This window comes from Oryx dammah, unplaced genomic scaffold, assembly GCF_014754425.2.
Source record: "Oryx dammah isolate SB20612 unplaced genomic scaffold, SCBI_Odam_1.1 HiC_scaffold_23, whole genome shotgun sequence".
NCBI classification, from domain to species: domain Eukaryota; kingdom Metazoa; phylum Chordata; class Mammalia; order Artiodactyla; family Bovidae; genus Oryx; species Oryx dammah.
Window position 1 is genome coordinate 94060649 of NW_024070207.1, and position 72089 is coordinate 94132737.

The 72089-nt window shown below is 41.4% G+C and overlaps 1 protein-coding gene and 1 pseudogene across 3 annotated transcripts; one reads left to right on the plus strand and one right to left on the minus strand.

Moving 5' to 3' along the window:
* Positions 1–650: 650 nt before the first annotated feature.
* Positions 651–44925, minus strand: ATP6AP2 (ATPase H+ transporting accessory protein 2). 3 transcript variants are annotated; one of them, XM_040266184.1, is made up of 10 exons: positions 44706–44889; positions 40212–40342; positions 38508–38639; positions 30933–31028; positions 30641–30778; positions 29716–29769; positions 28464–28613; positions 27417–27536; positions 22654–22773; positions 651–1486 (listed from the first exon to the last, which is right to left on the minus strand). In XM_040266184.1, the coding sequence occupies exons 1-10, from the start codon at positions 44743–44745 to the stop codon at positions 1481–1483; spliced, it is 987 nt and encodes a 328-aa protein (XP_040122118.1). In that variant the 5' UTR covers positions 44746–44889; the 3' UTR covers positions 651–1480. The 3 variants fall into 3 exon arrangements, with proteins under 3 accessions (XP_040122118.1, XP_040122117.1, XP_040122115.1); XM_040266183.1 differs by lacking the exon at positions 651–1486 and adding an exon at positions 5824–5860; XM_040266181.1 differs by lacking the exons at positions 651–1486; positions 22654–22773 and adding an exon at positions 24096–25146 and having other exon boundaries at positions 44706–44925.
* A 9104-nt stretch (positions 44926–54029) lies between these two features.
* Positions 54030–54383, plus strand: LOC120882260 (annotated as a pseudogene).
* Positions 54384–72089: the final 17706 nt, after the last annotated feature.

Below are 72089 nucleotides of genomic sequence, written 5' to 3' on the forward strand. Positions count from 1 at the left end.
TTCTTTATATCTGAAAACAAAGACTAGAAGCCAGTGGTATGTCAGACAAAAAAGTCATGAAAATTGTAATCATAGTTAGCAGTTTATTTAATCCCATGTAATTAATCTTGTTCTGTTGTCCTTGCCTGATGATTGGGGATGACAGTGATAGTTTTTAAGAAGTTTGTGAAGTTTTTGTTAATGCTTGCTTGATTTGTCCTGTGAAGTGAGTGCCTTGATCACTGGAGATGGTAGAACATATATCCAAGTGGAAGAAACATTTTAAACTTTTTTTTTTCATTGTAAGAGCATCAAATCTGCCGCCAGGAAAGGCTTTATTGCATCAAATGAAAGTGAGGTTTGTCAGGGAGCCAGGAAAAGCCAAACGGCCGTCTTGGATTTCCCATAGCCCTGACTGTTTGATTTACAGCCATTCTTTATCCATTTTAAATTCCCTGATTTAGGAGAAGATGAGGGGTTAATTTTTGTAGGAGCAGAATGAGCTTTGTCTATGTGTGTCACAGTCTTCATAGATCATAGTGAAATAATACTCATTTTACCAAAGTAACAGTAAGTTTTGAAAGCAAATAAAAATCACTTAAAGATGAAGAAATTTACATAATCTGTTATTACAAGCCATATTCCAAGAAAAGTTTATTCTTTTAACAGGGAGAGAAAACCAAATTCCAGTTTGGTACCAGCTTATTTTCACTGTGAAACAATAGTTATTCACTTAGCCAAAGTAACAGTAAGATTTCAAATGCTGTTTAACATCTTAAGAAACTTGTACCATGCACAAAGCTCTCTTCTCGGGGTCCATGTCCCACAGACATTTTTTACGCTTTCTGTAAATACATCACTTGCTCAGTCAGGGAACAGGCACCTGTAAGTTTAGACTTAACTTCCTTTTCCCTTAATAGAATGTAATTTCATTTCTTATACCTTTTTACTGAAATCATATATCCTACTTTCCTTCAGCATGGACTATCCTTTATATAAGCATTCCGTAGATTGGTAAACATAAATCACCCAAAACTCTTAGGTCATTTGCATTTTCTTAAAAGTACCTTCACAATGTCTATGTTCATTAGATTAACAAATAAACATTAATACCAGGTATTAACTTAATAGTGAATATTTTCCAGTTCACATGAACCTGAAATTCATTCAGTTTGATTTTTTTCTTGACTTAAGAATTGTATGATTTTTAAGTGCTTACTTTTCTTTAGGCATATTAAATAGAGCCCATTGACAGAATAACCTCAGCAATATTATCCAAAGACACAGACACACACTGAGACATACATAAATCTGGACAGAGATCTCACAGTTTCCCGCTTGAGATTTAACATGTCTCTTTGCCCCTTTTTACCCTTGGCTTGAAGTCTTGCTAACTTGCTCATGGCTGGAGTCTCAGGCAGAGTGGGGTGTATGTTTCAGGGCATGGTAAGAGTTAACTTCAGGCTTTTTCCTAGGTATGTTTCTGTTTTCTCAGGCTGGGTCAGAGCTAAAAAAAGAAAAAGAGAGATTTTAACAAACCAGCTTTTTCCTAATTGCAGTAGCAAAAAGAACCAGTTTTGCTATTTCAAAAAGATTTCATTTTAAACAGTTTTTTTTTTTCAGGGTCTAAAGAATATCATGGCCATCCAATGTCAAAAATGTCATCTCTCTTTTTTGTAGTCATAGTTTCATAGATAACATTTAAATTAGAGAGTGCTCAAATTGGCTCTGATGACAGGGGCAGACTGACTGATGTTGTCGCAGTAGCGATTGTTCCTCTGGGGAGGTGGGATCTTAGTTTCATCAGAAGAATTTGGAGGAGTAAGGGAACTTGCAGAAAGAGGGGAAGCTTGGTTCCTTTCCCATTTTCTTCTCCCTCCCCCCAACGCTCCCCCCAAGAGGTAGGAGGAATGAGAAGGGGATTCTTTAGAATGTTAGGAGAGTTTTCCCAGGCTTTTGATTATAGGAGAAAGTCCTGGGCTCGGAAATTTGACAGAGAGGGAGAGCCAGAGGGAGTTGAGGGGATAAGGTGGCAACAGAAAGACGTATGTGGCATGAGTCCGAGTCAGACTAAGTGCCATAAGGTTTGAGCATGAGGAACAGCAAAAGAGATCAAGTTGGAGGATTGTGTTTTAATTTAGTGTCCCATTCAGAGGCCATTTTTCATATTTCCTCAATTTGTACCGGTTCCAAGTTTTGTTGCAAAAAGAATGTGAGCCTTTGCTTTCTAAGATTTTCAGGGTCAAATTTTTTCCAGATCCTGAGAATACAGCCTAGAGGTGAATCTCAGGGAGGTCCTTGAGCTGTACTCATGTACACTGAATCGGTGATGCCATCCAACCATCTCATCCTCTATTGCCCCCTTCTCCTCTTGCCCTCAATCTTTCCTAGCATGAGGGTCTTTTCCAATGAGTTGACTATTCACATCAGGTGGCCAAAGTATTGGATCTTCAGCATCAGTCCTTCCAATAAGTATTCAGGGTTGATTTCTTTTTGGATAGGCTGGTTTGATCTCCTTTCTATCCAAGGGACTCTCAAGAGTCTTTTCCAGCACCACAGTTTGAAAGCATCAATTCTTCAGCACTTAGCCTTCTTTATGGTCCAGCTCTCACATCCGTACATGACTACTGGAAAAACCATAGCTTTGACTATACAGACCTTTGTTGGCAAAGTGATGTCTCTTTTTTAAATATGCTGTCTAGGTTTCCCATACCTTTTCTTCCAAGGAGCAAGAGTCTTTTAATTTCATGGCTGCAGTCACCATCAGCAGTGATTTTGGAGCCCAAGAAAAGAAAATGTGTCACTGTTTCCACTTTTTCCCGATCTACTTGCCATGAAATGATGGGGCCGGGTGCCCTGATCTTTGTTTTTTGAATGTTGAATTTTAAGCCAGCTTTTTTACTCTCTGCTTTCATTCTCATCAAGAGGCTTTTTAGTTCCTCTTCACTGTCTGCCATTAGAGTGGTATCATCTGCATATCTGAGGTTGTTGATATTTCTCCCAGCAATCTTGATTCCATCTTGTGAGTCATCCAGCCCATTTCACATAATGTATTCTGCATAGATGTTAAGTAAGCAGGGTCACAATATTCAGCCTTGACATACTCCTTTCTGAATTTTGAACCAGTCTGTTGTCCCATGTCTGATTATAACTGTTACTTCTTGTCCTGCATATAAATTTCTCAGGAGACAGGTAAGGTGGTCTGGTATTCCCATCTCTAAGAATTTTCCACAGTTTGTTGTGATCCACACAAAGGCTTTAGTGTAGTCAGTGAAGCAGAAGTAGTTGTTTTTGGAATTGTGTTACTTTTTCTGTGATCCAACAGATGTTGGCAATTTGATGATCTCTGGTTCCTCTGCCTCTTCTAAATCCAGCTTGTACATCTGCAAGTTCTTGGTTTGTGTATTGTTGAAGCCTAGCTTGAAGAATTTTAAGCATTACCTTGCTAGCATGTTAAATGGTTGCATTGTACAGTAGTTTGCACATTCTTTGGCATTACCTTTCTCTGAGATTAGAATGAAAATTAACCTTTTCCAGTCCTGTAGCCACTGCTGAGTTTTCCAAATTTGCTGACATAGTGAACGCAGCACTTCAACAGCATCATCTTTTCGGATTTGAAATGGCTCGGCTTGAATTCCATTGCCTCCAGTAGCCTTTTCATAGTGATGCTACCTAAGGCCCATTTGACTTCACACTCCAGGATATCTGGCTCTAGGTGAGTGACCACACAATTGTGGTTATCCGCGTCATGAAGACCTTTCTTGTGTAGTTCTTATGTGTATTCTTACCACCTCTTCTTAATTTCTTTTGCTTCTGTTAGGTCCTTGTGGTTTCTGTCCTTTATTGTGCCCATTTTTGCATTAAATGTTCCCTTTGCATCTCAAGTTTTTTTGAAGGACTCTCTAGTCTTTGCCATTCTATAGTTTTCCTCTATTCCTTCGCACTGTTCGCTCAGGAGTGTTTTCTTCTCCTCGCTATTCTCAGGAACTCTATCAGTTGGGTATACCTTTCATCTTTGCTTTTTGCTTCTCTTCTTTTCCCAGCTGCCTGCAAGGCCTCCTCAGACCAACCACTTTACTTTCTTACATTTCTTTTTTCTTGGGGATGATTTTGGTCACCACCTCTTGTACATGTTACGAGCTTCTGTCCATCATGCTTCAGGCACTCTGTCTACCAGATCTAATCCCTTGAAATAATCCTTTACTGTCACCTTTATTTGATGCCCCAATTGGCCCATGTATGGACACTGAGAGCCCCTAGAAGCTCCCTCTTCTGACCTTTCACCATTAAACTATACACAAAGATATACCCTGCAAGGGCCAGCTTCCTTTTGATTTATTCCAGATTGTTCACATCCACCCCTGAACTTATAGGTGAATTGTTTTCTGGTTTATCCTTCCTGTTTCCTTTTGCAAAAGTATGGAGAGATATGCATATTTACTTCTTTCCCCTTTGTTAAACAAATGGGAATGGATGATTTACATATTTTTGTGTATATAAATAAGTAGGCCCTGGAAACCACCCCACACCACCTCATAGAGATCATCCACATTCTCTTCCTACAGCGACATAGTACTCCGTATTGTGGGTGTATCATCATTTATTTAGCCAATAGCCTTGATTGTCACACTTGAGTAGTTTCTACTATTTTGTAAGCATGAGTAATGCTGAGTATCCTTATGCCTGTGTATTTTCTTGTTACTGGTGTGTTTTAAGAGGAGGGCACTAAAAATGATATTTCTGGGTCAAAGGCTACATATTAATACAATCTAGTTTTGTTAGATACTGACAATTCACCTTCCATTGTGCATTCTCACAATGTTTAAGACTGTGTGTTACCCCCACAGCCTTGTCAACAGAGTATAAATGGCTGTATTGTGGTATAATTCACATATAATACAGTGCACCCATTTAAAATGTACAGTGGTTTTTAGTATATGCATAGATTGTGCCAGCATCACGGTAATCAATCCTAGAACATTTTCATTACACCAAAAAGAAACTCCATATCCATTAATAGTTCTTCCTGTGTCCCCTCCCCAGAGCCCCTGGCAACCTCTCAATGCCTACCTGAGTCTAAGGAGGTGCCTGTTCTGGACATCTCATATATGTGGCATTTTGGTCTGGCTTCTTTCACTTACCATTATGTTTTCAAGGTTTGTCCATGTGGTGTGTGTCAGTAGGTCATTCCTTTTTATGGTGGAACACTCATATACTATGGGGATAGACCACAATCTGTTCATCTGTTCATCAGCTGATGGATATTTGGGTTGTTTCCAGTTTTTGGTTATCGTGAATAGTGCTGCTGTGAACATTTGTGTACAAGGCTTTTTACATTTTTCATTTTTTTATTTTTGAAAAATTTTAAATGTCAGTATGTATACTTCGTTTACAATGTTGTGCCAATCTCCACTATATAGCAGAGTGACTCAGTTATACACATATAGACATTCTTTTTAAAAACTCTTTTCCATTATGGGTTGTCACAGAATATTGAGTCAGGTCCTTGTGCTACACAAAGGACCTTGTTCCCTATTCATCCTATATGTAATAGTTTACATCTGTAGTCCCAAACTTCCAGTCTTTCCCTGTGTCACTCCCCTGCCCTTTGGCAACTACAAGCCTATGTCTGTGAGTCTGTTTCCGTTTGTAGATGAGTTTGTTTGTGCCACATTTTAGAGTCCACATACAAGTTACATAATACGGTGTTTTTTTCTCACTTCACTCAGTATGACAATCTCTACGTCAGTTCATGTTGCTGTAAATGGCATCATTTCATTCATTTTTATGGCCGAGTAATATTCCATTGTATATATGCACCACATCTTCTTTTTATCCATTCCTCTGTCAATGGGCATTCAGGTTTCCACGCTTAGTGCTTCTGTGAACATAGAGGTCCATGTATCTTTTTTAATGTTTTTTTTTGTTATGGTAAAAGTCATCACATAATATAAAACATTCTATTTTAATCACATTTAATTGTACAGTTCAGTGGCAATAAATACATTCACATTGTGCAACTCTCAGCATCACCCCATCTCCAAAGTTTTTGACCTTACTAGACTGAAAGTCTGTCCCCATTAAACCAACTCCCCACCCCCAGGCCCCTGATAACTACCAATGTACTTTCACTCTTACCAATTTGACTATTCTAAGTACCTCTTTTAAGTGGAATCATACAGTATTTGTTTGCACCTTATAAATGCTACATTTTTAAACCTGATATGTCTTGGGCTTCCCCGGTGGCTCAGTGGTAAAGAACCTGACTGTCAATGCAGGAGATCTGGGTTTGATCCCTGGATCAGGAAGATCCCCTGGAGAAGGAAATGCAAACCCACTCCAGTATTCTTGCGTGGGAAATCCCATGAACAGAAGATCCTGGTGGGCTGCAGTCTGTGGGGTGGCAAAAGAGTTGGCTGTGACTTAGCGACTAAACAACAATGTATGTTCTGCAAATAGATTGTACCTTCCTTTCCCCCTGTGCTGGACAGTACGTTCTCATTAGATATTTATTTTATACATAGTAGCATATATGTGTCAATCCTAGTCTCCCAATTTATCCCTTCCCCCTTAGTGTCCATACATTTGTTCTCTTTGCCTGTGACTCTATTTTTGCTTTGCAAATAGGTTCATTTGTACCATGTACACAGATTCCACATATATGCATTCAGTTCAGTCGCTCAATCGTGTCTGACTCTTTGTGACCCCATGAACCACAGCATGCCAGGCCTCCCTGTCCATCACCAACTCCCAGAGTCCACCCAAACCCATGTCCACTGAGTCGGTGATGCCATCCGACTATCTCATCCTCTGTTGTCCTCTTCTCCTCCTGCCCTCAATCTTTCCCAGCATCAGGGTTTTTTCAAATGAGTCAGCTGTTCCCATCAGGTGGCCAAACTATTGGAGTTTCAGCTTCAACATCAGTACCTCCAAAGAACACTCAGGACTGATCTCCTTTAGGATGGACTGGTTGGATCTCCTTGCAGTCCAAGGGACTCTCAAGAGTCTTCTCCACCACCACAGTTCAAAAGCATCAATTCTTCTGCGCTCAGCTTTCTTTATAGTCCAACTCTCACATCCATACATGACCACTGGAAAAACCATAACCTTGACTAGATGGACCCTTGTTGGCAAAGTAATGTCTCTGCTTTTGAATATGCTATCTAGGTTGGTCATGTGCTTCCCTGGTAGCTCAGAAGTTAAAGCATCTGCCTGGAATGCAGGAGACCCGGGTTCGATCCCTGGGTCGGGAAGATCCCCTGGAGAAGGAAATGTATGGTTGGTCATAATGTTCCTTCCAAGGAGCAAGCGTCTTTTAATTTCATGGCTGCAATCACCATCCGCAGTGATTTTGGAGCCCAGAAAAATAAAGTCAGCTACTGTTTTCACTGTTTCCCCATCTATTTGCCATGAAGTGATGGCACCAGGTGCCATGATCTTAGTTTTCTGAATGTTGAGCTTTAAGCCAACTTTTTCACTCTCCTCTTTCACTTTCATCAAGAGGCTCTTTAGTTCTTCGCTTTCTGCCATAAGGATGGTGTCATCTGCATATCTGAGGTTATTGATATTTCTCCTGGCAATCTTGATTCCAGCTTGTGCTTCCTCCAGCCCAGTGTTTCTCATGATGTACTCTGCATATAATTTAAATAAGCAGGGTGACAATATACAGCCTTGACGTACTCCTTTCCCAATTTGGAACCAGTCTGTTTTTCCATGTCTAGTTCTAACTGTTGCTTCCTGACCTGCATGCAGATTTCTCAAGAGGCAGGTCAGGCGGTCTGGTATTCTCATCTCTTTCAGAATTTTCCACACTTTATTGTGATCCACACAATCAAAGGCTTTGGCATAGTCAATAAAGCAGAAATACATGTTTCTTATATATGCATATATTAATACACAATAATTGTTTTTCTCTTTTTGCCTTCACTCTGTATGACAGACTCTAGGTCCTTCCACAGTCTCTACAAATGGCACAATTTTGTTCCTTTTTATGAGTGAGTATTATTCCATTGTGTGTGTGTTTCTGTGTGTGTGTGTGTAGATATAGATAGATGGGGAAACAGTGGAAACAGTGTCAGACTTTATTTTTGGGGGCTCCAAAATCACTGCAGATGGTGACTGCAGCCATGAAATTAAAAGATGCTTGATCCTTGGAAGAAAAGTTATGACCAACCTAGATAGTATATTCAAAAGCAGAGACATTACTTTACCGACTAAGGTCCGTCTAGTCAAGGCTATGGTTTTTCCAGTGGTCATCTATGGATGTGAGAGTTGGACTGTGAAGAAGGCTGAGCGCCAAAGAATTGATGCTTTTGAACTGTGGTGTTGGAGAAGACTCTTGAGAGTCCCTTGGACTGCAAGGAGATCCAACCAGTCCATTCTGAAGGAGATCAGCCCTGGGATTTCTTTGGAAGAAATGATGCTAAAGGTGAAACTCCAGTACTTTAGCCACCTCGTGCGAAGAGTTGACTCATTGGAAAAGACTCTGATGCTGGGAGGGATTGGGGGCAGGAGGAGAAGGGGATGACAGAGAATGAGATGGCTGGATGGCATCACGGACTCGATGGACGTGAGTCTGGGTGAACTCCGGGCGTTGGTGATGGACAGGGAGGCCTGGCGTGCTGCAATTCATGGGGTCGCAAAGAGTCGGATACGACTGAGCGACTGAACTGAACTGATATATATATCAGATATATATATATATACTGATCTATCTATCTATCTATCTATCTATCTATATACATACACATACTACATCTTCTTTATCCATTCATCTGTTCATGGACATTTAGGTTGCTTCCATGTCCTAGCTATTGGAAATAGTGCTGCAGTGAATATTGGGGTTCATGTTTTTTTTTGAAATTATGGGTTTTTTCCTGGATAAATGCCCAAGAGTGGGATGGTTGGGTCACATGGTAGTTCTAGTTTTAGTTTTTTGAGGAACCTCTGTACTATTCTCTTTAGTGATTGTACAGATTTACAGTCTCACCAACAGTCCAAGAAGGTTCTCTTTTTCCATATTCTCTGAAGCATTTATTGTTTGTACAGGTTTTGATGATGACCATTCTGCTGGTGTGAGGTAGTAAGTCACTGAAATTTTATTTTTTAAAGAGCTTTACGTTTCATTGGGAAATGCTTGCAGAGTGTTAACAGCGCATGTCAGCGTATGTCGCTCCATACACTCTATTAGCAGTCCCCATTTCATGGAGGACAAGGTGCTTCAGTGAAAGATCAGTAGGTGGCAAACTTCTGTAATCCGTAGACAGAAGAAGGCCTGCAATGGGTAGTTCCCCTTCTAAAGAAATACTTGGGATTTGTACTTCTTTAATGAGGTATAGGTGGTATTGGTTTTGTGTGTATGTGTGCATGTTACATTTTGAAAGATACTGAATGAAAAATGTTTCTTTACAAATAGGTGTGAAGACATTTGCCATTTAAGCTGAATAAGTATGTATCAAAATCACTTGGCCAACCAATCAGTCCTGAAGGTCATCTGTCAGTGCTATGGTTATCTCTATCCCTGTGGGAAAGAGGGTGAAATAGAACATCCCTAAATTCACCTTCATTTCCAGTAATCTGTGGTTGGAGATGCTTCACTGTGACCTAAGTCTGCCTACTCTCAATGTCTTGTGACCTGGAAGCAGATGTATAGTTTCCAACTATACTTGATTGGCTAAGGTTTCAATTAGATTTTTGGAAGAAAATTTTGAGAAGAAATGTTGAAGGATAACCAGAACATTTGAGTAAGTCCATTGGAGTACAAAACGTAGGAGACTGTAAAATCACCTTTTGTTTCCTAACTGAAAACTTGGAATTAGTGTTAACTTTTTTTCTCATTCCTGAGATTCTTAAGACTTTAAGTTTATGCTGACAAATTCTGGGGAAAAATTATTTCTTCATTTATTCTCTTGGAGAATCATTTTATACTTAAAAGGCAATACAGTCTCTACAAATGGCACAGTTTTGTTCCTTTTCATGCCTGTGTAATATTCCTGTGTGTGTGTGTGTGTGTGTGTGTGTGTGTGTGTGTGTGTGTGTACCACATCTTCTTTATCTAATCATCTGTTCATGGACATTTAGGTTGCTTCCATGTCCTAGCTATTGTAAATAGTACTGGATAATAAACCTTATTATCCAAGGTTTTTGCTTTTCGTGGTTTCATCTGTGGTCGTGGTGTTTTAGTCATGTCTGATTCTTGTGATCCCATGGACTGTAGCCTGCTGGGCTCTTCTGTCCATGGAATTTTCCAGGCAAATTACTGGAGAGGGTTACCATTTCCTTCTCCACTTACTATAGTTTTCATTTGCATTTCTCTGAAAGATGTTAAGCATCTTTCATATGTTTGTCAGCCAGGCAAGAACACTGGAGTGGGTTGCCATGCCCTCCTTCAGGGGATCCTCCTGACCCAGGGAACTAAACCTGTGTCTCTTATCTCCTGCATTGGCAGGTGGGTTCTTTACCATTAGCGCCACCTAGGAAGCCCCAATTTAGGGCTACCACCCATCTTTTGATTGGGATTTTTTTTTTAATATTGAGCTGCATGAGTTGTTTGTATATTTTAGAGATTATTCCCTTGTCAGTTGCTTCATTTGCAAATATTTTGTCCCATTCTGAGGGTCTTCTTTTCATCTTGTTGATGGTTTTCTTTGCTGTGCAAAAGCTTTTAAATTTAATTCGGTCCCATTTGTTTATTTTGGTTTTATTTTCATGATTTTATGGGATGAGTCAAAAAAGATCTTGGTGCAATGTATGCCAAAGTGTTCTGCCTTTGTTTTTCCTTTAAAAGTCTTATGCTGTCTGGCCTTATATTTAGGTCTTTAATCCATTTTGAGTTTATTTTGGTGTATGGTTTTAGGAAGTGTTCTAATTTCATTCTTTTACATGTAGCTGCCCAGTTTTCCCAGCACCACTTATTGAAGAGGCTGTCTTTTCTCCATTATATATTCTTGCCTCCTTTGTCAAAGTTGAGGTGGCCATAGGTGCATGGGTTTATTCGCTGGGCTTTCTGATCTGTCCCATTGACCTATATTTCTGTTTTTGTGCCAGTACCCGATTGTCTCTGGGCTTCCCTGGTGGCTCAGCTGGTAAAGAATCCGCCTGCAATGCGGGAGACCTGAGTTCAATCTCTGAGTTGGGAAGAGCCCCTGGAGAAGGGAAAGGCTACCCACTCTAGTATTCTGGCCTGGAGAATTCCATGGACTCTATAGTCATGGGGTCACAAAGAGTGTGACACAACTGAGCAACTTTCACTTTTCACCCTATTGTCTTGATGACTGTAGGTTTATAGTATAATCTGAAGTCAGGAAGCCTGATTCCCCCAGTTCTATTTTCCTTTCTCAAGATTGCTGTGGCTATTTTAGGTCTTTTGTGTTTCCATAGAAATTGTACAGTTTTTTGTTCTTATTCTGTGAAAAATGCCATTGGTAATTTGATAGGGATTGCATTGAATCTGTAGCTTGCTTTGAGTAATTATTGTCATTTTCACAATATTGACTCTTCCAATCCAAGAACACTGTATCTCCCTCCATCTGTTTGTGTCTTCTTTGATTTCTTTCATTGGTATCTTATAGTCTTCTCAGGGCACCTTTTTTTGCCTCCTTAGGTAGGTTTATTCCTAAGTATTTTATTCTTTTTGTTGCAGTGATAAATGAGATTGTTTCCTTAATTTCTCTTTCTGAGTGTTTATTGCTAGTCTATAGGAATGCAAGAAATTACTGTGCATTAATTTTGTATCCTGCAACTTTACTAAATTCGTTGATTAGCAGCAGTAGTTTTCTCGTGTCATCTTCAGGATTTTCTGTGTAGTATGTCATCTGCAAACAGTAACAGTTTTACTTCTTCTTTTCCAATTTGGATTCCTTTTATTTATTTTTCTTCTCTGGTGATGTGACTAGGACTTCCAAAGCTATGTTGACTAATTAGACATCCTTCTCTTGTTTCTAGTTAATCCATTTTAGTGACATGTTATTGCTTGTGCATGCCTGCTCAGTCACTCAGTCATGTCTGACTCTGTGATCTCCTAGAGTGTAGCCTGCCAGGCCCCTCTGTCCATGGGATTCTCCAGGTAAGAATACTGGAGTGGGTTGCAATTTCTTTCTCCAGGGGATCCTCCCAACCCAGAAATCGAACCTACATCTTCTGCACTGGCAGGCGGGTCCTTTACCCGCTGAGCCATCTGGGAAGCCTCATAGTTGCTTGTAAGTGAACCCACCTGTAATGTGGGAGACCTGGGTTTGATCCCTGGGTTGGGAAGATTCCCTGGAGAAGGGAAAGGCTACCCACTCCAGTATTCTGGCCTGGAGAATTCCATGGACTGTATAGTCCATGGGGTTGCAAAGAGTTGGACAAGACTGAGTGACTTTTACTCACTCAGACTCTTAATGATCCTTTCTATTTCTGCAGTATCCCTTGTAATTTCTCCTTCAGCCTTTCTAATTTTAGTGATTTGAGTTCTCTCCTGTTTTTTCTTAATGTGTCTGGCTAAACATTCATCAGTTTTGTCTTCTCAAAGAACTAGCTTTTAGTTTCGTTGATCTTTGCCAATATTATGTTTCAATTTCATTTATTTCTGCTTTGATTTTTATGAATTCTTTGCTTCTACTAACTTTGGGTTTTGTTTGTACTTCTTTCTCTAGTTGTCTTAAGTATAAGTTGAGGTTGTTAATTTGAGATTTTGTTGTTTAGAATTTTATTGCTATAAACTTCCCTCTTAGATTTGCTTTTACTACATCTCATGGATTTTGTGTGTTTTCATTGTCATTTGTTTCTATGTGTTTTTTATTTCCTCTTTGACTTCTTCAATGATCTCTTGGTTATTTAGTGGCATATTACTTAGCCTCCATGTATTTGTGTTTTTTACAGTTTTTTTCCCCTGTGAAAGTGAAAGTGAAATCGCTCAGTCGTGTCCGACTCTTTGCGACCCCATAGACTGTAGCCTATCAGGCTCCTCCATCCATGGGATTTTCCAGGCAAGAGTGCTGGAGTAGATTGCCACTTCCTTCTCCAAGGGATCTTCCCGACCCAGGAATTGAACCCGGGTCTCCTGCATTGCAGGCAGACGCTTTACCTTTTTTCCCTGTAATTCATTTCTAATCTCATGGTGGTGTGGTCTGAAAAGATACTTGATACAATTTCAATTTTCTTAAATTTACCATGTCTTGATTTGTGACCCAAGATGTGATCAATCCTGGAGAATGTTCCATGTGCACTTGAGAGGAAAGTGTATTCTGCTGCTTTCAGATGGAATGTCTTATATGTGTCAATTAAGTCTATCTGGTGTAGTGTGTCATTTAAGACTTGTGTTTCCTTATTAATTTTCTTTCTTGATTATCTGTCCATTGGTATAAGTGGAATGCTAAAGTCCTGCACTATTTTTGTGTTACTGTCGATTCCCCTTTATGGCTGTTAGCATTTACCTTATGTTGGGTGCATGTTTACAATTGTTATGTGGTGTCGTTCCTTGTCTCTTTTAACAGTATTTTGAGGTCTGTTTTGCCTGATATAAGTATTGCTACTACAGCTTTCTTTTGATTTTCATTTGCATGGAATATCTTTTTTCATGCCCTCACTTTCAGTCTGTATATGTTCCTAGGTCTGAAATGGGTCCCTTGTCGACAGCATATATAGGGGTCTTATTTTTGTATCCATTCATCCAGCCTGTGTCATTTGGTTGGAGCATTTAATCCACTTACATTTAAAGTAATTATCAGTATGTATGTTCCTGTTACCATTTTCTTAATTCTTTTGGGTTTGTTTTTGTAAGTCTTTTTCTTATATTACCTGCCTAGAGAAGTTCCTTTAGCATTTGTTGTAAAGCTGATTTTGTGATACTGAATTCTCTTAGTTTTGGCTTGTCTGTAAAACTTTTGATTTCTCTGTTGAATCTGAATGATATCCTCAATGGTTAGACTAATCTTGGTTGTAGTTTTTTTCCCTTTCATCACTTGAAATGTATGCTGCTACTCTCTTCTGGACTGCAGAGTTTCTGCTGAAAAATCAGCTGATAAGTTAATGAAGTTTCCCTTGTATGTTATTTGTTGCTTTTCACTTGCTGCTTTTAACATTTTCCCTTTCAATTTAGTTTTTGTTAGTTTAATATGTGCGTTGGGTGTTTCTTGTTGGGACTCTCTGTGCTTCCCAGACTTGGGTTTCTATTTCCTTTCCCATGTTAGGGAAGTTTTCGATTATAATCTGTTCAAATATTTTCTCACACGTATCTTTTTGAATTACAGTTTTGTCTGGGTATATGCCCAGGAGTGAGAATGCTGGGTCATATGATAATTTTTTTAGTTTTCTGAGGAATCTCGACACTGTTTTCCATAATGGTTGTACCAGTTTGCATTCCCACCAGCAGTGTGGGAAGGTTCCCTTTTCTTCACACCCTCTCTAGCATTTGTTATTACTGACAGGTGTGAGGTAGTCCTTCCCTGTAGTTTTGATTTACGTTTCTCTAATAATTAGTGATGTTGAAGCACCTTTTCATGTGCCTGCTGGCCATCTGTATATCTTCTTTGGAGAAATGTCTGTTAAGGTTTTCTGTCCATTTTTCGATTGGGTTGTTTTATGTGGTTGTATGTTTTCATTTCTCTTGGGTAGATCCCTAAGAGTGGAATGACTGGGTCATATGTAACTCTATCTTTAGTCTTTTGAAAAACTGCCAGACTATTTTTCCACAGTGGGCTTCAATGTCTTACATTCCTACCAGCAGCGTACAAGGGTTCCAATGGCCTCACTGACCCTTGTTATTCTCTGTCATTTTTGTTGCAGCCATCCTAGTTGATGTGCTCAGTGTAGTTTCTTTTCAATTTAAATATTTAATTTTGCATTGTAGTTTAGCCGGTTAACAGTGTTGTGTAGTTTCATTGGGAGTGGCAGAGAGCATTCCAGGCAAGTGCGTGTATGCATGTTCGGTCATGTCTGACTCTTTGCGACCCCATGGATTGTAGCCCACCAGGCTCCTCTGTCCCAGGCAAGAATACTGGAGTGGATTGCCATTTACCATGCCAGGGGATATTCCCGACCAGGGATTGAACCCACACCTCTTTTGTCTCCTGCATTGGTAATTGGATTCTTTACCACTATGTCACCTATTGCACTCATCTCACACGCTAGTAAAGTAATGCTCAAAATTCTCCAGTCTAGGCTTCAGCAATACGTGAACTGTGAACTCCCAGATGGTCAAGTTGGTTTTAGAAAAGGCAGAAAAACCAGAGATCAAATTGCCAACATCTGCTGGATCATCGAAAAAGCAAGAGAGTTCCAGAAAAACATCTATTTCTGCTTTATTGCCTTTGTGTGGATCACCACAAACTGGAAAATTCTGAAAGAGATGGGAATACCAGACCACCTGACCTGCCTCTTGAGAAATCTATATGCAGGTCAGGAAGCAACAGTTAGAACTGGACATGGAACAACAGACTGGTTCCAAATAGGAAAAGGAGTACATCAAGGCTGTATATTGTCAGCCTGCTTATTTAACTTATATGCAGAGTACATCATGAGAAACACTGGGCTGGATGAAGCACAAGCTGGAATCAAGATTGCCAGGAGAAATATCAATAACCTCAGATATGCAGATGACACCACCCTTATGGCAGAAAGCGAAGAAGAACTAAAGAGCCTCTTGATGAAAGTGAAAGAGGAGAGTGAAAAAGTTGGCTTAAAGCTCAACATTCAGAAAACGAAGATCATGGCATCCGGTCCCATCACTTCATGGCAAATAGATGGGGAAACAGTGTCAGACTTTATTTTTCTGGGTTCCAAAATCACCACAGATGGTGACTTTGCAGCCATGAAATTAAAAAACGCTTACTCCTTGGAAGAAAAGTTATGACCAACCAAGACAGCATATTAAAAAGCAGAGACATTACTTTGTCAACAAAGGTCTGTCTAGTCAAGGCTATGGTTTTTCCAGTAGTCATGTATGGATTTGAGAGTTGGACTATAAAGAAAGCTGAGCACTGAAGAATTGATGCTTTTGAACTGTGGTGTTGGAGAAGACTCTTGAGAGTCCCTTGGACTGCAAGGAGATCCAACCAGTCCATCCTAAAGATCAGTCCTGAGTGTTCATTGGAAGGACTGATGTTGAAGCTGAAACTCCAATACTTTGGCCACCTGATAAGAAGAGCTGACTCATTTGAAAAGACCCTGATGCTGGGAAAGATTGAGGGCAGGAGGAGAAGGGGACCACAGAGGATGTGGTTGGATGGCATCACCGACTCAATAGACATGAGTTTGAGTAAACTCCGGCAGTTATTGATGGACAGGGAGGCCTGGCGTGCTGCAGTTCATGGGGTTGCAAAGAGTTGGACACGACTGAGCAACTGAACTGAACTGAATGTCACCTAAGTTATCAGGTGCACAGCAAATTTACCCCTCTATATGTATACATATATCCATTCTCCCCCAAACTCTCCTCCCATCCAGGCTGCCACATGCCAATGAGCAGAGTCTCTTGTGGTCCTTATTGGTTATCCATGTTAAATATAGCAGTTTGTGTACGTGTCTATCCCAAACTCCATAACTGTCTCTTTCCCCCAGCCCTTCCCTGGTAACTATAATTTCATTTTATGTCTTGAATTTTTGTGTTTTTAAAATAAGTTTATTTGTATCATTTCTTTTTAGATTCTAGAGATGTCATATGATATTTCTGTTTCTCTGACTTACTTCACTCAGTATGACAATCTCTAGGTCCATCCATGTTGCTGCAAATGGCATTATTTCGTTCTTTTTAATAGTTGAGTAATATTCCATTGTATATATATGCCAGATCTTCTTTATCCATTCCTTTGTGTATGGACATTCAGGTTGCTTTTATGTCTTGGCTATAATAAATGGTTCTTCAGTGAACACTGAGGTGCATTGCATCCTTTTGAACCTGTTTTTCTCCAGATATATACTCAGCAGATGGAGAAGGCAATGGCACCCCACTCCAGTACTCTTGCCTGGAAAATCCCATGGACGGAGGAGCCTGGTGAGCTGCAGTCCATGGGGTCACTAGGAGTCGGACACGACTGAGCAACTTCACTTTCACTTTTCACTTTCATGCCTTGGAGAAGGAAATGGCAACCCACTCCAGTGTTCTTGCCTGGAGAATCCCAGGGACGGGGGAGCCTGGTGGGCTGCCATCTATGGGGTCGCACAGAGTGGGACACAACTGAAGCGACTTAGCAGCAGCAGCAGCATACCCAGCAGAGGGATTGCAAAGTCATTGGTAGCTCTGTTTTCAGTTTTTATAGGAATCCCCATACTATTCTCCATAGTGGCTGTACCAGTTTACATTCCCACCAACAGTGTAGGAAGGTTCCCTTCTCTTCATAACCTCTTTCAGCATTTATTATCTATGGTTTTTGATAATAGCCACTTTGAATGCTGTGGGGTGATACCTCACTTTGACTTGCATTTCTCTAATAATTAGCAATATTGAACATCTTTTCATGTGCCTCTTGGCCATGTGTATGTCTTGTTTGGAGATATGTCTATTTAGATCTTCTGCCCATTTTTTGATTAGGTTGTTTTGATTAAGTCTCATGAGCTGTTTGTAAATTTTGGAGACTACCCCTTGTTGGTCATATCATTTCCAAATATTTTCTCCCAATCTGTGGGTTGTTTTTTGGTTTCATTTATGGTTTCCTTTGTTGTGCAAAAGGTTTTCAGTTTAATTAGGTCCCTTTTTGTTTACATTATCCTGGGAAACAAATCAAAGAGGATACTGCTGCACTTTATGTCAGAGAGTTCTGACTATGTATATCCTCTAGGAATTTTATAGTCTCCAGTCTCACATTTAGGTCTTTAATCCATCTTGAGCTTATTTTTGTGTATGGTGTTAAAGAATGGTCTGATTTCATTTTTTAACATGTAGCTGTTAAATTTTCCCAGTGCCACTTGTTGAAGAAACTGTCTTTCCACCATTATGTGGTCTTGCTTCCTTTGTCATAGATTAATTGACCAAAGGGGCATGGATTTATTTCTGGACTTTGTATCATGTTTCATTGATCTATATTTCTATGCCTGTACCATCATACTGTTTTGATGACTATAGGTCTGTAGTATAATCTGGAGTCAGGGAGCCTGATTTTTCTTAAGATTGATTTGGCTCTCAGTATAGTTTTAATTTGTACTCTTATTACAAGTAAATTTGAGTATCTTTTCACATAAGGCCATTTTAAGATCTTTGCTGGTGTATTGTCAATTTATGTCTTTGCCTCATTTGTAGATGGGAATTTTGGACTCCCCTCACCACCGCCCCACATTTCGAGTTTATATATTAGAAATAGTACTTTTATCTGTGAGGTATATTGCAAATATTTTCTTCGTTTGTGGTATTTTTAGCAGTATTACTCACAACAGCCCCACACTGTGAGTGGACAAATAAAGTGTGATCTATCCATATATAGATACTGCTCAACAACAGAAAAGAACTGTGTATACATGCTGTAACATAAATGAACTTCAAAAACCTGACGCCCAGTGAAAGAAACCAGACACAAGAGACTGCATACTATATGATGTCGTTTATATAAAATATCTAGAAAAGGCAGATAATATAGAGACAGAAAGTAGGTTAGTGCTTGCCTGGGTCAGGGGGTTAGAGTATGAAATGGGATCAACAGTAAATGTGCATGAGGGATCTTAATGGGATGATAACAAGGTTCTAAACTGATTGATGGCCATGTCCGCACAGCTTGGTAAGTTTGCTAAAACATCACTGAATTGTACACTTGAAATAGGTATATTATATATAAAATATACCTCATAAAATTAGAAAAAAATATTTTTATATTTATCAACCTTTTATTATATTTTGAGTCAAGTTGGGAAGGCTGTTCCCTACACTTGGACTGTGAAATAACTCACCCTGTTTCCTTCCAGTACTTGTATGGTTTCTTTCTTTTTAAAATTCAGATCTCACATCCATTTGGCATTTGTTCTTGCATATGCTAGGCCATTAGGGATCTACCAAATGGGTATCCTGTTGCCTCAGTATAGTTTATTCAAAAGTTTACCTTTGTCCAGTGATTTGAGGTGCCATTTCTACCATATACTAAATTTCTTTATGTACTTCGTCTGTTTGTAGACTTTTTATTCTATTCCATTGGTTTGTCTAATGATGCATCAGTACTATACTGCTTTAATCATGGAACTTTATGTTTTAATATCTGATAAAGCTAATTCACCCTTGTAACTTTTCCTTTTCACTGTTCTTTGTTTTTCATGTAAACGTCACGATCAACCTGTCTAGCTCCGTTAAAACATTTTTATTTTCACTACTACTACTACTAAGTCCCTTTAGTCGTGTCTGACTCTGTGACCCCATAGACGGCAGCCCACCAGGCTCCCCCGTCCCTGGGATTCTCCAGGTAAGAACACTGGAGTGGGTTGCCATTTCCTTCTCCAATGCATGAAAGTGAAAAGTGAAAGTGAAGTCGCTCACTACTACTACTACTACTAAGTCACTTCAGTCGTGTCCGACCCTCAGCGACCCCATGGACTGCAGCCTTCCAGGCTTCTCCGTCCATGGGATTCTCCAGGCAAGAATACTGGAGTGGGGTGCCATTGCCTTCTAGGATTGATTAAATTTGTTAATTAATCAAGAAGAACTGACATTTCTATGATGCTATGGGTTGATATTGGTCTACCAAAAAGATATGTTGAAGTTCGAACCCCTGGTACCATGCAATGTGACCTTGTTTGGAAATAGGGTCATTGAAGATGTAATTGGTTAGGTCATTACTGGAGTAGGGTGGGCCCTTAGTCCAGTAAGAGTGTTCTTGTAAGAAGGAATTCTGCCTCTGTACAGGTTTTCACAGTACAGGCTTGAGATTCCAGCCTGCTGGCCTGTGCCCATATGATTATTTGTTGTTGTTCAGCAGCTCAGTCATGTTCAACTCTTTGTGACCCCATGGACTGCAGCAGGCCAGGCCTCCCTGTCCTTCACCACCTCCTTGAGTTTGCTCAAACTCATGTCCATTGAGTTGATGATGCCATCCAACCATCTCATCATCTGTCGCCCCCTTCACCTACCCTCAATCTTTCCCAACATCAGCCAATTTTCCAGTGAATCAACTCTTCGCATCAGGTGACCAAAGTATTGGAGCTTCACAGCAGTCCTTCCAATGAACATTCAGGGTTGATTTCCTTTAGGATTGACCGGTTTGATCTCCTTGCTGTCCAAGGGACTCTCAAGAGTCTTCTCCATCACCACAGTTCAAAAACATAAATTATTTTTCACTCAGTCTTTTTTATGGTCCAGCTCGCACATCTGTACATGACTACTGGATAAACCATAGCCTTGAGTATACTGACCTTTGCTGGCAAAGTGGTGTCTCTGCTTTTTAATATGCTGTCTAGGTTTCTTCCAAGGAGCAAGAGTCTTTTAATTTCATGGCTGCACTCACTGTCCACATGATTTTGGAGCCCAAGAAAATAAAGTCTGCCACACTGTTTCCCCATCTATTTCCCATGAAGTGATGGCACTGGATGCCATGATCTTAGTTTTTTGAATGTTGAGTTTTAAGCCAGCTTTTTCACTCTCCTCTTTCACCTTCATAAAGAGGCTTTTTAGTTCCCTTCACTTTCTGCCATTAGGGTGGTGTCATCTGCGTATCTGAGGTTATTGATATTTCTCCCGGCAATCTTGATTCCAGTTTGTGCTTCATCCAGCCCAGCATTTTGCATAATGTGCTCTGCATATAAGTTTAATAAGCAGGGTGACAGTATACAGCCTTGTTGTACTCCAATTTTGAACCAGTTGGTTGTTCCATGTCTAGTTCAACTGTTGCTTCTTGTCCTGCATACAGGTTTCTTAGGAGGCAGGTAAGGTAGCCTGGTATTCCCATCTCTTTTAAGAATTTTCCTCTGTTGTGATCCAGTCAAAGGCTTTAGCGTAGTCAATGAAGCAGAAATAGATGTTTTTCTGAAATTCCCTTGCTTTTTTCTATGATCCAATGGATGCTAGCAATTTGATCTTTGGTTCCTCTGCCTTTTCTGAGTCCAGCTTGTACATCTGGATGTTCTCGGCTTACGTACTATTGAAGCCTAGCTTGGAGAATTTTGAGCATTACCTGCTAGCATGTGAAATGAATGCAACCGTACGGTAGTTTGAGCATTCTTTGGCATTGCCTTTCTTTGGGATTGGAATGAAAACTGACCTTTTCCAGTCCTGTGCACACTGCTGAGTTTTCCAAATTTGCTGGCATATTAAGTGCAGCACTTTAACAGCATCATCTTTTAGGATTGAAATTGCTCAGCTGGAATTTGATCACTAGCTTTGTTCATAGTAATGCTTTGTAAGGCCCACTTGACTTCACATTCCAAGATGTCTGGCTCTAGGTGAGTGATTACACCATCGTGGTTATCTGGGTCATTAAGACCTTTTTTGTACAGTTCTTGTGTTCTTGCTACCTCTTCTTAGTATCTTCTGCTTCTGCTAGGTCTATACCGTCACATGAACCAATTCCTTCAAATAAATCTGTGTATATATATGTGTGTGTGTATTTCTTCCCATATATTCTCAGGAGCACACTGACTGATATACATGTTGTTTTTCTCTTCAAGATGTCTTCATTTGTCAAGTCAATTTTTGTGTCTTTTAAGAGTAGTTCAAAATTGAAACTTGTTCTCTATATCCATGATTCTAGATATAACATTCTGGGCTTGCATGGTCTTTCCTTGTGTTTCTTGAAAATGCTATTCCATCCTTGCAATAGTTTGTATATTACACATGAGAGGTCTGGTATCAGGCAGATTTTCTTATTCATATCAGTAATTTGACCTTTTGCATGGAAGCCCTAAAGATCTTTTGTCTTAAAAGTCTAAAATGGTACTAAGATATGTCTCAGAATGGGTAGATTAATGTCAGTTTTCCAAGGTACCATTTCAGTAGTAGAGACCATTTCAATATGTAGAGTTTTCTCTTATTTGTGGAAAATTTTCTTGGATTATTTTAAAGAAGTTAATGTCACCAAAGATAAGATATACAGAGATCATGTGCCTCCTGACACCATGAGCAAATATCAAAGCAACCCCAATTGAGGGACAGTCTATAAAATCACTATTATTCTTTCAAAAGTAAACTGGTTGTCAAGTGGTTAGGACTCAAGTGCTTTCACCGGAGGGCCCCAGGTTCAATCCCTGGTCAGGGAACTAAGATCCTGTAAGCCATGAAGCACGGCAATGAACCATCCCAGACTGAAGGAGCAAGGACAACCAAATAGGAACTGCGTTCCTGAACTGGATCTATGTCCAGTAAAAGGTCACTAGTAGGACAAGTGACATAACTTAGTAACCAAAGTTTGTTCCTATTATTTGCAACCAAGAAACTAGCCAATACCTATCAGTGGTACAATGATGGATCCAAGCAGAGTTCCTTGAACTTAGTACTATTACTATAGTTTATATTAAACACAAACATTAGAGAGTGTTATCCCAGTGAATGTTGATTTTCACAGACCTGAAGTATTACCATGCCCATTACATAGATTAAAAACTCTGATTCACAGAGGATTAAGGGATTTGCCCAAGATTGTTCATCTAGTAAGTGGTGAATCAGTTAACTGAATTCATCTGTATTTCAGTCACAGTGCTTCTTAATTAATGCCTTTTTCTGACAACTCTTATTTTTCCAGGAAACTACTGCATAGTCACTTGGTCATGAAAGGCCAGAAAGAAACCTACCTGAAGCCTGATGCCACTGCATGTTTTGGAAATTGTTGGGTTGATCATCCATTGAAAACTAAGTTTATGATGTTCCATATTATTTGGTACCAGTGAAAATGGATGTTCAGTGTGTAATTCCTTCAAAAGAGACATAGCCAAAGAAAATCAATTCTATTATTCCTGATAGAATTGTGCCACAAGCAGTATCTGCCACATGTCGACTCTCAGATGTTTTATACACTTGAAATATTCCACCAGTTAGATATGAAGTGATTGGGTTTTCTCTTTCACTGTCAGTGGAATAGCCTGCCACAAGCCTGACTCTCCTGCCTCTCACACAAATCTCCACATCGTGATTTATGTTCCTGAACAAATTAGACTTAATTTAAGAGCAAATCATCAGCAACAGGTATGATAATCTTGGCAGAACATTTATTTTAATTAATTGCTTTCTGCCTAACATAGACGGGTGCTGGTGCCATTTACCCTATATGGATTAGTGCTGTCATGTAGGTAATTTTTTTTCTTCTTCTAGAACTTAGTCTCATCAGTTTTAAATTACAAAGGCATTGGTTTACTTCACATTTAATCATAACAATCTAACTTCTAAGGCAATATTTATATAAGAAACTTGTGGAAGAAAAGTGGATTTTAACCACTCTACAGCATTATAGATTCCTGTCCCCTAGACATAGGCCCTGTTGGGTTCCATGGGGGTCACAGTGTTCCAGGTTAGATGGCTGGAAACACCCTCATCTTCATGAGCTTGGCAGGGGGTTGTGGTGGTGAATACTTGAGTGATTTTAGGACAACTAATTTTTCTTTCCTGTGCAGTTATCAGCTTCACTATTTATAGTTCAATGAGAGGTGAAAAGAAAAGAAACACTCTATGGAAGTTTACCACTGTAATTGCCAAAGGTATCTTGCAGTGGTGGTAGAAAACACAGCTAAATAGACTCCATCTTCTCAAACATGTTAATTAGAAATGATATGATTTTTGTGAAGAAGAGAGACACAGCTAATTCTAAACCCAAGAAGGGTTCCCAGGGGCAAGGCAGCATAACTCTAAAATAACTACATAAGCATGAAGCTTAAAATTTTAATTGGGTAAGTCATAAGCTATAAGACTTTAAAACTAACGCTTAAGCCTTTTACCTTATTAGATGGTCCTTCATATTCAAATCAGTGTTTAATAGTTGCATAGTCACTTTTTTCAACACTATAGGGAAATTTAAGCCTTCCCCACCTGAAGTCTAGTGTGAATTTATCAAATTCTGTATAAATTCAATAATAAGCATAGAAAGTAAAGTGTCTTCCTCATATTGGTAATGAATCAATCTCAGGAGGTGCAGTGGGAATAAATAAATGTAAAAAAAAAGTCTGTATGACAGCCAATTATGATCAAAACCCTGTTTAGGTTTTTACAATATAAAATAGATGTAGTATTGAAATGACACAAATTTTGAATCATTATTAACTTTATTTGTCACTCTTTATAGACATTGGTCCACTTTCACATAAAAAGTAGGGAGTATCTACTTCCACTTAACAACTTAACATTCTATATAGAACAATTTTGTACCGTAAACCAGAGTAACTTACACAAGGGGGAAAATGACTGAAATCATGCCCCAAGATGTCCCCCAAATGTTTCTGTGTATATGATTACAAGTGTCTTAACTCCACAAAGCTAGTTCCTTCTTAGATTAATGTAGTATGTTTAATATCCACACTTGACCATTCAGATCACCAAACTTCCAGAAGAGATTAAAAAAACAGCTATCATCTGTCAATCAGATGCAACTGAAAATGTGAATGACTGTGTAAGCACATTCATACTTAATAGCTGCTTGAAGTTAAAAACCTTTTCTTGTTTCAGAGATATTTACATTAAGACATTTACAAATGGTTCATAGTATATAACAGCCCAAATGTCACTTTTAACCTGTCCTGTGTAAGGAAGTTAAACATTTCAAATTCAGTGCATTTTCCCAACATAAATAACACAAACTATTCTAAATGTTTTACATTTATTACAGTGCATATTTCCAAACAGTAAATGGAATGAAATCATATTAAATGGTTATATCATCGTATTTAAGCATATTATGGAATCTATATCACACAAGTCAACTCACATCAATACTATATAATTCACTCTAAAAGAACATCACAGGCGCACACAAAAGAGAACAAAATTTGGTTTTTTATAAATTTAAAGTGTACTACCTAGTTTAAACTACACTAAAAGATTTATTTTAATGAAACAGCCAATTTTCAAACCCTCTTTCTTTCCAAGTTTGGCATAAGGAAAGTTCAATCCATTCGAATCTTCTGGTTTGTCATCCTATAAATGATGCTATCATATCCAGGATCCATGTTCCAAATATTGTAACAGGTGACAATCAGAGTCAAGGCCAAGCCGATCATTATCCAAAGTACCAGGTTGAAAACCACGGAATATTCAAAATTATATTTATATGCAAGGTTATAGGGAGTTGAGGGGTCCTTCTACAATAAAAGAAAATCAAGATGGAAGAATATTAAGTTAGGAAATTACAGCTTGATAGCTGTGATTCATTTATGTAACAAACATACTAAGTGGCATAAGAGCTACATATACTAGGAACTAAGAAGGAGGAGCCTTCACGGAGAAGATAAACACTCTGTTGGTGGAAGCAGAAAGTGACTCAACTGGTTGAGAAAATTTGGCAATACCAATAAAGTTGACGGTGTGCATATATGGTGATCCAGCCAGCTCATACCCTAGGGAACACTTGTATATGTGTAGAGAGACATGTACAAGGATGTCTATCAACAGAACGGATAACTGGCACATCCATGCAATGGAACATATAGCAGTAAAATGACCTCAACTACTCTATCAGCATGCATGACTCTTAAATACTGAGCCTTTGCTCAGAGAAAAAACATAGTATGATTCCAAACAACATTGTTTAAGCCTAAATGAAGTGAAAGTGTTAGTCACTCAGTAGTATCTGACTCTGCGACCCCATGGACTGTAGCCCACCAGGCTCCTCTGTCCATGAGATTTCCCAGGCAAGAATACTGGAGTGGGGTGCCATTTCCTTCTCCAAGGGATCTTCCTGACCCAGGTCTCCTGCATTGCAGGCAGATTCTTTACCATCTGAGCTATCAGGGAAGTACTTAAGGATAATACATCTGTATTAAAACTGTAAAGAAAAGCCAAGGAATGGTTAACATAATACTCGAGAGAGCAGTTTCCTCTAGGTGGGAAGGTAGAGGAGTAAGACAAGAGGGAGCTTCAAAGGAACAGGTATTACCTTCAGCTTTAGAGTGTTACATATTAAAAATTCTTTAACTAGTGTTACATGTTACATACTTTTGTATTGTGTGTCTGGAGGGTGTATCCTGCCAGGGAGATTTTACATTCATTTCTGCTGGATGGGGGCCACCCCTCTTACCAGCTTAGGACCAGGGTTTGTGTTAATTTCTTGGCCTGAGGCTTCCCTAGGAGACATTCCACCACCCCCAACACATACCCTGCCTGCACAGCACCCGAGTGGCCTTTCTGTCTCCCTTTGCTGGTGTGTGCGTGCTAATGTCACTCCAGTCGTGTCCGACTCTTTGCGACCCTATGGACTGTAGCCTGCCAGGCTCCTCTGTCCATGGGATTCTCCAGGTAAGAATACAGGAGTGGGTTGCCATGCCCTCCTCCAGGGGGTCTTCCTGACCCAGGGTTTGAACCAGTGTCTTTTACATCTCCTGCACTGGCAGGCAGGTTCTTTACCACTACCACCACCTGGAAGACCCCCTTTGCTGGTAGGTAGGCTGTTTTCTAATCTACCCTCTCATTGTGGGCATGGCCCTTTTGGCATCCCAGCTACACAAGAAAGTCTCAGTTCCAACTCCCGACAAATAGCCAATCCCTTGGTAACCCAACTGGCAATGTCCTCAGGATAGCCTGGTTATTACACAGTTCTCCAGTTCCCCTTACTTTCTTGAGAGTTAAACTATGCACTCAAAAGGGTAATTTTTTTTTTTAATCGGCCATTATCTAGATGCTCTGCGTGTGAAAATTTTTCGGTTTGTCTAGCTTGGTGTGCTGTTTCAAACAGAGGTTCTCCCACTCCTATTTAGGATGAAACAATCTCAAACCAGCCATGTCCAGGTTGTCTTCAACACACATTACCTTTGAGCATCTCACTCTTCAGTCCCACGGGGCCCAAAGGAGAGTGTCCATAAAGGACTGGGGATCTGACTGCTCTGAGAGATAAAGCCAGCTATAAATTATGTTCTTGGCCACATGATGCTTCGGCTGTGTGCATATACACTTGTTTTACTAGGGCTGGCACCCTTGCCTATGATCCTCTAAATGCTTAAAAATCAAAGTAAGATCCAGGCCAAAAATTTGTAGAATTAGTACGTAGCAGGAAAATGAGAGCCTATACCACAAAGACAATGAGCCTCTGAGAAAAGCAGATTCCACAAGTTGAGAGCACCACACTCCTCCTGCACGTTAATGTCTGACATTTCTTTGTAATACCTGTATTTGAATTATCTCACCAGCTCCGACAGATTTGCTTTTATGCCTAACAAAGTACATTATCTGATTACAATCCCAAAGAACTGAGCATCACTTACAAAACACAATACCTCCGTGAATAAAAAACCTATGTTTTAATCACTTTCAGATTTACTGATTGCTCATGCATACTGCCCACAGGTGATACAAGATTTGGTGAGTTTTTAAAGAGTTCATTTTACAATTTTAAAGCGTGATCCAAAAATGTACTCACCACTTGTTTTGTCTCAAGAATATTCCTCGTCTTCCTCACAAGGGATGTGTCAAATGATCTGACAGTCACTAACTCTACCACTGCATTCCCACCATAGAGATTGTACATGTCATCTGCAAACTGAAGCGTTATCAGCATTAGTAAGAATCTCAATACACATACTTATTAAAATTTTTGTAAAGCTTCGGTGCACCTACAAGAACACAATTACCTATTGCCTCATGAAATGCAGTCTTAAAATAGGCAAGTCTTAAAGGTTTTGATTATGTTAAAATATTCAGAAAACTGTTAAGATTCAGCTCAAATACTCAGAATAAGAAAGAAGTCACTGAATTTGTTGGCGTATAAATTGGGAGCAGGGAAATGGAAAAGGAAATCTTTCTAAGTGGTCTCTGGTTAATCACACCTACAAAGGTTTTAACTGAAGCCTCACTGAAGGGCTGCAGGTGAACAACTTCAAGGGCAGAGGAAAAGCAGCATTTACTAGTATCTACTACATGTCTGGTGCTGTGCCAAGTGGTGTTCTTTGATTATTTCATAGCGTTTAATGGGGACAGCGTTTCAGGGAAGATGAAAGTCCTGGCAATGGACGGTGGTACAGTTGCACAACAATGTGAATGTTTTTAGTGCCACAGAACTGTACACTTACAAATAGTTAAATGGTAAATTTTACAGTAGCTATATTTTACCATGATGAAAAAAGTACTGTACTAGAGTTCTCAATCATTTCCTATGCTGCCTCTGCCAGCTTTAGAAAGAGATGATCTCTGGTGGTCCAGTGGTTAAGATTCAGCTTAGTGCAGGGGCCCACGTTCAATCTCTGGTGGGGGAACTAAGATCATGCAAGCTGTGCTGCACAGCTCAAAGAAGGAAAGACACATTGACATCCCACTATATACCTGTGACCTACCTACTCCATCCTCAGCCCTCAAAGAAGGTGAGTAAAAGACTTCAATCAGTAGTATTGCACTAAGCAGATTTTCCCATTAGGAAGTGAAAAGTTAAATGGTCATACTCTTAACTGCTCACACCCCATTGATGATTTACCTTTTGCAGAGCATCAGTAAGGATCTTAGAGGCATCTCTAAATTGTTCAGAGTCTTCCCCATAGTGTTTCCCAATTTCATCCAGGCCTGCTAGCTCCAGTGAGTATAAATCGGGAGAATGATCCTTGGCTAGATGCTTATGTCGAGACAACTTAGGAGAACAAACAAAAGGAAGTGGATAAAGTAATGTCAAACACAGCCAGTTGGAGTTTTATACCTAAAAGGTATAACAGGGGCACCCCAGTGTACCACAGTATGGGCTTCCCAGGTTGCTCAGTGGTAAAGATCCACCTGCCAATGCAAGAGATGTGGGTTTGACCCCTGGGTGAGGAAGATCCCCTGGAGGAGGAAATGGCAACCCACTCTAGTATTCTTGCCTGGAGAGTCCCATGGACAGAGGAGCTTGGTGGGCTACGGTCTATGGGGTCACAAAGAGTCAGACACGACTGAAGTGACTGAGCATGCATACATATACCACTATATACAAAGTCTGGGAGGGTGACAAATGGAACCGGTTAAAATGGGAGTTTCTGAAATCCAACACAGATTTTAGTTTTTAGAAGCAATTGTAATAAAAACTTGTTTTAAAATTTCTAAAAAACCTCAGATATGGGCCAGGGTATGAGAGAACAGGTGGTTGGACCAGTCTGATCCTAGAGAGAGATGAGCCCATCAGTGCTCACCTCCCACTCACTAGCACTACACTTCCACACTCTCCAAACCAACCCCACTGAAAGTTTGGGCAACAACTGTAGAAGATAGCACACAGGTTAAGTTTTTCTATCTCATCATAGGATTAAAAAGAAAAAAAAACCATTCACCTCCCCCGCCACCCCCAAAAAAAGAACATACTACACGCATTTTTATTCCCTTCCTGAGTGGGTTGACAGCACTGTTAGTCAAAACTGTATTTTCTATTGAGGTCTATTTTAGACCCAAAGATAAAGATACAGTAATTAAGTCTTAATATCTGAGAAGAAATCAACAGGTCAGGACTATAGCCAGGGGAGGCCTTACTCCTAGGCCTGTGTACTTGGAATCTCTCTCCTAAAAGTAAAAATGCAGAGTAATGTGTTAATATCAGATGAGTTCAAAATCCCCACCACCACCACTAATTTCTCAACTTCCATGGAATCATAAATCTAAGGCATATGTAAACTTTTTGATTGGTTTCATTACCATTCAAGGAATCTCTAGAAATGTCTTCTGAAGCCAGAATAAATGGAACTGACAAATGAGAGTAGCCTACTTACCAAAGTTGAAATATCACGTAGCACTTGCAGTTCAGAAAGAAAAAGGAGATCAACCTGCAGAGAGCAGAAAGAAATGAGCATTATCTTAAATATGCACCCAAGATCTGTATTTGCCATCTAGCAAGTAAGGCTCAGGAAGTTACAGACATTAAACACATGAGTGAATTTATGCAACTGTCCTCCATTTGCTAGGTTCATTTCAATTGAAAATGCTTATACAATAGTACTTCCTAACAAAATGGTGATAAGTTATTCTCCAGCACAGCGACTACCTCTCAATAACTTCATTTTTGATAAAGCCATGATAAAGCATCCAAACTCTAAAGTGGTTTTCCCTCAGGGCATCAGAATATTCTGGCGCACTGCAACGAGGTCTTGCCAATAGACTCATTTGCTCACACCCCTTGAAGAATAAAAGGTGGTAGTCCTGGTCATCCAGAGTAGGTGAAGGGAGGCTACCACAAAGGTGGCATGCCGTGTGGTTAAGAGGGTGCATGAACAGGTGAATAGGTGGTAAAGCTGACATACAGGAGTCAAAGGAAGGGTAGCACCCTACACTGGACAGTTGAGAATGAACAGAAAAATGAGGCAACACACCAGAAGAGGCAGTGAATAACAGCTCCCACATTACCAGATCTACCCAGTTCCACCCACCACCAAAGTAGTTCCTGTGATTTCTGGCCTGTCAGGATTAACTGGTGGCAACCCTTGCACTAGTCTGTCATACTATTTACTATAGCTCAGCTCACAAAAAGTCAGGTCATGAGAATCATTTTTTAAAAATTACACTAAAGGAAAAAAAGAATCTACTCCAGCAGGAAGCTTGTAAAACTTTTCACTTTTTAAAATTTCAAGTTTGCTCTAAAGTCAGAGGCGTGAGAAAGCAGTAATATTCATTTATTCATTCAATGACTACACTACTTACTTCATTGTTCCTACTCAGAGAATTGAGGGGAAGTGAAGTGAGAACAGAGTTTTCTTGAAATAGTCGATTGCGGAGCTGTCTGAGCGTTACTGAGAGATCTTCAAAAACTGAGTTTGCCTTCCCCACCATGTACACTCTCTGGAAGAAGAATCCAAAATTGTATTACATTCTGTAGATTAATTCCAATATACCAAGGTCTATCAGCATTTTTCATAAAATTTGTTTTAAATTTTCATTAAATAATTAGAGCTTATTTTTCAAAGCATTTAAAATAAAAACTATCACAACTTACTTCCTCACTGGGAGCCAGCTGCAAAACCACCGGAGTTTCTTCAGAAAATAAGGAGTGAATGGAATTTGCCACACTGTCAAGACTAAAAGGAACTGCCTGAAATTTAGGAGTGAGACCTTAATTATTATCTGAATCCAAGCCGGAAGAAAAATCATTTAAATAGCATTAAAAAGGGAGCCTTAAAAAAAGTACCAGCATTTTCTATGGAAATTTAAAAGACCCAAATCATATCCAAATACAAAGAACCTGTTTGAGGATACTGAAGATTAAACAGCCCCCTAGTGGGCCAATGAGTTTGTGTCTCCAAATTGCCTAAATAAGAAAAAACTTGCAAAATTAAGGACAAAACACTATCGTGTACAAAGCATCACTTTCAGGTGGTCATGCGTGTGCTCAGCCCTTCAGTCAAGTCCAACTCTTTGCAACCCCATGGACTGTAGTCCGCCAGGCTCCTCTGTCCATGGAATTCTCCAGGCAAGAATACTGGAGTGGGTTGCCATTTCCTCCTCCAGGGGATTTTCCTGACCCAGGGATCAAACCCATGTCTCTGGCATCTCCTGCACTGGCAGGCAAGTTCAGTTGGTCATTCAGGTATTTTTTAGCAGGAACACATTTGGTTTCAATATTGATAAAATGTGCCACAATGAATGTATACTCTACAATAATTTATTAACTTGCGTTTAAGAGGTGAAGGGAATTTGAAGACTTGAATTTGATTGAAAGAAACAGACCTCATTTTTCATTTCAAAACTTTAAAAATGTTTAAGGGATGGGAGGGAGGTTCAAGAGGGAGGGGACATACATCTATCTATGGTTAATTCGTGTTGATGTAGAAACCAACACAACATTGTAAAGCAATTATTCTCCAATTAAAAATAAATAAAAATTTAAAAATAACTTTTAAAAAAGGAAAAAATGTTTAATAAGGTGTAGGGTTCAGTCTTCGGATAGACTGAAGATTCTTAGGCAAGGGACAAAGTATGTCACAAGAAATTTGAATGTGAAATTTATCTTGGGACCACATGGTATTAATAAACTGAAATTGGCAATTGTGATAAAATGTACCTTTCCCCCTGAATTTCTTGTTACAGTATATCATACATACGGCACTTCCCAGGTGGCTCAGTGCTAAAGAATCTGCCTACCAATGCAGGAGACACAGGGTCTGATCCCTGGGTTGGGAAGATTCCCCTGGAGAACAAAATGGTAGCCCACTCCAGTATTCTTGCCTAGAAAATTCCCATGGACAGAGCAGACTTGTGGGCTACAGTCCCATGGGGTCACAAAGAGTTGGACACAACTGATCACGCACGCACACAACATACATATAATATGGTGCATACATCTTGGCTTAACAGTTCAGGGAATATTTATAAATGGATATTCATATAGCTCCACCAGATCAAAATAAAACATCAGCACCCTACAAGCCTCTCTACCCACTCCCTTCACCCCCAAGGGTAATCAAAATTCTGACTTCTACTCCTATAGACCTGTTTCTGCCCCCACATTATTTTTTAAAAGAGATAATGGTAATTTTTTCCCTCAAAAAGTATTTTATTCTTATCATTATTAAAACAAGCAATATAGTAGCAATGTTTTTGTTTTAATGGAGATTTCTCAGAGCTATTTTTTTCAGGAGTTTCTTTTACTATTAAAAGGTTCATGTTTATAAGTAGCACGTTAATGTGGGCCAGGCAGAAATAAATGTGTTTAGTAACTGTGAAAAGAAATTAATTTTTTTCTCTTACTCAATGCATATCAACTCTTCCCCAGATTCTCTTAAAATAAGTTAATGATTAACTGAAGAAGGGGAAGAGAGTTCCAACTTGCAAAAGCATCCTTTTTATAAGCATCCCGAGTCAGCCACAAACGTGCTCCTTTTGCAATCCCACAGTCAACTTCCTTGGGCTTTGGAAGGAATATGAGAACGCGTAACACAACTCTCCAGCCTCATTTCACCTCAGTGGCATTCATGGCAGGAAAGTTGAAGATTAAAGGTGACATGTCCCTAGCAATCAAACTGGAGAAGCTACTGAGTCAGGTGAACGCCAAACTGGGAAGGAAGAAGGGATACAGACACGCTAAACTGGAAAAGGAAAAAAAGCTCATGCTTAAAACTTTATTATAAGGATACACACATGTTTGTCCCAGAGAAAATAGAAATTCTGTATCTACAGGACTTGAAACTAATGATAACAGCTAGCTAATCAAATAGAAGCTTCATTAAGTGGAATTCTAAAGCTTTTGTTTGTTTTGGGGTGGATTTTTTCCCTTTGAGGCAGTCAGTCAAGGTTAAGCAGTAACATGAGCTCTTTTCACAGTTTCTACTCATGTAAAATGAGGCTACTCTTTTCAAAACGTTTAATTTCAGATTGTAAGCTAATGAAAATCTGAAGGGCATTTTGGATTTTTAATGTCTTTTTTAAAAGAGATCTTCTATCACACACAGCAAGCTACTTAATAATCTTTGTGAGGACTAAGAAAAATGTTTTAATACACCTTTCATTTTTATTGTTCCCCCCCCATTTAGTCTGAAATTCTTCTGGTTTCTTTAGCTCACTAATTTGCAATCTTTGAAATTATGTAACATGTGCATTTAAGGTTATAAATTCCCTTCTTACCACTTTAGCTGCACCCCACAATTTTAAAAATATATGGTACATTTTCAGTTCCAAATAATTTCAAAATCACTGCTGTAGTTTTCTCAACCCATGAATTATTATTATTTTTTTAAATACAAATGTATAATCAAAAAGTGGAGATCATGTACTTAGTTATTGCCAAAAGTATATGAGCCATCTACTTCTTCTGAAGGGAAGTACTGTAAAGTAATTAACCTCCAATTAAAATAAATAAGTTTATATTAAAAAAAAAGAAAACAGTGAAAGAAAATGGAGTACGCACTGAAAAACCACCCATGAATTATTTAGGACTGTGTCTGTTCCACTATCTTTTCTTATTGACTTTTAAAAAATTTTATACACATGCCACTTAAGAGACCAGTAGTTCTATACGATTTTTTATGAAAATAAGTTTGCCCGTTTCCTATTCATCTGAGGTACTCTCTTTCCTCCATCTTTTTTCTTCCTCACTTCAAGTTAATTTTTGTCAGTTTTATTAACTGACATACATCACTGTATAAGTTTAAGGTGGATGACATAATCATCGTGAAATTATTACCACAGTAATAATTACCATCATCATACAGATACAAAAAAGAGAGAAAACAAAAAAAATTTTTTTTCCTTGTGATAACTTAGAATTTACTCTTTTGACAGCTTTCATATGTATCATACAGCAGTGTTAACTACACTCATCATGCTGACATTGTAGCATTCACTTTCAAATCCTTTGTTTCCTTTTCTTTTTACCACCATCTCTAAATGATGTGTTTATATTGGTACATCTTGATTTTTCAATTTTAGGCATTACCTATTCACTGCCCATTATAGAAGATGAGGATTTAGCTCTCCCACATCACCAACCAGAGCCCTGTCTCCTTCCATGCAGTTTCTCTCTCTGTACCTTTCCAATACTTACATCATAAATCATTTTATTATGTCTACTTAAACAGTACTCTCACCTGGCTTCATACTGTGCAATTACTGCTTTTCCCTTCTTGCACATCTAATCCCCAATGGCAATGATGACGAATCTGCTACCATTTTACTCTCATTCCTTTGTCACGACAGCATCTTGTCTCTCTGGTAAGACTGTCAGTGTCCTTGATGGGTCTTCAGTTTCACTCATATTTAGGTGTTGATTTGACTTTAGCCTACCTCAGTTCAGCTCAGTTCAGTTGCTCAGTCGTGTCCGACTCCTTGCGACCCCATGAATTGCGGCACACCAGGCCTCCCTGTCCATCACCAACTCCTGGAGTTCACCCAGACTCACGTCCATCGAGTCCGTGATGCCATCCAGCCATCTCATCCTCTGTCGTCCCCATCTCCTCCTGCCCCCAATCCCTCCCAGCATCAGAGTCTTTTCCAATGAGTCAACTCTTCACATGAGGTGGCCAAAGTACTGGAGTTTCAGCTTCAGCATCATTCCTTCCAAAGAAATCCCAGGGCTGATCTTCAGAATGGATTGGTTGGATCTCCTTGCAGTCCAAGGGACTCTCAAGAGTCTTCTCCAACACCACAGTTCAAAAACATCAATTCTTTGGCACTCAGCCTTCTTCACAGTCCAACTCTCACATCCATACATGACCACGGGAAAAACCATAGCCTTGACTAGACGGACCTTAGTCGGCAAAGTAACGTCTCTGCTTTTGAATATGCTATCTAGGTTGGTCATAACTTTTCTTCCAAGGAGTAAGCGTCTTTTAATTTCATGGCTGCAGTCAACATCTGCAGTGATTTTGGAGCCCCCCAAAATAAAAGTCTGACATTGTTTCCACTGTTTCCCCATCTATTTCCCATGAAGTGATGAGACCGGATGCCATGATATTTGTTTTCTGAATGTTGAGCTTCAAGCCAACTTTTTCACCCTCCACTTTCACTTTCATCAAGAGGCTTTTTAGTTCCTCTTCACTTTCTGCCATAAAGGTGGTGTCATCTGCATATCTGAGGTTACTGATATTTCTCCCGGCAATCTTGATTCCAGTTTGTGTTTCTTCCAGCCCAGCGTTTCTCATGATGTACTCTGCATATAAGTTAAATAAGCAGGCTGACAATATACAGCCTTGACGTACTCCTTTTCCTATTTGGAACCAGTCTGTTGTTCCATGTCCAGTTCTAACTGTTGCTTCCTGACCTGCACACAGATTTCTCAAGAGGCATGTCAGGTGGTCTGGTATTCCCATCTCTTTCAGAATTTTCCACAGTTTATTGTGATCCACACAGTCAAAGGCTTTGGCATAGTCAATAAAGCATAAATTGATGTTTTTCTGGAACTCTCTTGCTTTTTCCATGATCCAGCGGATGTTGGCAATTTGATCTCTGGTTCCTCTGCCTTTTCCGAAACCAGCTTGAACATCTGGAAGTTCACGGTTCACGTACTGCTGAAGCCTGGCTTGGAGAATTTTGAGCGTTACTTTACTAGCATGTGAGATGAGTGCAATAGTGTGGTAGTTTGAGCATTCCTTGGCATTGCCTTTCTTTGGAATCGGAATGAAAACTGACCTTTTCCAGTCATGTGGCCACTGCTGAGTTTTCCAAATTTGCTGGCATATTGAGTGCAGCACTTGCACAGCATCATCTTTCAGTATTTGAAATAGCTCAACTGGAATTCCATCACCTCCACTAGCTTTGTTCATAGTGCTGCTTTCTAAGGCCCACTTGACTTCACATTCCAAGATGTCTGGCTCTAAATGAGTGATCACACCATTGTGATTATCTGGGTCATGAAGATCTTTTTTGTACAATTCTGTGTATTCTTGCCACCTCTTCTTAATATCTTCTGTTTCTGTTAGGGCCATACCATCTGTCCTTTTTTGAGCCCATCTTTGCATGAAATGTTCCCTTGGTATCTCTATTTTTCTTGAAGAGATCTCTAGTCTTTCCCATTCTGTTCTTTTCCTCTGTTTCTTTGCATTGATTGCTGAAGAAGGCTTTCTTATCTCTTCTTGCTATTCTTTGGAACTCTGCATTCAGATGCTTATATCTTTCCTTTTCTCCTTTGCTTTTCGCCTCTCTTCTTTTCACAGCTATTTGTAAGGCCTCCCCAGACAGCCATTTTGCTTTTATGCATTTCTTTTCCATGGGGATGGTCTTGCTCCCTGTCTCTTGTACAGTGTCACAAACCTCATTCCATAGTTCATCAGGCACTCTATCTATCAGATCTAGGCCCTTAAATCTATTTCTCACTTCCACTGTATAATCATAAGGGATTTGATTTAGGTTATACCTGAATGGTCTAGCGGTTTTCCCTACTTTCTTCAATTTAAGTCTGAATTTGGTAATAAGGAGTTCATGATCTGAGCCACAGTCAGCTCCTGGTCTTGTTTTTGTTGCTCTAAACCCGAGGACTCATACCTTGTGTTTGTTTCTATCATTTGCAGTCATTTTTTAAAGGTATCATTTTGTTTTTTTCAGATTTAACTACATTGTGGTCAGAGAAGGTGGTTCATATGATACTGATAGTATCCGTTAAGCTTTGCCTTGTGGCCTAGTACATGGTCATTTTTTTGGTAAATATGTCATGTGCTTGGAGATACTGTATACTAGACCACAGGAAAAGTCTGAAAAAAACCCCCCTCCCAAGTCAGCATCATATATACCAGTGTTATAATGCAATGAAATTAGAAACTGAGTAATTAACAATTATCCTGAAAGAACCCACATGTTACAACACTTCTAAATAACTCATGGGTAAAGATGGTATGGGGAGGGAGGTGGGAGGGGGGTTCAGGATTGGGAACACGTGTACACCCGTGGCAGATTCAAGTGGATGTATGGCAAAAACAATACAATATTGTAAAGTAAAAAATAAATAAATAAAAATAAAACAAAACCAAAAAAAAAGAAATCAACATAAATTACAAAATATTTTTAAGTGGAAATGAAAAGTATCACATCTCAAAAATAACTTTTAACTACCTCTAGTTTCTAGCCGTTTCTTTAACTTTCTCACAATTTTAATATATGTATGTATTTTCAAGTCTCTTTTTGAGACTGGTTTATTATCTGTAGTTCTAGGGAGATGAATTGTGCTTGTTGGACCTGCTGACTTTCTCATGGCATTTTTTCCCCTCAAGTGTTTGGTAAATTCAACTCTTCTTTTTTTTACCAAAACAGCCCTGGATTATGGACATATCTGTGTGGGATTGTGTGAATTTGAAGCACCTATGGACATATCTGTGTGGGGTGGATTGTGTGAATTTGAAGCAGCTAACTGCACAGTATAAGCCCATAGTTCAGATTTCTCATAGGGGGCTCTTTGGGTTCCACAGCTAAGGGTGGCAAGCCAGCTCCTGTGGGGTAGCCCTGGGGCAGCTAGGGGTTCCTTTCAAGAACAAGACAGCATTTTTATAGCCCCTGGCTTTCTGTAAGGAACACAATTTCACCTTCAGCTCCTGCTCATCACTGTGGCTTCTATATTTTCTATTCATATCTGGCACCTGTGTGTATCCCTTTCTTGCTTTCAATTTTAGTTATACATGTAAAGATGTTTGCTGACTTCCATATGCTTACAGTAGAAGGAGGGCCTTTCACAACAGTTCAGTCAGCCATATTGCCTGAAAAGCCAGCAAAGGAATAAGTGAGCCAGCAAAACTGCCCCCAGTCTTTTCCTTACCGAAAGAAGTGATAAAATTCTGAAGGGAAGGTGATGAAATAATGCCTGAGATGTCAACAGGCTATACCCTCAATTGGTTTCTCTTTTTCAATCCTCTGACTATTCTCAGAGCGTGGCAATTTCTTGACCTCTTACCTTAGAAAGTACTCTCATGCATAGCAAGCAGCCAAGTGTCAATCAATTTGCAACCACCATATAATTAAAAAAAAAATGAAACTGCATTTTACTTATCAGGGCATTAAAAGAAAGACAAGTGCTTAGAACACAATTCATAATGACAGCTGACAAGACAAAATTTTAAATGCATCCCTTTAATTCTTTAGAGTAAATACTCACATTCTCCAAAGGGTACGAAATGACACTGCCTGGGGGTAGAGCAAGCTTGTCCACTCCTTTCACCATCACCATAACAGTAGCCCGAGGACGGTGGAATAGGTTACCTACTGCAAGGCCCGGCCAAGAAAGGTCCTGCACATTGAAAAGCATGAAACTGTGCTTAATTATCAATTCAGGAAACCATTTCCCCAATAACATCTGACAAGCTGAATTAAGGGGTTCTGGGATGATACCAGCAATGAAAACTCATAGGGACAGCAAACGTCTTATTTAAGGCAATAGCTGCAATCTCCTAATTGAGGATGCTGAGTTCTACCTTCTTCATTTTAACTGCTACAGACTTGAAACAGTAAAGTCTAATAATAATAAGTCATCTCAAACCTTCTATGGAAAAAAGCAGGCAAGTGAACAAAATGTAGGTACTTTCCAAATTCCAGATTATGAAATACTTTCTCCTCCATGTAACTGTGGATATTTTCTTCCCTCACAACATCCTTTGCCCTTATCTACTACAATATCACGTTTCTCTTTCACAGTGACACAGCAAGACTACAACATTCTCTTTAGACTAGGCACACAAATTCCTGCTGAAAGTGACTTGTAGTTTATTAGTAACTACTTCTAAAGGTTATTTTGACAGCCATCTGTAGTCAAAATTAAGTTTGGAAAGAACAAGGTACAAATTTCATACTTAAACAACCAGTCATGTTCATGCAAGGAGCTCCACCCAGAGGCCCAACCTAGAGGCAGTTCCTGTGCACAGCTTCTGGTTTCAAGGGCACTCAGGACCTAGGAAGAACATTCCTCTGAGTGACTGATGATGTCTACAGACCACCTCAAAAGCATCAAACCTTAAATTGGGAGGAGACAGGGAGACAGAACAAACTCCATCTCCTTTCTTCCAGCCCTGAGCTTGAAGCTCTCTCATGTTGACTGGACCTAGGCCCTCTCTGCAACAATCACACATAAGCAGTCGGTTACTACAACAGGTTATGACTACTGACCACGTTATTTTCCTAAACTCAGGTAAGTTGCATATACATTGCATCATTCATAATAAATTGCAATGGGCTGAATGCTTGTGTCCCCTCAAAACTCATGTTGAAATCCTAACCCCCCAATGTGATAGTATTAGGAGGAGGGGCCTGAGGGAGGGAACTAGGTCATGAGGATGGAATCCTTATAAATGAGATCAGACCCCTTATAAAGGGGACTCCACGGGGCTCTCTCTATCACATACAATAAGAAGTTGGCACTCTTGCAACCTGGAGAGGACCTTCACCATGCTGGCACCCTGATCTTGGACTTCCAGCCCCTAGAACCGGAAGAAATAAGTGTTGCTGTTTATAAAACACCCAGTCTGTGGTACTTTGTAATGGCAGCCTAAACTAAGAGACAAATCTATCACATGTACTGCAGAAAACCAATAAATTTATACATCCTATTAACAGCAGGACAGATGCATTCTCTAATATAACAAAGGACTCCACTACTATGAATAAACAATTACATGGTTAATGTTTTATAATGATTTGCTTTCATAACCAAGCTTGGAACACTTACCTAAAATCTCCCTGACTACAAATAAATTTTTTACTTTTATAATCTGTACCTATGTTTGCCTGCTGCTTTCTTGGGCTTTTAACATAAATCAACAAAAATGCTTTCAAAGCAGCTCCAGATATTTTTTTAAAATACACATACCTCTTTCACAGAGAAGCCCATGGACAATGCAGCCACATCTGGGATTCGCTCTCCTGGAATAGGCCAATTTCCATTCCGAAAAACAACAGACCCTGGTGATCTTAATATACTGAATTCGTTCCCTAAGACACCTGAAAAGAAAACAGATTAATAATCAGCATCACAAAATTTGTGCAACCATACTGAACAATTTTAAATACATACTTTCCCATTCTCCATTGACTTAGCATACTAAACGCTGAACGGACAAAATGCTGAATCCTAAACATCAATACTTTTACAAAGTAGACTGCAAGAATTTAAGTCCACACCTTCCGCTATAACAAAGTTATAGCAATGAAACAGGATTCTCATAATGATGTAGATGCCTTCCTGCAGATGGCCCCTAAACAGGGGCATGTGACAATTTGGCAAGAATCAGAAATCAGTAGCATTTCTCCAGATTTTCAAGAACAAAACCCAAAACCCTGACCCCAACTAGAAAGGAAGAAAATAAACTTGAAATCTCTACGTTATTTCTACCACCAATTCTCTCTTCAAAATGCAAATTCAAAAATTTCTAGTATATCACTCTGAAATTTCAGCCGGTTAGTCTCTTAGGATAGATCCTAGCTTTCCTTATGTCCCACAGGCAAAGCTAGTGAAATGAGAACTGTCAAATGGGGGGTGGTACACATTACCAGTTAGAAGGTGTAATACCTCAGACTGTAGAAACAAAGTCCAGGACATAGTATTTTCAACGGATATATCAAGAGGCCGAGAAAAGGTAGACTCCTATACCAAGAAACCGCTGCTTCATGCAGGCATCGCCATGATACCTGAAAGGTCACCCATCCTCTATCTGAACACGACTAGTGAACGCAGACGCCATCTCAACTTGCAAACCCTACATTTGCCAGGAATCATCTCCATAGTCCCAACATTCAAATCCTTTACAAAGTGTAAGATGTTGGCTTCCCAACTTGGAACAGACCCTGTACCAGAAGTTAGGTGGCTGTATGGTTGGGGGCATAAAAAGCTGGCCCTGTGAAATACAAGTCCCATGAGGGCAGGGGTTTGGGTTTGTCTTCTTCACACAGTAGCCCCAGGGTTGAGAACAGCGCCTGGCACACTGGTGCTCCATAAATACTTGCTGAGGGAGTGAATGAATGAAGCTACATCTTGCACTAGCCCTTTCCCTCTCAGCTGGCTCTTTTATTTGAGCACACAAAAATACTTGTAGGGTGCTCCCATTCTAAAATTCAAACCACAGAAACTCTCCTTTGGTCCTACCAGCTCCCTCCTGCCTCTGCTTCCCTTCAGATGAAGAACCACCTTGGAAGAGTAGTCAGCCACCACCTGGCTCCTCTGCTTCTTTATCTCCTATATGCTACCTAACCCACAGCTTCTGACCCCACCACACCACCGAAATGACTCACCAAATCCCAGAACAGTTTGCAACCCTCAATTTATGTAACTTCCCAAAGCGGCTGATTCTGGCAACTCTGTCCTTGAAACTCCTGCCCTGGTCTCTCTAAGCCTGGCCCCTGGTTTTCCTCCCAGTCCCTCTGGCTGCCTTTCTCCTCAGTTTCTTCCCCTTCCCCTCCTTTAAAGCAGTGACATGCAAACTTTTTAGATTTCAACCCTTCCAGTACGAAGCTTGAAAGTCTTCCCAATATACCTATGTCTACTTAAAAACTATACATTCGCAAATTATAATGTAACAATGGATTCATAACACATTACGAAGCACACAAAATCAAGCACACTCCACTTTGGAGATCTGCGGCTCCATTCTTGACCCGCACTGCTTCCTGTTCTTCGTTGGCTTCCCCCCTGCCTGAACCCATCTACTCCCTAAGGCTCCAAACACCACAAACACACTCATGGTTCCCAGATTTTTATTTTCAGCCTACATTTCCCCTTAAGCCTTCTGCCTAGATATCCAGCAGTCTACTGAGCATTTCCTTCCAAGTTCCATGGGTGCTTCAAACACAACAGGTTCAGAACTGAACTTGCCATTTTCCCACACACGCCTCCTGTATTCTCTGTATGAAAGGATGACGCCACCTTCCACCCAGCTGCTTGAATTAATCATCTTTAAACCCTTCCTCAGCACCACAGCTCATCAACCTCTGAGTTCTGTCCATCTTTTCTTATCTCCCGAGCCCTTTCCCCTCCATGTCCAGGGCCCTCCTCAGGCTAGACAGAACAGGCCTCCTTGTGACCGGTCATGCCACTCTCTGATCCAGTCTTCCCAGCACCTTTTCAAACTACAGATCTGAATGTTTACCCTTCAGCTCAACCACCTTCTCAGTGCCCAGAGCCTCTGAAACAAAATCCAAAACATAACACCCAAGGCACTTCTCCACCCTTCCTATGGAATCTCTGCAACTTTAACTCCTACACGTTTCAGCTCCACCAAACTCTTTGCTCTTTTGCTCTCATATCTCTGTGCTTTTACACATACTGTTGTGTCAAAAAAAGCCTTTTCTTCCCACCCCAACCATTCACACATTTACATGTGAAGCACCTGGCCTAGGGAAACTTCCCCCAGCCTCCCCAATCTGGGCTAGAGGTTAAGAATCCTTCCCTTTGGGAACGCCCACCATACTGTGCTGTCATCTCTGAATGAAGATGAAATCATCATATAAAAAAACTAAACAGGTCCTACTTCTGACCTCTGAAGTATCACTGACCAAATCAAATCCTTCTTTAACATGACACCCCTTCACATTCCATGCGTTCACCCTTGGCCTTTCCCCTCCAAACTAACCATCTGAATTTTTTTTTCCCAAATACTCCTCATGACCTGGTATTCACTTCTAGTTGACTTCTACTCTCTCCCCAGTTTGGTATCGCCATTTTAAATGACATATTTTTTCCTCAAATAGAGAAGTCAGATCTCTTAAAAGATGTTTTTCATTAAGTCACATTTAGTCATTGTGGAAAACAGTAATTTAACCTCATCTGACAAGACCACAGCAGTGAAGAAGCTGACAGGATCAGATTCTTGGTCTGCATGAACTAGCCTTTTCTAGTTAGGAAAGCAGGTTCAAACCATGTACAGAAGCAATTATTTGCCTCAGACCAAAACTTAACAAAACCCCCCAAACCTCAATGATCACAAGAAGATCAAGTATAACATTAAAACATGAATTTCAGCAAGATGTTCAGTTAAATCACAGTATCAAAGGGAATATCTTTACATTTCCAAAACCAAGTTTAAAAAATTAAATTCTCCTGAAGTACCCAACTAGACAGATCAGAACGATCTTGCCAGAGCCAGAGACGAAAGGAACAATACAACTCTAAAATTCTACAGTCATGAAAATAAGCCAACTATCATCAACACAACACTGGGCCCCTCCAGGGATGGAGAAGAACTGTAGACTTCAAAAACATCAAAGGTCTATATCTCCATGTAAAATTAAACCACCATTCCCAAAGTGAAGTGTCTCAGCACTTCACAGAGCAGCGGCACAAGCCGTCTACAGATTTTTAACTTCTAGGTTTTAAATTGGCACACTGGGGAATAGGGACCCATTCCTCCAAACTGTTCTCCATGTGGCCTCATGTTCACCACTCTGTGCCCCTAGTTCCAGCACCCATCATTCCCACACCTGTGCCACGACAGGTACAATAGGAAAGGCCCATGCTTTGGAGCCCACTGATCTGGGTTCAATTCCAGGTTTGCTGCTTATCACTTGTGTGCTGTGGGGTAATTTATCTAGGCTTGACCACTCTCCCAAGGACTGATGCAAAATTAAGTACATGATACACGGCAAGAGGCCACATAGGAGCTGACTGGCATTCCCCTTGCTGAATATTGGGGAACCCAGATTCACCGAGAAAGCTACCATTTGACATGTGACCCCAAGAACGTGACTCATGTCTTAGTTTCCAAATCCTTAAAATTGGGAACTACTGCAAACTTTATGGAGAGGTACTTGGAATTCTCCTTGAGAAAATAATCACACAAAAACAATTACTAATACTCCACTTTCAACTTTAGTATCCTGAAACCGTGGGGGGGGGCCCCACTTCACCAATTACTGACGACAACTGCTAGAAATGAAGACACCAAAAAATGCCAAGAAAAGCAGCAGCTAAGGGCAGCTGGGACATCGGCCTCTTCGCAAAGGGCTGCAGTTCATCAGCTGATTGAGAAATGCATCCCGGTCCTCCGAAGCGCCTCCCAAGGCGGAAGAGGCCAGAGACAGCTGGACGCGCCTTTCTCGAAGAGGCGGAAGGTGGAGGCCGGCTCAGGTGCCCCCACGCAACCCAGCCCCGCCCCGCCCGGCCCAAGTCGCTGCAAGCCCGCCAGGCCCCGCCGCCACAGGCTGGCCCAGAGAGAAGACCGAGAGAGAGGCGGCTGGGGCGAGGCCACGGCCGGCTGCCCGCACTGCGGCACCCGCCCCACTGCCGCCCACCCTTGGCTGCCCGCGACCCCCGAGCCCAGCGGCCCTCGGAGCTCCCTCGCGGAGCGCGCCCCGCCCGCTCCCGGGTCCTCACCCGCCACCGAGAAGGACAGGAACACGACGAGCACAGCCATGGTTCCGCGGCGGCTGCAGCAGCGCAGGGCGACGCGGAACTGGCCAGCAGGACGCTACGACCAGCGCAGCACGAGGGGGTGACGAGCTCGGGTTCGCCCCGACTCCCAGAGCCCGCCCTGCCGTCGCCTCCCGCTGGGACGGTCGCGGCCTTCTCCACCAATCCCTAGCTACGCCGCGGTTTGCGGGAGAGACGTAACTTGGGAAACGTCAGCGTGATGGGAGGAGCCTAACATGATGGATGGAAGGCCCTGCCAATGTCAGGCAACGATCGCCGAGTCGGGCAGTCCTTCCCCCGGCCCGTGACGAAGGGTCATGAGATGGAGGGTAGGGCTGGCGATCGGGGGCTGGGGGACTGGGGGAGGACGGGACCTGTCAAGGGGTGCCGAGAGCCCCAGAGAGACCACATGGTGGGGCTGCCTCCCGGGTGTGGACCCTTTCGCCAGTCTCGAGTGACGGTCTCCTACCAGGGTGTGTGTCTGTCGCGATCGCGTGGTCCCGCCCTACTAGGGGTGCAGCTGTGAAAGCTGCAAGGCTGGTTTGGGTTTCGCTCTAACAATTACACAGATGCTGAGCACCTGCTTGGAGGAAGCCAGGCGCCTCGGGAAATCCCAGCACTCCAAGTAGGGGTGCCAGATGAACTACAGGACGCCCCGTTACGTTTGAATTTCAGATAAACAACGAATAATTTTTAGGGTAAACGTCGTGAATATTTCATGGGACATACTTAAAACTAAAAAAAAAGTTATTTGTTGTTTATCTGAAATTCAAATATAACTGGGCGTCCTACATTCTGATTTGCTAAATCTGGCAACCCTAAGACTTACTGATCTACCTGAGTTAATTACATTAGTTAATTATTTCCTTCATCCATCCTTTAGTATGTGAAGGCTAGACATAACTAATTTGGCCAGTATCCTCCCTTCTCATCTCATGGGTTGTTTTTTAACCTCGATATGAAGCAAGAAGTGACAGTGTATCAACTGTGTTCAGAAAACAGCTGATGGCCTTGAAACACGGATGTGGTTTCAATATGCATGCATAGGAGTTATTTCAGATAGCAAAAACTAAACTATGACAGGAAGAAAGCCCATCAGGTTACCATTAACTGTTTAGTTTAAGTTCAAAACATCAACTCTAAAATCACTGACTTGAAAAAATAAATATCAATAAGAATTGAATCATTTTTAAAAATTCATTTTTAAGCATGATGGAATCATTTCTCTTCATATCAACTAAAATTTCATTCTTTGTGCATCTTACTACATATTGTAGAACAGGTTGTAGACAACAGTCCTAAAAAAATTTGTCTAAACTTTATTTAGGGGCATAATCAGCTAAAAGTAGAGCACAACTCTTGCAATTTCATCCAGCCTGAAAAACGGGGAGAGGAGTGAATTTTTCTGTTCTTGAAAGAGTTCTAGGACATTCTTATTTCTTTTAATTTGAAGTAGACCAAAGTATTATAAATAGACTGGAACATAATGTAAATCCTGCCTATTCCTCCCCACCCAGGAAACCTCAAAATCTCACAATCTTTCATACTCTGTCTTGAGAAATAATGTCCTTTTTTTGAGCCAAGGGAGAATAGCTTATCCTTTAAATCTCAGACCCCTTTTCATCTGAGGTCTCAAAGGGACATTGCTGCTGCTTATAGCCTTGAAATTCAGCAGGATAACTGCTGTAGAAAGGCTCCTCCTTTATCATAGATTGAGAGATTGAAACCTGGAGGAGGGCATATGTACTCAAGGTCACATTCTGAGTCCTCAGCAGTTCTGCTTTGTGAACACAGCCCTTCTGATTCAATCTTTAGCGCTCAGTAAACAACCGGTGATGTGCAGTTAACTTTTTCCACTGAAGCATTTCAAGATGGATATGTGTGCCCAGGATAACATTTGAAGTAATGACCCACGTGTTAGCCTAAAAGAAACCTCCTCCCCCATTCTCGGCACACCTCTCCTCCCAGGCCAAATAGCCCAGACTCCAGCCATCTACTGCCCTGAGGGGAAGACTCTTGGAAAAGAACCAGAAAACAAAAATGTCAAATTCCTGCTTCTTGAGTTCCAAAAGGAGAGGGCCAGATAGAAGACTTAAGAAACACTTAATATAGTTTGCTTCTCTAACTCTGTTCTGAGTGATCCCAGAGAGACCATGGTGAGATGGTCTGGTCCCTGTAAATCAGCCATCAGGGAGCCCTGTGGAGCCCTGCTCAATGAAAATTAAGGATTTTTTTTTCCAAAAGACACAATATGCAGAATGGAAAACTGGGTGTGAGCTGAACCCTGTGTAAATAACCTGAGATTTTACATCCCATTTGAAGAGGGAAAGGGGAAAAAAGCTTTTCATACAGTTCCGCTCCAAGCTAGCAGGACCCAGTTGACAGAGCACCTTGGAAAAGGAAATCTGAAAAAAAGTATGGATTCTAGTCAATAATAACATATTAATATCACTATTGGTTCATTAACAATGACAAATTGCCCTACTAATGTAAGCTATTGATAATAAGGAAAACTGAGTGTGAGGTATATGTAATATCTTCTCAGTTCTCAATCTAAAATGTTCTGAAAAATAAAGCAAATTTTTAAAACCCATTAAGTGAAAATACAAGTTCCCAAATGGGAAAAGATCAATTATATCCAGAAAGTGGAAATTGCTCCTACAAATCAGTAAGATAGAGACAACCTGATGGAAAAATGGGCAACTGACTTGAATAGATACTTTACAGAATAAATACAAAAGACCCGCCACTATATAAAAACATGCTCAACTGCATTAATAGTTCAGTTCAGTTCAGTTCAGTTGCTCAGTCGTGTCCAACTCTTTGCGACCCCATGAATCACAGCACGCCAGGCCTCCCTGTCCATCACCAACTCCCGGAGTTCACTCAGACTCATGTCCATCGAGTCAGTGATGCCATCCAGCCATCTCATCCTCTGTCGCCCCCTTCTCCTCCTGCCCCCAATCCCTCCCAGCATCAGAGTCTTTTCCAATGAGTCAACTCTTTGCATGAGGTGGCCAAGGTACTGGAGTTTCAGCTTTAGCATCATTCCTTCCAAAGAAATCCCAGGGCTGATCTCCTTCAGAATGGATTGGTTGGATCTCCTTGCAGTCCAAGGGACTCTCAAGAGTCTTCTCCAACACCACAGTTCAAAAGCATCAATTCTTCGGTGTTCAGCCTTCTTCACAGTCCAACTCTCACATCCATACATGACCACAGGAAAAACCATAGCCTTGACTAGATGGACCTTAGTTGGCAAAGTAATGTCTCTGCTTTTGAATATGCTATCTAGGTTGGTGATAACTTTTCTTCCAAGGAGTAAGCGTTTTTTAATTTCATGGCTGCAATCACCATCTGCAGTGCATTAATAGTTAGGGAAATGCAAATTTGAAATCACGAGATACCAACACACCACTTGACTGGCAAAAGTTTAGAAGTCTGACCATGCCAAGTGTAGGCAAGGATGTGAATCAACTGAAACTCTCATAACATGGGGGTGGAAGTATAAACTGGAACAACAGGTTTTGAAAACATTGCCTTGTTTATTAAAGCTGAAGAAATACCAAACTTATGACCCAGCAGCTGCATTCCTTAGAATAAATACTACAGGAACATGTACTTACATATTAATAATAAATTATGGTATATTGATTAAATAAATTGTGGTATATATTTCATACAATGGGATACTATATCATAATGAAACAATATAAATAACATTATGTATTATATATCACATTTATACTATATAAAAATATGAAACGAACAGTTTGACTCCATTTATATAAAGTTCAAAATCAGGCAACAAGAAAGTATACTGTTTATGGATGCAGCATAGATGGTCAAAGTATAAAGAAAAGCAAGGAAATGATTGCCATAAAAATGCCATACAAGTTACCTATGGAGTGGTAGAGAGGGGGATATGTCTAGAAAAGACATGCAGGACTTTCCTGGCAATCCAGCAGTTAAGACTCTGCACTTCCCATGCAGGGGGTGTGGGTTTGATCCCTCATTGGGAAGCTAAGGCCCCATATGCTGTGCAGTGTGGCCACGAAATTTAAAAATATATATTTTAAAGGGACATGCAGAAGGATTTGGGGAGGTTGGTCATTTCATAATGACCTACGTGGATATTGTTACACTAGTGTTTGCTTCATTATTATCGATATTTTGAACACTGATGTTGTATGTTTATTTGTGTCATATTTGACAATAAAAAAAGTTTTAAAAATCTAGCTTGCTTCTTGGAATCTTGAGGAGCTGTATCTCCCTTTGACTTGGTAGGAATTATTTGTATTTGATTTCAGCTTATGTTTGGAGATTCTTGTGTTCACAAAACACGTCTTCAGTGAGGGTGGAAGTTTCCAAAGAAAGGCCAGAGTTGTGGTTGGCATGTTTACGGCTGACTTAACAAGAGATCTTAGAGATGGTATCTACTATGGGAATTCACTACAGGGCAAAATCCAGGCTTCAGCCTCCCAGTCTGAGAACCCCAGTTTTGTCAGTGTCCCAGAGGGAATCTGACTCCATGACATTGACCCCCAAACAATAAAGTTGTAGGTTCTTAATAGTGCAAATACCATTTTGACATATATAAGTATGTGGTAGTCTGCATATTCATTACAACCTGGTCAGCGTATTCTCTCCAAAAATGCAAGTGACATAGGAATCCTAGTTACCCAAAATTAACTTGGTGAGTATGCAACCACAGCAAATATTTAACGCATGAGGTTCTATGTACCCATCTCCATAGACAGAACACACCTGCTGGGAAAACTGGATGTTTGTACTCAGATTGACAGGGTACTATAATAAGCCCCCTTTGGGGGATGACTGTACAGACCACACCTCTCCATTTGTGAGAACTTCCCACTCCCTTCCATGGTTTCTGCCGTATTTGTTTTCCTGACTAAACTCTGAGACAGAGTGCAATCTTATTTCCAAGTTTCATCTCATTGAGCCACTGGTTACTGACTTCCGTGGCTTTGCGTTAGTTCTCTCCACCCGCCCCACCCCCCCACACACACACCGCCATGAAAAACCTAATCAAAAGCACCATGTTGGGACTTCCCTGGTAGCGCAGTGGACACAGGTTCAATCCTTGGTCTGGGAAGATTTCACATGCCACAGAGAAACCGAGCCTGTGTGCCACAACTCTAGAGCCTGGGAGCTGCAACTACTGAGATGGTGCCCCCATAGAGATTGTGCCCCACAACAAAGAGTAGCCCCCACTCTCCATAACTAGAGAAAGTCTGCACAAAGCAACAAAGACCCAGTGGAGCGAAAAAAAGCCCCATGTCCTCTGAATCTGTGATGACAGAAACCATACTGTTCCTTATCTGAGGGTGAGGGAGGTAGACTGAGAAGGGGCACAAGGGAACTTTCTGGGGTGATGGAAATGTTCTGTATGTTGATCTGGACAGTGGTTACATGGGAGATATGCATAGATGAGAATACCACAAGCTTTTCACTTCAGACTTGTGCATTTTATGGTATGTACATTACACCTACAGTATTTTAAGAGTATTCTCAGATTGCACCTAGTGGATGAGCATATTTAAACTAAAATAAATAGAAATTGCTTAATTTGTTCATTCACTCGTTCATTCATATATCCAGTGTTGGATGTTTGCAGTGTGCTTCATGAACTTGGAGCTGAACCCTGTGTAAATAACCTGAGACTTCACATCCCATTTGAAGGGGGAAAGGGGAAAAAGCTTCTTTTCATATGGCTCAGCTCCAACATAGCAGGATCTAGTTGACAGAGCACTTTGGAAACACTCAACATTGGATATATGAGAACTTACTGGTGGTTCCTGGTTGGATAGGAATCCAACACAGGGGAGATGGGTTCGATCCCTGGTCTGGGAAGATTCCACATGCTACAGGGCAACTAAGCCCAACTAAGCTCCGGAGTGCCACAACCACAGAGTCTGTGTGCTGCAACTATTGAGGCCTGGGTGCCTCGAGCCCCTGCTCTGCAACAAGAAAAGCCACTGCAATGAGAAGCCTGCGCACAGCAAGGAAGAGCAGCCCGCTCTCACCTCAACTATAGAAGGGCCTCATGTAGCAATGAAGACCCAGTACAACCAATAAATAATTTGTTAAAAATTGGATATATGAATGAATGAATGGGTGAACAACTTAACAAATGCTGCCTTCTATTCACACACAAAGTATTAGAATCTTCTGCTAGTGAAGTGATCACAGCAAGTTCAATTTCCAGATAATCACATAGGCGAGGCCATACTTTGGCCACAACTGTTTTCAAGACAGTTTCTGAAGCTGACAGGAGCTGGCTGGAATGCTGGGTCACCTGATAAGGCCCCTGGTCCTCTATATCCCCCACTGATTCCCTTTCTATCTTTTCTGCCATCCTCATTCTGCTTTGGACCCATAGATTACTCCTCACTCTTTCTCTTCACCATATCCTGGTTCCCTTGCCTCTCAGGCCTTCTCTTGGAACTACCGGGCAAAACCCAGATCCCAGAATCATGTGACTGCCTGCCTTCTCTCCCTATAATGGGTTGCTGACTGCAGCTGTGGAACTTTCCCTACCCTGGGGACTGGCACTCAGCTGGGCCCCCAAACCTACCTGATCATCCTTTCTCCAGACCTAGTCACTGCCTCATCTCTCCCTCCCCGGCCCCCACAACTATTGAAAGTGAAAGTGAAGTTGCTCAGTCATGTCCGACTCTTTGCGACCTGTGGACTGTAGCCCACCAGGCTCCTCCGTCCATGGGAAGCTTCCAGCAAGTCTTCAAGCCCCCACCCTTTGGGACACCACACTCCTAGCTCCAGGGCTTCCCTCGTGGCTCAGATGGTGAAGAATCTGTCTGCCATTTGGGAAGACCTGGGTTTGATCCCTGGGTAGGGAAGATCCCCTTGGTGGGGAAGAGCCTCTGGAGAAGGGAATGGCAACTCACTCCAGTATTCTTGCCTGGAGAATTCCATGGACAGAGAAGACTGGTGGACTACAGTCCATGGGGTCACAAAGAGTTGGACATGACTGAGCAGCTAACACTTTTACTCCTACCTAGCTCCAGCCTGCTGTTGGGCATCCATCCTGCTGCCCATAAGGGGAGAGAGTCTAGACTCAGGAGTGTGCATTGGTCATTACTGATCAATTACCAGCATCAGGAAAAGCAACTGTGCTCTCTCTTCTTCCATCACCTCTGGCAGCTACTTCCCCTTCCTTATGAATGTGGTGAATTATGAATGAAAAATCTCTAGTCTCCAGATACCTTCCTTCAACCTCAGAGGGTGACACCAGGAACCCTGCACACAGCAGCCTGCGGGGGTGCCTTGCACTGACCTGCTCTGGGTCGTTAGTGATAGCCCAGAGGGGAACATGGGAGCCTGGCTTTGCACCGTCATTGCCCTCAGGCATGCACCACCCCACTCCCACCCACATCTTGAGTGTCCTGAGTTCTAGTGCACGCTGGGTGGGGTTCCCAGGGCTGAGCAGAGGAAGGCAGATCGGACTCACCCTCATGTTTCTAACTCACCTGGTGTTCAGACTCCTGGTCTGGCCTTTGCTCCCTCTTTTGTTCACTGTTGGACTGTCTCTTGGGGCCCCATTCTGCCTTCCAGCTACAGAAGGTTGGTTTGCTTGTTGGAGGACATTTTAAATTTGAGAACAGGATTTCCCTGGTGGTCCAGTGGTTAAGAATTCACCTGCCAATGGGGAGGACACGAGTCCAATCCCTGGTCCAGCAAGATTCCACATGCTGCGGGGCAACTAAGCCTGTGAGCTACAACTACTAAAGCCTGTGCTCTGTAGAGACCATGCTTCGCAACAAGAGAAGCCACCAAAATGAGAAGCCTGTGCACCGCAACTACAGAAGTAGCCCCCACTTGCCGCAACTAGAGAAAGCCTGAGTGCAGCCACAAAGACCCAGCACACCCAAAGATAATTTATTTTAAAACTTGACAATAGTTTGAGGTGTCCTGAAAAGTAGCAAAGACAGTATATACAGAGATTTCCCACATACCGCATACCCAGTTTCCCCTGTTGTTAACCTCTTATGTTACTTTGGTGTATATTTGTCACAACTAATGAACCAACATTAACACATTATGATGAACCAAAGTCCAATCCAACTGGAGTTTTGAGTCATTTCCTTCCAACCTCTCCTCCTGAATTTACCTGAGGACCTGCCCCCACACCACTCCAGCACAGCCGCAGTGCTCTCTCCCTCAACCAGCCACTGAGCCTGGAACCGGAAGCCCCAGTGACCTGTAGTTCTGACCTGTGCTTGTATCTGGAGCTATCACAGTGTCTCTCCTGCAACAATTGCATCCTTCTCTCTGGACTCATGTTAAATTTATTTGTACCAACTTTTATCAAACTGGAATGCTTCCATAGATATCGGGCTTGATCAGAAGCAATTTAGTTGCAAGTGATTGTAACAAAAACAGAGGGTCTCTATTGGCAGGATCTAAGGGTGAGTGACTGAGTTTAATCTGTAATCCCTGGTGGTTTCCCTGATAGCTCAGTTGATAAAGAATCTGCCTGCAATGCAGGAGACCCCAGTTCAATTCCTGGGTCGGGAAAATCCCCTGGAGAAGGGATAGGCTACCCACTCCAGTATTATTGGGCTTCCCTTGTGGCTCAGTTGGTAAAGAATCTGCCTGCAATGCAGGAGACCCCGGTTTGATTCCTGGGTTGAGAAGATCCCCTGGAGAAGGGAAAGGCTACCTACTCCAGTATCCTGGCCTAGAGAATTCCATGGACTATACAGTCTGTGGAGTCACAAAGAGTTGGATAAGACTAAGCGACTTTCACTTTCACTGGTGCATTAGTGGTAAAGAATCTACCTGCCAATACAGGGCAGGTTTAATCCCTTGGTTGGGAGGAGGGCAGGGCAACCCACTCCAGTATTCTTGCCTGGAGAATTCCCATTTACAGAGGAGCCTGGCGGGCTGCAGTCCATTGGGCCGTGAAAGAGTTGGACATGAGTGAGTGACTAAACAAACCCCAAAAATAGGGTCTATAACAACAGTGTTGGATAGAGAGAGAGCTCCTGTTATCCGACTGCCTGTGTGACGTTAGATGAGTGACTTTTCTGTTTAGGGTCCAGTTTCCCCATCTGTAAATATGGATAATCATGATGTTCACCTCATAGATGATGCAAGGATTAAAGTTAATACGCAGAGCCCTTTCCTCAGCAGCCGCTAAAGTACACGGTCATAAGGAAGCTAAGGCCCAGTTGGGGTGAAACCTTCACTTTATCTGGGCGACTAGCACCGCGCCCAATAGCCCCCACCTAGCACTCGCCCCGCACCATGGCCTCCTTCTCAGAGCCTGCTTCCATCTACTCAGCCCTCATCCTGCACAATGATGAGGTGAGGGTCACAGAGTGTAAGAACAATGCCCTCATTAAAGCAGCTGGTGTAAACGGCGAACCTTTCTGACCAGGCTTGTTTGCAGAGGTTTTGGCCAATGTCAACGATGGGAGCCTTGTCTGCAACATGGGGGCTGGTGGACTTGTCCCAGCAGCTGGTACTGAACCTGCAGGAGGTCCTGTCCCCTCCACCACTGCTGCCCCAGCTAAAGAGAAGAAAGTAGAAGCAAAAAAAGAAGAATCTGAAGAGTCTGGTGATGACATGGGCTTTGGTCTTTTTGACTAAATCGCTTTAGTAACAGGTTTAAAATAAAAAGCTGAGCTCTTTAAAAATAAATAAAAAATAAAGTTGTCATGCATAGAGCACCTAGAACACTGCTTGGCATGTGAGTGGTCAGTCACCCTTAGTCATAATAATAAAGGTGATGGTAATGATGGTTATAAGCGTGTCTCAAGGAAGAATGAAGGAAGAGCATCAGGAACAAGACAAAAATAGGAAAGGAGGGTCCTCATTTGAGGCTATGGGGTCTCTCTCTTTCCTGCTTTTCCTTGAGTGTTTGATTCCTTTTTCTGTCTTCCACAGGTTGGAGCACAAAGTACAGACTGAAGCCGAAGTTCCTAGTGTTCTCAAGCTAGGAGGCTCAATGGGGGTATTCGTGTTATAAATTTCCGGAAGAGAGAAACAAGCCTTGCCAGGGTCAGAAAGCCTCCAGGGGTCCTGTCACTGGTGGTATGTGTGGGGGCGTGTGGAACCAATGGATTCCTAGGGCTTCCCCTCCCAGACTGAGGAAGTGGCAGGCTCTCTCAAAAGGGCTGTAGCTGTTATTGATTCTACACTGCAATTGCCATCAAACTTAGTGGTTTCAAATCATTAGCTTTGATGATCTCTTAGGCTTTCCTTGCATCAGAAATTTGGAAGCAGCTCGGCCGAGTAGTGTCCTGACTTGGGGAATCTCTCACACCATTGCTGTCAGATGGTGGCTGGAGGTGGTGTCATCTTGAAGGCTTCTGACACTTGGACTAGGAAGACTTAAACAGCTGGGAGGCGGCACAGCTGGGCATACTGGGTATCTTCCTTGCTCTCTATTTCTGTATGCGCTTTCCACATGGAAAGACGTCTACATGATCATTCCAGCATGGTGGCTTCAGGGTAACCAGATGTCTTACATGATGGCTCAGGACCCCAAAGGCTCAAGTGTGAGTCCCAAGAGGGAGAGAAAGCCAAGTGGCAGCCATCTTGAAGTGATACCTCATTGTGGTTTTGAGCATCAATCACTTCCTTGCTCACTTGCTCATCACATCATTTGTCTGGTCAACACAGAAAGTTCTGCCCAGATGGCCAAAAAGCACATGAAAAGATGCTCAACATTGCTAACTATTAGAGAAGTGCAAATGAAAACCACAGTGAGGTATTACTTCACAGAATGGCCATCAGAATGGCCATCTTCGAAGAAAAGGGAACCCCTCCTATGCTGTTGGTGGGAATGTAAATTGGTGTAGCTACTATGGAGAACAGTATGGGGGTTCCTTTAAAAACTAAAAATAGAACTACCATATGATCCTGCAATCCCACTCCTGGACATATATCCAGAGATAACCATAATTCAAAAAGATACATGTACCCCAACGTTCATATCAGCACTATTCACAATAGCTAAGACATAGAAGCAACTCAATGTCTACGGACAGATGAATGGATAAAGAAGATGTGGTACATATATATGATGGAATATTGTGCTCAGTCGTGTCTGACTCTTTGCGACCCTATGGACTGTAGCCCACCAGGTTCATCATCCATGGCATTTTCAGGCAAGAATGCTGGAGAGGGTTGCCATTTCCACCCCCAGGGGATCTTCCCAACCCTGGGATCAAAACTGCATCTCCTATGTCTACTTCACTGACAGGTGGATTCTTTAACACCGAGCCACTTGGGAAGCCCACAGTGGAATATTACTCAGCCATAAAAAAGAATGAACTAATGCCATTTGCAGCAACTTGGATGGACCTAGAGTTTATCATACCAAGCGAAGTCAGAGAAAGACAAACATCATATGATATCCCTTTTATGTGGCATCTAAAAAAATGATACAGAAGAACGTATTTACAAAATAGTAACAGATTTAGATTCTGAAAATAAATTTGTGATTACCAAAGGTGAAAGGTGGGGGAACAATAAATTAGGAATTTGGAATTAACATATACACACTCCTATACATAAAATATAAAATGGGGCTTCCTTGGTGGCTCAAACAGTACAGAATCTGCCTGAAATGTGGGAAGACCCGGGTTCAATCCCTGGGTTGGGAAGATCCCCTGGAGAGGGGAATGGCTACCCATTCCAGTATTCTCGCCTGGAGAATTCCATGGACAGAGGAACTTGGCAGGCTACAGTCCATGAGACTGCAAAGAGTCGGACACAACTGAGTGAGAGAAAGAGTATTATGAGTATATATAAAACAGATAATCCACAGGGACCTACTGTGCAAAAAAGGGAACTGTTCAATATTCTGTAATAACCTATATGGGAATAGAATCTAGAAAAGAATGGATATATGTATATGTATAACTGAACCATTTTGCTGTGCATTTGAAACTAATATAACACTGTAAATCAGCTATACTCTAATATAAAATAAAAATTAAATTAAAAAGAAAGGTCTGCACAGATTAAAGGGGAGGGAACACAGACCCTCACCCCCACCGCCACCTGTCAATGGAGGCCTGTCAAAGTCACATCAGAAGAGCTTGCACACTGGGATATTTATTGGCATGACCATCTTTGGAAAATATTGATACAATCTCCAATTGGGGGAGTTGCACACAGATGAGGAGACAATGGTTGTCATATCTAATGTATTCTATCTACTAGATTTTACCCAAGGATATATGATAAACATTTCTCCACATAATTATTCTTCCACAACATCCTTTTATAAAAAGCATTAATTTTAAAAATTCATGTTATCAAAGTAATACATACTCATAAAAAATTCAAAGTGCAGAAATACAAAAAGAAACAATGGAAGGTTTCTTCCTTCTCTCCCCGCTAATTATTCTCTGAGGGTAACAGTGAGTTCTACATACCTGTCTAGATTTTCCTTTACACCTATTTAGTCATACACAAGATTTTATTTTTTTATAAAAATAAAAATCATGTTATATATTCTTGCTTATTTCACTTGAAAATGCTGTGGCAGGAAGTGATGTATCCTACTCTTTTTAACTGGTGCATAGTATTCTGTTGTCTGTGTTGCTGCTGCTGGTGGTAAGTCGCTTCAGTCGTGTCTGACTCTGTGCAACCCCATAGACAGCAGCCCACCAGGCTCCCCCATCCCTGGGATTCTCCAGGCAACTTGTCTATGTTAGGATGTCTCTAATTTGCTTTAAAGATGGGCAGTGTGTTATAAAGTACCTGTTATTTAGTTTAAGCTAGGCTTTTAGGGCGAGTGAGCTGCTTTTCACAGGAACACCCACTCCAGGAGCAGCCAACCAACTTTTAATCAGAAAAGTCACCCTCCAAGTGCCTCCTCTATTCTTCTCTCCCATCGACACTGCTGCTGCTGCTGCTGCTAAGTCACTTCAGTTGTGTCCGATTCTATGTGACCCCACAAATGGCAGCCCACCAGGCTCTGCTGCCCCTGGGATTCTCCAGGCAAGAACACTGGAGTGGGTTGCCATTTCCTTCTCCAATGAATGAAAGTGAAAAGTGAAAGTGAAGTTGCTCAGTTGTGTCCGACTCTTAGCGACCCCATGGACTGCAGCCTACCAGGCTCCTCCATCCATGGGAGTTTCTAGGCAAGAGTACTGGAGTGGGGTGCCATTGCCTTCTCTGCCCATCAACACTAGATTTTGCTAATTAGCAGAATGACATAGCAAGTGAATCTGCACAACGGGTATTCCCAATGGGCTCTTACTGTTGCACTGAGAAGTAGTCAAGGTACATAGATTGGCTGAATTATTTTAGAGACGCTCTCCAAACTTGCACAGACAGGGCAGCTGGATCTAGGCAGGTGTGTAGCCTGTGCTCAAGGACACCTCTGGGTGGATCCCTAAGGGCCCTTTGTTCTACCATGAATTTGGATATTCTGATTGCCTGATGCTGCCTTCAAGGCTAACGGAATCTTGCTTCTAGAGTAATGTAGCCTCCACCTTAAATGCTTTTTGCATGTTAGGACCAAGCTGGGACCCCTTTAGATACACAGAAGAGGTTGTACCACTGTTGCTTAGGCCTGCTTGTTAATTTCAACCTGGCTGATTTGGGCCTGAGACTCACTCTTGTTACAACCTGGTGGCTAGATGGGGAAGCTACAAGAGAGCCTTGAAGACTGCCTGACCAAATAGGCCTTGGTCAGCTCACAACATTATGGATGGATCATAATTTATTTTTCCAAACCCATTTTAACAGGCATTTAGAATGCTTCCAATGTTTTGCCTTTACATTAAATGCTGCGGTACCATCCATTTCACAAAATGTTTGTATAAAATGTTTTTTTGCATAAAATTTTTAGCTTAATAATTACATGCTATTTCACTGAAGCAATGCACCATAATTTATTAATTTCACCCCCTGTTTTTGTATCTTAGGTTTTGGTGGAATCTATATCTGAACCCAGGTCTGAAGTCTTTTCTAATACTTCTAGACATAATTGTCTGGAAGACGGAACCTGAGAGTAAAGTGCCAAGGAGCTAATAGTGGATGTTGCTCTTTTCCCAGTTCCTATTTGAGGATTCCACCCTAGACCTTAGTTGACTTTTCACCTCCTCAGGTCTGCTTAAAGTGATTCCCCACCCTGGTTACACGTACGAGTCTCTGAACAAACATAAGAAATCCTGGTGTTACAGAATCTAATTTTCAAACCCAGGAAGGTGCAAAGCTCAGATCATCAGTATATGGCGTTAAATATAATCTCATGCACTAAGCAATACATTTAACATCTTAATTAATAATTCAGAGCATCAAGTGCAATGTGGAAAGATATTATGTCTGTGCTGCCTGTTTGTGGAAAAATCCTCTACCTAACTGCATTCCTCTCACTTTTCACCACCCACCAAAAAAGCAAACCAGAGATGTTTGCCCCAAAGTGGCAAGCATATATTAATGACAAAGGGCAGGAAGAAAATTATTAACATTTACTGGTGGTAACACTACAGAATAGGGAAGGACTTCTTTAAATTGTATTTTCTGAGACAATGGAGATTTGATGTGGATTTTTGCCTTCATTATAGTGTTTTATAGTCTGTGTTCCTAAGAACTGGGTCAGATTTTGCATTATGTCTGTGATTTATCTTGGAATGTCCAATATTTACAGTCCTATAATGCCACGTTAATACTAGAGTTTTTAAGTTAGAGGAGGCATTTTTTTTAATTGAAATAATAACAACTGTCCCCCTATACCATACATTCTATATACACTTCATTGCAACTCTTTTTTTCAAAATGAATTCATCTGTAATTTCCCCTGCTGCAGTTTCATCCTCCCACTTCACACATAACTTTTAACCTGGCCCAAGGCAGCAAAAGATGCATTCTATATTTTCTGATTCTCCAGAGCTGAATTTCCAGATGTACAAGCTGGATTTAGAAAAGGCAGAGGAACCAAAGACCAAGTTGCCAACATCCAATGGATCATAGAAAAAGCAAGGGAATTCCAGAAAAAACATCTACTTCTGCTTCACTGACTATGCTAAAGCCTTTAACTGTGTAGATCACAGCAAACTATGGGAAATTCTTAGAGAGATGGGAATACCAGACCATCTTACCTGTCTTCTGAGAAACCAGTATGCAGGTCAAGAAGCAACAGTTAGAACCGGACATGGAACACAGACTGCTTCAAATGTGGGAAAGGAGTACGTCAAAGCTGTATTTTGTCACCCTGTTTATTTAACTTCTATGCAGAGTACATCATGCAAAATGCATGGCTGGATGAAGCTCAAGCTGGAATCAAGATTGCCAGGAGAAATATCAACAACCTCAGATAGGCAGATGACACCACCCTAATGGCAGAAAGCAAAGAACTAAAGAGCCTCTTGATGAAACTGAAAGAGGAGAGTCAAAAAGCTGGCTTAAAACTCAACATTCAAAATACTGAGATCATGGCATCTGGTCCCATCACTTCATGGCAAATAGATGGGGAAAAAAATGGAAACAGTGACAGACTTTATTTTCTTGGGCTCCAAAATCACTGCAGACGGTGACTGCAGCCATGAAATTAAAAGACGCTTGCTCCTTGGAAGAAAAGCTATGACAAACCTATACAGCAAGTTAAAAAGCAGAGACATCACTAGAGTGACAAAGGTCTGTCTAGTCAAAGCTGTGGTTTTTCCAGTGGTCATGTATGGATGTGAGAGATGGACCATAAAGAAGGGTGAGCGCTGAAGAATTGATGTTTTCATCAATTGTTGGAGAAGACTCTTGAGAGTCTTGGACAGCAAGGAGAGCAAAGCAGTCCATCCTAAAGGAAATCAACCCTGAATATTCATTGGAAGGACTGACACTGAAGCTGAAGCTCCAGGGTTTGGCCACCTGATGCGAAGAACTGACTCACTGGAAAAGACCCTGATGCTGGGAAAGACTGAAGGCAGGAGGAGAAGGGGATGACAGAGGATGAGATGGTTGGATGGCATCACCGACTCGATGGACATGAGTTTGAGCAAACTCCAGGAGATAGTAAAGGACAGGGAAGACTGGCGTGCTGCAGTCCATGGGGTCACAAAGAGTCAGATATGACTGAGCAACTGAACAATAAACAACCAACCAGAGTAGTTTATCATTCGTTATCTTATATAACAAGGTGCTTCCTTAATTGGAATTTTAATTTGTTTCTAGGTAAGCGAAGTTGCTTGTTAAAGGAACACAGCCTTGTCTAACTCAGGCAGGATACATTATTGTTATATAGACCTACTCCCATAATTAACATTTTAAGATAACAGGATTAGCCAGAAGGTTTAATCCAGAGACTGTCCTCAGGCAGGATACAGTATTATTATATAATCCTAAGCAAGGGTGAACATGGACATTCTAGGAATCAGCGAACTAAAATGGACTGGAATGGGTGAATTTAACTCAGATGACTAGTATATCTACTACTGTGGGCAGGAATCCCTCAGAAGAAATGGAGTAGCCGTCATGGTCAACAAAAGAGTCCGAAATGCAGTACTTGGATGTAATCTCAAAAACGACAGAATGATCTCTGTTTGTTTCCAAGGCAAACCATTCAATATCACAGTAATCCAAGTCTATGCCCCAACCAGTAACACTGAAGAAGCTGAAGTTGAACGGTTCTATGAAGACATACAAGACCTTTTAGAACACCCAAAAAAGATGTCCTTTTCATTATAGGGGACTGGAATGCTAAAGTAGGAAGTCAAGAAACACCTGGAGTAACAAGCAAATTTGGCCTTGGAAGGTAGAATGAAGCAGGGCAAAGACTAATAGAGTTTTGCCAAGAAAATGCACTGGTCATAGCAAACACCCTGTTCCAACAACACAAGAGAAGACTCTACACATGGACATCACCAGATGGTCAACACCGAAATCAGATTGATTATATTCTTTGCAGCCAAAGATGGAGAAGCTCTATACAGTCAGCAAAAACAAGACTGGGAGCTGACTGTGGCTCAGATCATGAACTCCTTATTACCAAATTCAGACTTAAATTGAAGAAAGTAGGGAAAACCACTAGATCATTCAGGTATGACCTAAATCAAATCCCTTATGATTATACAATGGAAGTGAGAAATAGATTTAAGGGCCTAGATCTGATAGATAAGAGTGCCTGATGAATATGGAATGAGGTTCATGACATTGTACAGGAGACAGGGATCAAGACCATCCCCATGGAAAAGAAATGCATAAAAGCAAAATGGCTGTCTGGGGAGGCCTTACAAATAGCTGTGAAAAGAAGTGAGGCTAAAAGCAAAGGAGAAAAGGAAAGATATAAGCATCTGAATGCAGAGTTCCAAAGAATAGCAAGAAGAGATAAGAAAGCCTTCTTCAGCAATCAATGCAAAGAAACAGAAGAAAACAACAGAATGGGAAAGACTAGAGATCTCTTCAAGAAAATTAGAGATACCAAGGGAACATTTCATGCAAAGATGGGCTCGATCAAGGACAGAAATGGTATGGACCTAACAGAAGCAGAAGCTATTAAGAAGAGGTGGCAAGAATACATGGAAGAACTGTACAAAAAAGATCTTCACGACCCAGATAATCATGATGATGTGATCACTAATCTAGAGCCAGACATCTTGGAATGTGAAGTCAAGTGGGCCTTAGAAAGCATCACTACGAACAAAACTAGTGGAGGTGATGGAATTCCAGTTGAGCTGTTTCAAATCCTAAATGATGATGCTGTGAAAGTGTTGCACTCAATATGCCAGCAACTTTGGAAAACTCAGCAGTGGCCACAGGACTAGAAAAGGTCAGTTTTCATTCTAATCCCAAAGAAAGGCAGTGCCAAAGAATGCTCAAACTACCACACAATTGCACTCATCTCACACTCTAGTAAAGTAATGCTCAAAATTCTCCAAGCCAGGCTTCAGCAATACGTGAGCCGTGAACTCCCTGATGTTCAAGCTTGTTTTAGAAAAGGCAGAGGAATCAGAGATCAAATTGCCAACATCTGCTGGATCATGGAAAAAGCAAGAGAGTTCCAGAAAAACATCTACTTCTGCTTTATTGACTATGCCAAAGCCTTTGACTGTGTGGATCACAATAAACTGTGGAAAATTCTTCAAGAGATGGGAATACCAGACCACCTGACCTGCCTCTTGAGAAATCTGTATGCAGGTCAGGAAGTAACAGTTAGAACTGGACATGGAACAACAGACTGGTTCCAAATAGGAAAAGGAGTATGTCAAGGCTGTATATTGTCACCCTGCTTATGAACTTATATGCAGAGTACATCATGAGAAACGCTGGACTGGAAGAAACACAAGCTGGAATCAAGATTGCTGGGAGAAATATCAATAACCTCAGATATGCAGATGACCCCACCCTTACGGCAGAAAGTGAAGAGGAACTACAAAGCCTCTTGATGAAAGTGAAAGAGGAGAGTGAAAAAGTTGGCTTAAAGCTCAACATTCAGAAAACTAAGATCATGGCATCCGGTCCCATCACTTCATGGGAAATAGATGGGGAAACAGTGGAAACAATGTCAGACTTTATTTTTGGGGCCTCCAAAATCACTGCAGATGTTGACTGCAGCCATGAAATTAAAAGACTCTTACTCCTTGGAAGAAAAGTTATGACCAACCTAGATAGCATATTCAAAAGCAGAGACATTACTTTGCCAACTAAGGTCCATCTAGTCAAGGCTATGGTTTTTCCTGTGGTCATGTATGGATGTGAGAGTTGGACTGTGAAGAAGGCTGAGCACCGAAGAATTGATGCTTTTGAACTGTGGTGTTGGAGAAGACTCTTGAGAGTCCCTTGGACTGCAAGGAGATCAGCCCTGGGATTTCTTTGGAAGGAATGATGCTAAAGCTGAAACTCCAGTACCTTGGCCACCTCATGCAAAGAGTTGACTCATTGGAAAAGACTCTGATGCTGGGAGGGATTGGGGGCAGGAGGAGATGGGGACGACAGAGGATGAGATGGCTGGATGGCATCACTGACTCGGTGAACGTGAGTCTGAGTGAACTCCGGGAGATGGTGATGGACAGGGAGGCTTGGCATGCTGCAATTCATGGGGTCACAAAGAGTTGGACACGACTGAGCGACTCAACTGAACTGAACTGAAGGAATGTAGAGGAAGAAAAAGTTTGTCCTTTGTTCCTCCTTGAGAATTCCAGACCTCTCTCTCCTGATTCCAAAATTCTCCAAGCCAGGCTTCAGCAATACATTAACCGCGAACTTCCAGATGTTCAAGCTTGTTTCAGAAAAGGCAGAGGAACCAGAGATCAAATTGCCAACATCCGATGGATCATCGAAAAAGCAGGAGAATTCCAGAAAAACATCTATTTCTCCTTTATTGACTATGCCAAAGCCTTTGACTGTGTGGATCACAATAAACTGTGGAAAATTCTGAAAGAGATGGGAATACCAGACCACCTAATCTGCCTCTTGAGAAACCTATATGCAGGTCAGGAAGCAACAGTTAGAACTGGACATGGAACAACAGACTGGTTCCAAATAGAAAAAGGAGTACGTCAAGGCTGTATATTGTCACCCTGCTTATGAACTTATATGCAGAGTACATCATGAGAAATGCTGGGCTGGAAGAAGCACAAGCTGGAATCAAGATTGCTGGGAGAAATATAAGTAACTTCAGATATGCAGATGACACTGCCCTTATGGCAGAAAGTGAAGAAGAAAGAAAAAGTTGGCTTAAAGCTCAATATTCAGAAAACTAAGATCACGGCATCTGGTCCCATCACTTCATGGCAAATAGATGGGGAAACAGTGGAAACAGTGGCAGAGTTTATTTTGGGGAGGCTCCCAAATCACTGCAGATGGTGACTACAGCCATGAAATTAAAAGATGCTTATTCCTTGGAAGGAAAGTTATGACCAACCTAGATAGCATATTAAAAAGCAGAGACATTACTTTGCCAACAAAGTTCCGTCTAGTCAAGGCTATGGTTTTTCCAGTGGTCATCTATGGATGTGAGTTGGACTGTGAAGAAAGCTGAGCGCCAAAGAATTGATGCTTTTGAACTGTGGTGTTGGAGAAGACTCTTGAGAGTCCCTTGGACTGCAAGGAGATCCAATCAGTCCATTCTAAAGGAGATCAGTCCTGGGTGTTCATTGGAAGGACTAATGCTGAAGCTGAAACTCCAGTACTTTGGCCACCTCATGTGAAGAGTTGACTCACTGGAAAAGACTCTGATGCTGGGAGGGACTGGGGACAGGAGGAGAAGGGGACGACAGAGGATGAGATGGCTGGATCATTGACTCAATGGGCATGAGTCTGATTGAACTCTGGGAGTTGGTGATGGACAGGGAGGCCTGGCGTGCTGCGATTCATGGGGTCGCAAAGAGTCAGACACGACTGAGCAACTGAACTGAACTGATACACATATCTGTACATATAGAGAGAGATATTGGCGGCTCAGCAGTAAAGAATCTGCCTGAAATGCAGAAGACATAGGTTCAATCTCTGAGTCAGGAAGATCCCCTGGAGAGGAAATGGCACCCCAGTAGAATACTAGTATTCTTGCCTGGAGAATTCTATGACAGAGGAGTCTGGTGGGCTATAGTCCATGGGGCTGCAAAAGAGTTGTACAGGACTTAGGGACTAAATAACAACAAATTGACTTGTATGGACATACAGGTATTTCTGAAAGAAACACAAGAAACTGATAAAATTAGTTGCTCTAGGGGAGAAGATCTGGGTGGCTGAAAACAAGAGTGGAAGACAGACTTTCTCTTATACACCCTTTGATATCTTTTGAACACTGAAGCATGTAAATGTATGAGTTGTTCAAAAAAGAAATGAGGAAAATTTAAAAACAAACCAAAAGGAAGGCAAAACAATAGAACTGACCTTGGTTCACCGGGGTCCCTGAACCACCTCTCCTAGCTATGACAGATAGCCCAGCAGAGGGGTATAACAAGACCTTCTTTTGTGGCTGGATGTGGCTTAAATCCCATCTCCAGCTAAAGACAAAGGAAGATGTTGAGGGGGGAGACAGTCAGTTATGGGAGATTATCAGGAAGAGCACAGTAAACAAGGTGGTATCTTGGGCCATTTAAGGGAGTTACTCAGTATTCCTGGGGCTCTTTTATGAATACAGGAGATATTTATGTTACTACTATTTGTTTTTCTCCTGTTCATCTGCCTTTTATTACAGCAGGTTCTCAGCCAAGACCCCTGGAGAAGGAAATGGCAACCCACCCCAGTAATCTTGTCTGGGAAATCCCATGGACAGAGGAGCCTGGTGGGCTAGAGTTCATGGGGTCGCAGAGAGTTGGACACAACTGAGCACTTGTCAGCAACAGCTCAGCCAAGAACCCAGAGGGTAGAGGGAGAATGATTTTCACTCCCCTACAGACTGAATGATATGAAGGTATCCTGTTAGTTACTTTGGGAGTGATATTCATATTGCAGTTATGTTTACAAGGATTCTTTCTCTTTAAAAGATAGGTATTTGTGGATTTGAAGTATTTGTGGATAAGAGAATATGATGGTTGGGATTTGCTTTACAAAATTCAGTAGGATCATATAAGGGAAACGATCTTTTAAAGTATATATATATATATATATATATATATATATAACTGACTCACTTGACTATACACCTGAAACATTATAAATCAACTATACTTCAATTTTCAAAAAATAAAACTGATTATGGAATTCCCTGGTGGTCCAGTGGTTAGGACTCCACACTTTCACTGCTGAGGGCCCACGTTTAATCCCTGGTCGGGGAACTAAGATGCTACAAGTTACCCGGTGCAGCCAAAAAATTGAATAGCAAAATAAAATTGTTTATATATAAAGCCAAAGAAATATCCAGTAGGGAGGACGTGGGGGAAGGAAAAAGTGAGTGGGGTATAGATGAAGTGAGATTGGACATAAATGGATACTAATTATACTGGCTCATGGGTACCTGGGGGTTCACTGTGTTAGTTTCTCTTTTTTGTATAAGTTTGAAAATGTTAAATGTTAAAAAAAAAATGCAAAAAAAAAAAAAAAAAGCCCACAAAGGCCACGTGAACTTATTTAACCCCAAACCAAGTGTAAAACCTGTCCTACCAAGTTTGTGTCTATACTATTTGTTCCTGGGCTAGGTTGATCTTTTTGATCTCTTCATCTCCCTGAAGTGAAGATCTTGTTTAAAATGACACTTCAGCTCAGCGCCTGAGTTTCTTGCTGGGCACATCGAGGCAGCAGAAGATAGAGGTTTTAAAGGGAGAGTCCTGGGCACATTCATATTATATGTACCCAGTGGGGGTGTTAGTGGTAAAGAATCCACTTGCCAATGCGGGATTGATCCCGGGGTCAGGAAGATCCCCTGGAGGAGGAAATGGCACCCTGATGGAATTCCAGTTGAGCTATTTCAAATCCTGAAAGATGATGCTGTGAAAGTACTGCACTCAATATGCCAGCAAATTTGGAAAACGCAGCAGTGGCCACAGGACTTTCATTCCAATCCCCAAGAAAGGCAATGCCAAAGAATGCTCAAACTACCACACAATTGCACTCATCTCACACGCTAGTAAAATAACGCTCAAAATTCTCCAAGCCAGGCTTCAACAATACATGAACCACGAACTTTCAGATGTTCAAGATGGATTTAGAAAAGGCAGAGGAACCAGAGATCAAATTGCCAACATCCGCTGGATCATGGAAAAAGCAAGAGAGTTCCAGAAAAACATCTATTTCTCCTTTATTGACTATGCCAAAGCCTTTGACTGTGTGGATCACAATAAACTGTGGAAAATTCTTCAAGAGATGGGAATACCAGACCACCTGACCTACCTCTTGAGAAATCTGTATGCAGGTCAGGAAGCAACAGTTAGAACTGGACATGGAACAACAGACTGGTTCCAAATAGGAAAAGGAGTATGTCAAGGCTGTATATTGTCACTCTGCTTATATAACTTCTATGCAGAGTACATCATGAGAAACGCTGGGCTGGAGAAGCACAAGCTGGAATTAAGATTACCGGGAGAAATATAAGCAACTTCAGATATGCAGATGACACCACCCTCATGGCAGAAAGTGAAGAAGAACTAAAAAGCCTCTTGATGAAAGTGAAAGAGGAGAGTGAAAAAGCTGGCTTAAAGCTCAACATTCAGAAAACGAAGATCATGGCATCTGGTCCCATCACTTCATGGCAAATAGATGGGGAAACAGTGGAAACAGTGGCTGACTTTATTTTTGGGGGGCCTCCAAACTCACTGCAGATGGTGACTGCAGCTATGAAATTAAAAGACGCTTACTCCTTGGAAGAAACGTTATGACCAACCTAGACAGCATATTCAAAAGCAGAGATATTACTTTACCGACAAAGGTCTGTCTAGTCAAGGCTATGGTTTTTCCAGTGGTCATGTATGGATGTGAGAGTTGGACTATAAAGAAAGCTGAGCGCTGAAGAATTGATGCTTTTGAACTGTGGTGTTGGAGAAGACTTTTGGGAGTCTCTTGGACTGCAAGGAGATCCAACCAGTCCATCCTAAAGGAGATCAGTCCTGAATATTCATTAGGAGGACTGATGCTAAAGCCGAAACTCCAATACTTTGGCCACCTGATGAGAAGAGCTGACTCATTTGAAAAGACCTGATGCTGGGAAAGATTGAAGGCGGGCGGAGAAGGGGACAACAGAGGATGTGATGGTTGGATGGCATCACCGACTCAATGGACATGAGTTTGAATAACCTCTGGGAGTTGGTGATGGACAGGGAGGCCTGGTGTGCTGCAGTCCATGGGGTCGCAAAGAGTCAGACATGACTGTGTGACTGAACCAAACCTGGGTACAAGCCCAGAGCCCCCATCTGGGCACAGCCGCTTAGAAGTGGGCAAGTTACTCAGCTTCACTCTGCCTTAGTTTCCTCATATGTGCAACAGGAATAAAGAAAATAATATCCCCCCAAGGCCTGTTATATGCTTCTGAACCATGGTGTTGGAGAAGACTCTTGAGAGGCCCTTGAACTGCAAGGAGATCAAACCAGTTCATCCTAAAGGAAATCAGTCCTGAATATTCATTGGAAGGACTGATGCTGAAACTGAAGCTCCAATACTTTGGCCACCAGATATGAAGAATTGACTCATTGGAAAAGACCCTGAGGCTGGGCAATACTGAAGGCAGGAGGAGAAGGGGACGACAGAGATGGATGAGATGGTTGGATGGCATCACCAACTCGATGGACATAAGTTTGAGCAAGCTCTGGGAATTCGTGATGGACAGGGAAGCCTGGTGTGCTGCAGTCCATGGGGTTGCAAAGAGTCAGACACGACTAAGCAACTGAACTGAAGGTCTGTTAGAAGGATTAGACAAGATGCTATACAGAGTTTTAGTATAACGCCTGACATACAAAAAGGCTCAAAATTGTTGATTATTATTAATATCAGGCACTCAAAGAGTACTTTGTGAATATGAATGCTTGGATGAATAAAGGTGTGTGAGAGACAGGATCATTACACAATCTATCATTTTGTAATCTGCCTTATTTTGAGAACATATTTAAATAGTACAGGGAACTATATTCAACATCTTGTAATAGCCTATAAGAGATAAGAATCTGAAAAAGAATATGTGTATATATATAACTGACTCACTTTGCTGTACACCTGAAACCAACACAACATTGTAAATCAACTCTACTTCACTTACAAAGTTTTTAAAAACATTCGATATCTTCCAATATCCTTGATTTTCAAAGAAAGCTTTGAAATTAGTTCAAATTTGCCATACAGTTTTTTTTGTGTGGTTTAACTTATTAATTTGGGGTCTTATTGGCAATAATAGTGCACAGCCAGAAGAATTCATGGTGAAAAATGTATTATTTAGCATACACTTTTTGGTATTCTGTAGTTTCAAACTTCAGGGATTTCTTAATGAGAAATGTGAGGTTTATACATCTGGCTAATTGATTGTTGAGAAGGTTAGATACTTGTTAAACATAAAATGGGGATATATTTTTCCTATGCTTTGTTAATTAAAGAAAAATTAATTCAATTAAGCCTCAATTCTGGGGGCAAGGGGAGATCACGGGGTGTCCACCAATGGGTGTAAAGTTTCAGTCACACAAGATGAAGTTCTACAGAATTCCCTGGTGGTCCAATGGTTAGGACTCAGTACTTTCACTGCCAAGGTCCAGGATTCAATCTCTGGTTGGAGAACTAAGATCCTATACACTGTGCATGGTGCGGTGGAAAAAAAATAAAAAGATGAAGTTTTAGAACTCTGCGGTATAGCCCTGTAGCTATAGCTAACAATATTGTATTGTGAGGGACTTCCCTGGCAGCCCAGTGGTTAAGACACCGCACTTCCACTGCAGGGGGCATGAGTTCCATCCCTGGTCAGGGAATTAAGATCCCACAGGCCATGTGGTGCAGTCAAACAACAACAACAACAAAATATATATATATATATATAATAGTGTGCACTTAAAAATTCAAGAGGGACTTCCCTAGTGGTCCAGTGGTTAAGAACCCACCTGCCGATGGAGGGGACACAGGTTCAATCCCTGGTCCGGGAAGATCCCACATGCCACAAGGCAACTGAGCCTGTGCACCGCGACTCCCAAAGCCTGTGCATCCTAGAGCCTGTGCTCCAAAACAAGAGAAGCCTCCACAATGAGAAACCCGCACACTGCAACTATACAGAAGCCCGCCGCAGCAACAAAGACCCAGTACAGCCATAAATAAATAAATAAAACAATTATTTAAAAGACAGTTTAAGAGGGTACATCTCATGTTAAGTGTTCCTACCACAATTTAAAAAAAAGAGAGAGAGACTCAACTTTAAAGCTTCTGGGCAGAAGTCTGTTCATGCTTGTTTTTCAGGAAGCAGTAAACATCAAAAAAGGTGTTGAGTTCAAGATAGCACCTATTGCTGCCTATCAGATCATCTCAAAATTTAGTGACTTAAAATAACAACTCATTTTAATATTATTCCTCATGGTTCTGGGGGGTTCCCAGGGCCCAGCAAAAAGGGGGTGAGTAGGGAGGTTAGACAGTACAAGCATGACAAAAGGGGCAACATTTTTGGATGAGAGCAGAGTTGGCTATAGAAGTTGTTGAGTCCTGCCCCCAAGGCCACAGGTGCAAGGACTTGCACCAAAGCCACAAAAGCAGAGCCCAGAACCAAGGTTACCTCCAAAGTTGACTGAGCCCCTTTGTAACCATTGCCAAAAGCCCATTGATAATCACTAACAAGCTTCCTGACTCCCAATTAGGTGAAGATGCCCACTCCAGTAAACACCCTATAGTGCCCCAACCAACCACCTAATGCCAGCCTTTCAGCAGAAATTTTCTTTGTCTTGAGGCTATAAAAAGGAAAAAGGAAAGTGAAGTCACTCAGTTGTGTCCGACTCTTTGCAACCCCATGGACTGTAGCCTACCAGGCTCCTCTGTCCATGGGATTTTCCAGGCAATAGTACTGAAGTAGATTGCCATTTCCTTCTCCAGGGAGGCTATAAAAGTTGGCTATTAATCACAAAATCTGTTGACTCTCCCTGGTCTGTCAGGAGTTGTCGGCCTGCTGCACCCACAGTGCCCACGTTATCTCTGCTCTTTGTTCTTAATAACCTCACTCCTTTCTGCAATACTCCGTATCTGGAAATTCTTTTCCATCCCACGCTCGCACTGCCTCAAGAGAAGTGACACAGAAGCCTGGGAGATGCTGGAGAGTAGAGATTGTAGAGAAAAGCCGAGGGGCTGGAGATGGGGCCAGAAACACATGCCCATGTCTTTTATGTTCCACAGACACGTTAGGATGGTGTGGTGCGGTTTTAGAACATGATTGCAAACCCTTTGACACATCAAGATATGGAATCTAATTCCCCTCTCTTTGAATGAGGGTTGGCCTTAGAGATTCCATTCTAATGAATAGAATTTGGCAGAAGCGATGTTGCATGACTTTTGAGGCTAGATCAATGACAGCCTATATGACTTCTGCCTAATTCTATCCCTTTGGGAATACATATCTTTGGAGCCCTGAGCTCCCATATAAGAAGTTGGTTACAGGCTTCCCTGGTGGCTCAGTGGTAAAGAATCCACCTGCCAATTCAGGAGACATGGGTTTGACCCCTGATCCAGGAAGACCCTACATGCCATGGAGCAAGTAAGCCCACGTGCCACAACGATTGAGCCTGTGCTCTAGAGCCCAGGAGCCGCAACTACTGAGCCCATGTGCCCTGGAGCCTGCACTCCGCAATAAGAGAAGCCACCGCAACGAAGAGCCTGTGTACAGAAACTAGAGAAAAGCCCGAGTAGCAATAAAAACCCAGCACAGCCCCAAATAAATAAGATAAATTGATTCTCTTAAAAGAAATAGAAGTTGGTTACCCTGAAGCCACCGTGCAAAGAGATCATATAGGGACAGAGGGATGC

Bases quoted from the DNA above. Each gene is read 5' to 3' on its own strand.
- ATP6AP2 (XM_040266181.1), bottom strand. From the start codon at position 44,745: ATGGCTGTGCTCGTCGTGTTCCTGTCCTTCTCGGTGGCGG. The intron at 38,640-40,211 runs GTATGTGTATTT...TTCAATGTGCAG, and splicing joins TGGGCTTCTCTGTGAAAGAG to GACCTTTCTTGGCCGGGCCT. The intron at 29,770-30,640 runs GTAAGTAGTGTA...TGCTCTCTGCAG, and splicing joins CTCTGAGTAGGAACAATGAA to GTTGATCTCCTTTTTCTTTC.